Source organism: Toxotes jaculatrix, chromosome 18 (assembly GCF_017976425.1).
Source record: "Toxotes jaculatrix isolate fToxJac2 chromosome 18, fToxJac2.pri, whole genome shotgun sequence".
Classification (NCBI taxonomy): Eukaryota; Metazoa; Chordata; class Actinopteri; family Toxotidae; genus Toxotes; species Toxotes jaculatrix.
Genome location: NC_054411.1, coordinates 18,047,857 through 18,119,945, shown reverse-complemented (window position 1 = coordinate 18,119,945; position 72,089 = coordinate 18,047,857). Strand labels below are relative to the sequence as shown.

General features: G+C 43.0%; 2 protein-coding genes across 2 annotated transcripts in view; both read right to left on the bottom strand.

Annotated features, from left to right (window-relative positions):
* Positions 1 to 3,073, bottom strand: part of tlcd4b (TLC domain containing 4b) — an 18,073-nt gene extending 15,000 nt beyond the window's left edge. The window contains exon 1 of the mRNA XM_041062450.1: positions 2,775 to 3,073. The gene's annotated coding sequence lies outside the window, so the exon portion shown is untranslated. The remainder of the gene's footprint in view (positions 1 to 2,774) is intronic.
* A 40,250-nt stretch (positions 3,074 to 43,323) lies between these two features.
* plppr2a (phospholipid phosphatase related 2a) lies at positions 43,324 to 59,491 on the bottom strand. The gene is made up of 6 exons (XM_041061605.1): positions 59,288 to 59,491; positions 45,924 to 46,044; positions 45,118 to 45,368; positions 44,783 to 44,959; positions 44,519 to 44,646; positions 43,324 to 43,432 (listed from the first exon to the last, which is right to left on the bottom strand). The coding sequence occupies exons 1-6, from the start codon at positions 59,489 to 59,491 to the stop codon at positions 43,324 to 43,326; spliced, it is 990 nt and encodes a 329-aa protein (XP_040917539.1).
* Between the last annotated feature and the right edge of the window lie 12,598 nt (positions 59,492 to 72,089).

The window sequence follows — 72,089 nt, the reverse complement described above, 5'->3', positions numbered from 1 at the left end:
TTGTTTAGGACACACCAAAAATCCCTGAGAAGAAAACAAAGGCTAAGCGAGGAAAGAAAAGGGGATTGTCAGGATGATGCAACTGGCTCAGCTCAGGAGAAGGGGCTGTGGGAGACTGTGCAACAAGTTTTGAGCCTGTATTTTACTTCAACAATGCACTTTATTATTCCTATACTCTGTGTATTAGCACTTTTTGTTTCCTTATTGCTGAAACTTCTATTTATCTTACAGATTGGTAGAATTATGAGAGCAAACACTGACTTGGGATGTAGACGTGCAAACTGATGACTGTAAACTCATGGACACACACAGAGCACAAACTAACTGAAGAGATCTGTTTACTCTCAGTCAGGTCAATAAACTCAAAGCCTGTCTTTTCACATCACATGCAATCAGTGGAGATAAACTGAAACAGCACCATGTCTGAAAAAGAAGCAAGTTTTTTTTTCAAATAGTCTTTTTCCAGGCTTGGCTAAATGAGGGAAGCGATTGAATTTAATCTTCGAGTCTACTGTTGTTTTTCCATTCACTTTAGATATAATGTTACTGCTTGAACTGTAATATTTTTGGCTCTCTCTAGAGTTGCTTGCATATAGAAACAAAAAATTCTGACTCTGTTTCAAGGGACTGGATGTTTCAGGGTCTGGTCAGAGCATCAGCAACTCACTGACTCCTGCCCGGCTCCTTTCTCTAGATAAGCAAAAAAAAAAAAAAAATCAAGTACAATAGTCCTGGTAATTTACCGTCCTAAACTTGAAGTGAGGACCAGAATTCCTGACATCGATGGCAGCTTGTGACTGTTCCACAAAAATGATCTGGCTTTGTTTCCCAGCTTCTCAAATCCCCAAAACTATTACAACTGCTTTTACAGCAATATTGTCCATTTATCAATATCCAAACAAGAACCCTTATTAATCTCCAAAATAGGGCACAAAGTTCAGAGATAACACTAGATTCTCAAAAGTGAATCTTGATCGTGACCTCTCATTTCTTCTTGAGTAACATCAGCTATTGCAACACACTGTATCTGCTCTGGTCTGGACTCTGGCCTGATAAATGCCCTGGAATTCTGATTAAACCACCGAAATGATGCAAGCCACTTAAAACCACTTATTCCAGGAGAGCTGTTGATTAGGACTGCGTAACGTAAAGATTACTACGACTGGCCGACACGAAGGTAGCAACCTAATATAATGCAGCCTTATATTTTGTGAAGGCATTGTGTCTGCAAAGCAGCCTAAGTAGTTTATCCTGTAGGCAGCACATGACACTTAAGGCATGTAGCCTACATAAAGTTCTATTTTTACTCTGAATTGTCCAATGTCATGCATGCATACTTTACCATAAAATGCTGGGAACCAAAGTACACGAACAAGCTGTTGAAGAAAACGGCACCTCAAGACAAAGTACCACAAGCAAAACCCATCAATTTAAATACGGCCATGAAGATTACAGCTTTGCTCTGAGTCACCAGAGGCAATATTCAGAACACTCTTGTGCTCTTCCTCTTGAGCTCTTGAAACATTTGAAAGATCTGCAGAATAAACTTCATAATGGATAAAAAAAAATAAGTACAAAGGATCCCTGACAACTCTGAGATACACGTTTCCCACAAATCAAAGCCGCTATAAGAAGTGCAGCTCATTCTCCTCTGAGCTTTCCAGTGTCCCATTCCCTAGACAGTGGCAAGTTCAACAGGAAAGCTGAGGCGGCATCTTGTTCTTGGAGGAGCCACACCGCCCTGAGAGCCTCTTATTGTCCCCGGCAGCAGCTTTGCACATTCCTGGGCCACGTTGATCATATGCAGCATGTGCCTGAATAATTCATTGGCATTCTTCACCTGGCAGGCTGGTTCACACTGCCCCATGGGAAGGAGCAGCATACCGAGCCTCCTCACTGCGGTTGACAGCCCGGACAGCAGAGATGCTCTGCCGTCCACGTTTGACCTTGTTCCGCTGCACTCTCCTGCTGCAGTCAGCAAACCATGACCCCGTGACATATCGACCAAACATAAATAATAGCGGTTCAATTTCCCCTGTTCTTTTGGAAATCTAAACCGGCCTCTGTCTACCGCATTGCTACACCAGACCAATGGGTCTGACTCGCTCTGTAGCAGCTCTGGAGGCACAATCCTTGGCCACACTGATCTTAACAAATCTCTGCAGGCAGTGTGGGTCATGAAATGCATACTGATAAATAACTGAAGATTACTGGCATTTTTAAGCGGACAGAAATGTTCGCATTTAGCCTACAGACAAACAATAAACAAACACTCTCCTTTGTGATTTGTAGCATTGTGCACGCTGCACAATAGCAAACCGGCTTGTGCAGTTCAATGTGAAGAGTACGTGTAATTAGCAGGAACTGACTACCTTCTAACATGCAGCAGATGCAAATGCAGAATAAAGCATTGCAGACACCTAGCAAGCGGCGTGTCAGATGCCATTAATATCGTCCACATTATCACAAGTAAACGCAGCCCCACAATACAAGGCAGTCAGGTGTTGAACGAGTTGTAACAAGCAGCCGAGCCGGCGGCCAAGTCGTAACCCCACGAATTTGTAGAGCAAGTTAAAAAAAACAAAAACAAAACTGCAAGCACTGCTGTTATGTATGCTTTTAGTGCTGCTGCTATAGACCGCAGGAGAGAGGCACAGAGCTGTTGCAGTCATCAGATTTGTACGGTTAAAAATATATATCAATTCTGTAAATCAAAAAACACAGCATGCGCATTGTATCTGATGTGGTGGAAGGAGCGGGGAGAGCTGTGTTACCTGCTATCTGTCGCATAGGTCGGTGTAGGCGGATAACCCCCGTTTAGCCACCGTCTTCTCCACTTTCTTACAACTTGACGTTAGCTAGCAAGTCGGCTAAACTGATCCAGCCCGCTGGCTCTCCCTGTGCGACCCCAGGAAGGAGAGAGAGAGAAAAAAAAGCCTCCTCTGCAACGCGAACAGTGCCGCGTCCGAACAACCATCACAGCCCGGAGAGGAAAAAAAAGGGTTTTCTTACAGCCCCGTTTCCTCGCCACCATGTGTTTTTAGTTGTGAGCCCGACCGAAAAGTTTTTTCCCCGTTTTATTTTAGCGTTGACAGTGAGGACCGAGCGGTGACGTCGACACGCACCCACCCCCTCGTGCACACGCCCCCTGATCTCCGGGCGACACCCACGAGGAACAAAGGCCACATTGCTATATTATTAATGAAAACATGCAGCAGCATAGGTAGCGGAGACTTAAAGGACCATATCAGTGGTGCATAGCCAATAGTTTTACACTGGGTTTCAGAATTTTGAATGTGGGCCACTTCTGCTATAGCATCAATGGTTTCCATTCATTTCCCAAAATATGAGCATCTATTAAAAGACTCTTACAACTTGCTCTGCTGTTATATTTTTTTCAATGTTACGTGATCATTATGAGGCAATACAGTCAAATAATTTAAACTCAGTCTACAACGCAATTATCTAATGCAGCTGTAGCTCTAAATGACCGTAGTTAAATGTTTAGTAGAGCTGAAAGATTAGTTTATTAATAGATTAGTCGTGTGGCAGACAATTAATCGACAACTATTTTGATGATGGATTAATTGTCTGAGTCATTCTCCCAAGCAAAAATGTCAAACATTCTCTGGTTGAAGATAAGCTTATGAGAGGATTTGGTGCTTTCCTCTATTTTATTTCATTGTGACCCAAGTATTTCATGGGTTTTGAGTGTTGGTTTGATAAAACAAGTGATGTCAAGATGTCAAGTTGGCCTCTTACAAATACACTGGTATGATCCTTTAAATAAGAGTGAAATGCTCCTGTAGCACACATGACGGTTGCACAGAAAGCATAGAGAATCATAGCGTGACAAGGAAGGCACTGGTTTTTTTTCCTTTCTTGGAAATGCAGACTGAGATAAGATTCAATGTAGCTTGTCCCAGCATAGTCCACAGGTGACAGGGAAACACCTTTAGTCACCAACAGACTCTAGAATGTGGGAGGAAATGGGCACACCTGGAGGAAAGAAAACGTGTCAATCCACGTGTGACATGTAATCTTCACAGAGACCAAAGGAATCAAATGTAAATCCTTATACTCTATGCTGCATTGTCAGAACACTGACACAGTTGACGTGGCATCACTACAACCTGCTAATGAGCTGTTTTTTTTATTTTGGAGTGGGTTGTACTTTGTCATGGCAACTGCCTGACCTCTTGTTCTGTCAGCTTCTGAGTCATTTTGAAGAATGACATGTTGAGTCAAGGTTGTCTGTCTGGTTCCACCACAAACGTACACACACATACACACACAGGAATTTTATTCTCTCACTCACGTACTGGCCTGTAGCCTTGGGCTTATATTGTGTGGCACTAAGAGTTCAATAGGCAAGATCAAAATAGGTAAAATGACATTCATTTGATAATTACAAAGGTACGCGTTTCATTGAATTGCTTTGAAAATGAATCATCCTGTTAATTCTCACACAGAAAGAGAGAGTGAGTGGATTGTACCCTCTATTAAAGTAGTGAGTGAGTCAGAAACTAGAGTGGAGGCAGTGTCATAGTACGTGGGATCATCACAGGCAGAGCCATTTTGAAAAATGGATTGCACGTTGCCCGACAGAGTATTAGGGACAAATATATGGAGGTAGTAATGCTCACTGGATATACAATCTCATGAAAACCCAGAAATGAACTTACTATAGGAGATATCTTAGGCATTATGGCTCGATTACAACCAGAAAGCACAATTAGAACTAGATTGTGATACAATCCAATACAAATTTAAAGAGAATTAGACTTTACTGTAAAAATTAAAAATAGTTTAAAGCTTCCTTTACAGTCTAACAGAGAGGAAATACGAGGCAAAGTGACTGACTGACTGACTGACTGACTGAAAGAGTGAGTGTGTGAGAAAGCACACAGAGATGGATGGATGTGTTGGACGAGTGTGTTGAGACAGGATGAATCTAATCCTTTCTCTAACAATGAAGAGCCTCACAGATTTAACATGAGCTGCTATTAAAGCAGATCAGAGGTCAATCATAGGAGCAACACAGTGAAATAAAGAAGTGTGGGGAAAACAATGAATTTAAACCAAATCAAACAATTTGACAGGAGCAACATGTAAGCATTGGCTGATTTGCTGTCATTTGGTTTTCCTGGTGCAGTAGGTGGTAAAGTGTGTGGAACCTGTTCTGTGCTTTGAAGGAAAAATATGTTCAGTGTAATTTGGGTGAACCGACTCTTTAAAGTCCAAACATTAAAGCAGTTGTTTAACGTGGTAGGAAAGATCCATATTCTCTTATTATATGAATTTGGACCCAGCAGCTGTTTAGCTTAGCTTAGCACAGAGACTGGAAAAGAAGTGAATAAGCTTGTATCCAGCTGATCAGATGTTACATGACTACATACACTTTTGCTCTGAATTGCAACAGCGGGTCAGCCCTACAAACTCAAACTGAGTGACTGACTGAGTGATGAAGTTAGGCCATTTTTTTAGTCCCTATGCCGTGTGACTGTGGGCAGAGTGCTCTCGGGATTTCCCACTCTGTGTGTCTCATTCAGCTGACCACGCGGTAGCTGACATGGATCTGAATGAGCTTTCTAACTGTCTCTCTGAGTGATCATTTGACAAGGAAATATAGCTGAAATCGCAGCACAGCTGTTGTGTTTAACTCATGTACATGCTGATTTTGTCAGACGATGTCTGGGTTATAAAATCAGGATTTTAGCAGAGCAGAGCAGCAGCTTGGAAATGGCTTGGAAGTTACTGCTGGTTAACATGTCGTCTTAATGGGCCTCAACTCAGTCACGATTTCATATTCGCTCCGTTGTCATGGGGATTTGGCTGTGTTAAATTACTGTGTGCGTGAGCGCAGAGAGTAAAAGAGAAGCAAACAGATAAAGGGCTGAAACTTGCTGACACTATGATGTCATGAATCTGCTAATTAGCACATTACGTCATCGAACATCACTGAGCGACTTTTCGAGCAGGCTTCAGCTACTTTCCATTGAAAGCAGTTATCTACACAAAACAGTTTTCATCTTCGTCCTCAGTTTCACACATTGACCGTGCACAGTTCAGCCATGTACTAGGTTCTGACCTAGTCTTGTTCACATACGTGTCCTTTACACACTGTCACATTGTTGTGTGTGAAAGTAGATTCACAGTTTTGGTGTGAAATGGATGAAAGTGACATATGAATGGGTGTGAAATGAAAGGAAATTTAAATACTGCAGTTTGGTGCTAAACTGGTATATAGGTACAAAATGAGTGTTAATGACAGACCAAAGCAGAAAGTATTTCTACTGAATTCATAAAAATCTCGAGTTTTTGAAAGCTTTGGTTATCTTATTGATTTAATTAAGTTTGTCAGTCTCACTGAACAAATCCCTAATTTATATTTTCAACCATGGAAATTTCATGTCCCCTGATGACTTACTCTAATTAACCTGTAATGATGATGATAATGAGAACAACAACGACACTGTTTATTACATTAGGAGAGCAATTTAATACAGCAGGCTACTTCACTTCACCACAGGCCAAAAGGCTGTTCGCATCAAGGTGTAAGACAGGATGAAGGGCAGGCCGCAGCAGGGCAGTGTAAAAATCTGCAGGCCGGCTGAGTCTTTGGGTCAGTGCCATCCCTGTTGGTTCTGTTTTGACGAAGCATAAAGTCTGTGTAAAGTGGATTTTTTTTTTTTTTCAACCTCGAGGACATTTGCTGGAAGGAGAAAGGTGGCTGGCTTGTAGCCCAGGACAAAGAGGTAATTGGTTTTACAGTGGCCCTGCAGTGGATGGCCATATGCTGAGCAGAGAAGTATATAAACTTAAAACATCAAAAGTGTGGAGTAGACAGGTTCCAGTTTGGACCCGTGCTCATGGTGAGGTGTGCTGATCTCTTGTATACCACGTGAAGGGGTTTTGAGAAATGGTTCTCAAGTACTGGATCCGTATCAAGAATATGCCAGTGTTCTTTGATTACACCGTCAATGGCCTTGGACACCGGTGAATACTGAACAGCACAAACAATTCTGTGTGCTGTTGCTTTTGGGTGAGTGGTAGCAAAGCATTCAGTTTGTGTCAGGCTGGAAAAACATGATGAGACACTTTTAATCCAAGTCTCTTTATGTCCCCTTTGTCTGAAACAATTTTCAAGCTCTTTAGTTTGGGTGTAAATGTCCTCATTAGAGCTGCAGGTCTACCTAATTCGGTTGAACTTACAGAGACAGGAAGATTGTTCTTGAGACAATCGTTGATTTGATTTAACATGGAGAAGAGAGTTTCTACCTGTACAGTATAGGTCAGTTTTTAGGCTGTAGTTTTTTTTTAATTGCTAATGTTTAAAAAGGTTTGTTTGCTGAGAACTTCCTTGATGAGATCCAAGATACATTTAGTACTAAGATTACAGTCCGGTCTTTGATCCAAAAACAATTTAGCAGCTAGTAGGGGACATTAGTATACAGGGATTCAATATCCATTGTTCCTAATAGCTGTGCTTCCTCAGTTTGCTGTATTGACTCGATGACTTTAATGAAATCAACAGCAGCTCTAGTATATGATGGCAGTCCACAAAAGCAGAGGTTTTTTTCTGTTAGTGATCCAATATCTACAATGAGGTCTACCTGGGGGTGTGTCTGTAAATACCTTGTGAATTTTAGGTAGAATATACAAGACTGGAGCATTGTTCTACGAGATAATAAGCCAGCGGAGGATGTATTTTTTTTGATTGCTGAAGTTGGGTTGTTGTCCAGTTTTCTGTAAAAGGCAGTGTAGGTAAGTTGTCTGTTCACCTCCTCATCATATGAACCCCAATCTAGTTTAACACCTCCTTTATCCTCTCTCTAAATGACCAGTGATTTATCCTCTTTCAGATCTTTAAGTTCATTACACTGTTCTTTTTTTTTTCCAGGTTATCAGCTACTTTGTATTCTCTGCTTTTGTTATGGATAGTGGAGAAATCTAGAGATGAGTTTCTACATTTAGGTGGAATGAAAGTGGATTTACCTCTGAAGGGGGCTGTACAGGTAGATTTTTGTCGCCGCTGTGGGGATGATGATGATGATGATGATGATGAGTGTTCACAGCCTCCTGGGTGATAGTGGAGTTAGAGATAGAATTAGATGCTAATGCAAGCTGCAAACTTCCCTGGCAAGCTAGCTTGCTACCAACTCCAGTAAGAGAACCAAACATTAACCCCAAGGTCAATAATACTACAAGTAAATTTCAAAGTTAAAAACCTGACCCATGGTGGGTATTTTAAGGGCTGACTATAGAGTTTCTAGACAAGAAAATTCAAAATATAACTGTCTTTGGCTGGTAAATAAAAAAATAAAGAGTTCTGTATCTGTCCATTCTAATACAGGTGATATGCAGAAGAAGACACTACCCACTACCTACCTAAATAATGAAAAGATGAAAAAGCAAATACATTTTTTTTACAGGCCTTCTTTTTTGCATTCCATCCAAATATTCTTAGAGAGTGGGAGTTGTGTTTGGGGGGACTGAACTCATGACCTCAGTATTTCCAAAATCCTTACAATAGGACAGGAGTTTACCCATAAAAACTGTTCCTGTATGTAGCATTTTATTCTGTGCTGTGTTGTACAGACAGGCACTTGTGATTCACATGATTTTTCTTCTGATGTATGAGGGTTAAATGATCAAAGTCTTTGCTTGCTTGGTTCAGTAGAAATTGACATATGGGCAAAAGTTGGGCAGCAGTTGCTCTTTTTTCATGGGAATAGACGAAGTCATAAGACAGAGCGCCAGACGCACAGGAAATGTCAACGGCTCTGCCCCGAGGTCAGGGGCATTTGGAGCCTTGATTGGATCTTTTCTCAGATAACCTATAAAACACAATCAGACAAGGGAAGAAGGCCACAAAGGATAATGAAATTATCTGGATAGCATGCATAAAACACCAGCGGGAAAAAAAAAAAAGGAGAAGTGATGAAGGCTTTCTGAAAACTACCTTTGACGAGGCTGAATATACTGAATAATGAGAAAATATTGAACAATTTGTTCCAGAAAGAAAGGAGTATCAGAATGTTCAGCAACAGCAGATACTGTGTAAAATGCCAGAAAAATAGCTAAATATTTTTGTTGTAGAAGTAGCTGCATTTGTGTAGCATTAACATACTTATTCCATAGTAATATTAGTATGACTATGTGTCAGGTGTTTACCCTCAGGGTACAGAATGTAACCAGACATTCAGAGAATGCAGATGGATTGAAAACAGTGCTCACCATAGGTCTGTGAAGATTCTCAGTCACCCTGAGTCATGGTTATCCATTCATATGAAGAGTCGAATCCAGGGCAGCTGGATTTGGTTGTACATGTACATTCTTGTGTGTACACACTTGTACATGTAGGTACAGCATGTGGGGAGAAACACATACACACATATGAACAACATTCAAGGCTGTTAATGCAAATCATATTCATGCATTGTATTAAAATACTGATGCTGTGTTTTTCTTTTGCTCACCATTTTATGAGGAGCATTTGGAGCAGTGCATTTATAAGACAATAACATTAGTTGTAATCCCAAGAAAACACTTGGCAGAATAAATCATTATGCTGCAGTCTTAAGTCAATTACAGTAATTATTAACCTCCCTTGGGCCCTCTGAGCAATGTTTGAACTTACCAAGGCTCAAAATATTTAATTATCTCAGGAGGAGACTAATTAGCGCTGTATTGCAGGTAGTGAGTCCAAAACAGCTATTATTCAAACAAACAAACATGCAATTTAAATTCGTCTCAAGTTTAATTGTTGTGTTTCAGCAGTGGGAGAAGGTCAAGATGTAGAAAACAGTCCTGTAGCCAGAAGGGTTTGGGAAGCCTTTAGTGAGCTTTCCAATGCAGAATATATGATAGAATGTTTAACATAGAATTTTCTGAATAAATAGTATCTTAAAATGTATTTGTTAGCAGCCCATAATCAACTGGAATAAAGTACAATCTGGAGAAAATATGTGTAATTGTTGGCAGCTACTGCTGTTTGGAGAAAAGCTGTTGACATGTATTGCAGGTAAATGATTCGACATCCTTCAATTAGGGCAAGACAAGCCATAATTTCAATTTTTGAGGTTTGAAATTTAGCTGCAGCACCTTCAGCTCCTCACAGATATTACACATTAATTAAAAGTACAGTATTTAAGCTTCAGACACATTGATGATTTCGATTTTTTAAAACTGAGTGAAAATAAATCAGTACAGGTCAGGCGTTTGCTGGTTCTTTGGCTGTTGAAAAGTGAAGAACCAGTTCAAGTGAGACTAGGAATCAGGCCAGGACCCAAAAGCAGTAAGCCCCAAGACAGGCTAGGAGTAACTTAAAGTCTTTTAATAAACCAAAAATCACTGGAAGTGTCTAGGGCCAGGGAACACAACTCAAACAACCAAAGATCATCCACGCAGGAGAAAAATACTCAGAAACCAAATCAAACGAAAATACAAAACATCCTTACATGCAAACAGAGGAAACCAAGGTAAGTCCATGAGGTGGGGAAAAAATGCACGGCACAGGTACAGGAACAAACACGGGGAAGACACAGACTCAGGTACAGACTTGGGTATTGACACAGGCATGGACACAGACAAACTGATAAGAAAACAAGGAAACAACGAGACTTAAATACACAAGGCAATGGGCAACAGGTGAAATCTATTAGGGCGGGGCAGACAATGATAAATGGAGGGAAACGATACAAAGACAGGAAGTAGAACAAGACAAGATACACAAGGGCCATGATTTCAAAATAAAATAGGAACAGTGAACAAAACTTAACAAACTAAACAAGAATCTGAAAAGGTCCAAATGTCCACAAAAGAGATCCAAATATAACAAAAGGGTTCAGAGAACAGCCCCCTTAGGGGCTAGTCATGACATCGAGGTTAGGCCCTGGCCCTGAACCGGCCCTCAAACTGCCTTAGTCGAAGCGTTGGATACGTCGCCGTCGCTAATGGCCTGCTAGTAATTTGCCTCAGTGGTCACTCACTGTATTACAACAACAACAAAAAAATCCATGTAGTTTCCGAGTTGGTACAACACCTAAGGGGGTTAGAACCACAAATACAAATACAAAAAAAGGACATAAATAAAGCATATAGAATTTAAGGTGATGTACACAGATTTAAACATTTGTATTGTTATCTCTATGCTTGCACTGTGAAAAATGAATGTTCACATTGTTCTCATTCAAAATGCACATTAGAGGTAAAATTAGCAATGATTTCAGCTATTCTCTGGGCTTGAGAGCAACAAAATACTAAATATGGAGAAAGAAGAAAAAAAATCTCTCCCCTCCTCTCCCACAAAAGTCAAACTACTCTACTTTCATCATGGTTTTCTGACAACCTCTTCCTCCCTAATAGTTTTTGTACAGCGCGTGTGTACAAGTCTGTCTTTGCAGCAATCACGCATTAAGACGTGAAGAGAACACAGTGTGATTACAGAAAGTGACTGCAATTTTCCACCATCAATTGATCTGAAGGTGTTGTTATTCTGAAAATGAACACAAGATGGCATACTTGATACTTGCTGTCTTCCAGTAAAGGCACTTCAGATGGCCCAGAGAACAGCAGCTTTCCTTTTCATTCAGTGGCCATTGCATCAGTACAATACTCAAAAACAACGACCTGCATTTATTAGAAAGTGGAGAGGAGAGACTGAGCAAATCATCTTAAAACTTCCAGTTCCCAGTGGACAGAACCCATCTCCTGCAAGGCTGAATTTTAATATTTAGCTGTATGCCACATTACATAATACTGGTGGTACTAATGTAAAGCAGTTAGACTCGAATGGGTAGCAGAGCAGCCTATGCCAGGTCCCAGTATGTGTGTGGGGGTGTGTGTGGAGGCGTCAGAAAGGGAAGGGGGGGGGAAGGGTGCCATAAGTTTGTGTGGTGCCATGCGCAATCTATTCCATTCTACACCCACACAACTAAACTAACTACTGTAACAACTAACAAAATGCTGAAGAAAAGCTTCTCATGAGTAAACAAAACATGCGCAGATACACAAAGACACGCGCACACACATATTCATATGCACCTGTCATTCTTTACCCAGACTGGCAACTATTGTCAGTATGATTTAACCCCACTTGTCCTCCATCCCAGGATGTTTGACGAGCGCCATCAGACAAGAAGAGCTGGTCCTCCTTTCTCTTGACATGTGAACAGCTGGGGCCTTCTGTGTTATGACTCCCGCTGCCACATCTGGTGCGTGTGTCTGTGTGTTTATGGGTGTGTGTTTGATGAATCCTGCCACATCTGGGAGGCAGTCCAGCTGTCCCACTCCTCACACGTCTGGACAGCGTCCTGCAGACACCTAGCTGTCACTTCGGGTTACCTGGAGCCCACCTCACCGTTAGAGGCGAGACACTGGCTGCATGTGCATCCACACTGCCACATCTGCTCTGTGTGTGTGTGAGTGTGTATGTGTGAGACGGAGTATGCTTATCAGAGCGTGTATGCATTTGTGTCTGTGTGTAAGTGAGAATCTGTGTGTTAGTGCTTGTGAGTGTGTGTGTGTGTGTGTGTGTGTGTGTGTGTGTGTGTGTGTGTGTGAGAGAGTGTGTGACACGGTACATGTATATCCTCAGGGCTGAAGCTCCAGTCTTCACACCTCTCAGTTAAAAACACACCCAGAAAGACACACCAGGCACTGTAGCCAGATAGTGTATGTGGGTCAAACACTCTGCTTCAGAAGGCATTTTGAAGCTCACCCTTCCAAAATGTGGCAAATACATATAAAGAAAAATACATTTCACACTAACCAATTAAAAATCGTGCAATTAAGCTTCTTATTTTAAACAGGAGACACACGATGGCACAAACGATATCCTGCAATCACTGTAGAGGGAGTCTGAGTTATACTTCAACCAGCTGAGCCCACATGCTTCCGTTTCCACTGAATTTGACCTTAAGTGAATGTAAAGTATTTTCTTTTTACCCCCAAATGTCAAAATCTCACAGATTATATCCTGGATCTCCTCGTTCTTGTGCACTACTGAACGCATTTCACACTAAGTTAATTATTCAAAGTTTCAAACCCAAGGCATCACTGTTTTATGGCTGAACCATGACTTCAAACAGAAAACTGTAGACGTCTTGTGCATCATTTTAGACATATATATATATATATATATATATATATATATATATATATATATATATATATATATATATATATATATATATATATATATATGTGTGTTTTTTCTTTTTGTCAAGGGAGGATAGTGTGACTCTTTTGGGAGAGCAGGGGAAGCCTTTTAAAACTTTTTTCATTTCAGATTTATATTTATTTTGTATTTTTTATTTAGATTTCTTTAAATTGTGACAATTAAACAAAACATAGCCATAAAAAGTGTAAGAATCATCACGAAGGGCGGATATTGTGTAACACAATCTGAGATTTTGGGAGAAAACAAATCAAATACATTGTCAATGAACATTTTACTGATATTTACTTTTACTGATATTTTCAGTGTCAACATTTTTGCAACTTACAACAAGATATGTTAATTCTTAACATTTACTCCTTGTATAAACAGAAAATGTAACCTGTACGGGGCTATGCTTCTGTCAAAACATATTTGCTGTTTCAGATTAGTTGTAAATAAATGTAATTTCTAGGAGACAGAGTTGTCATTTCACTGGACTGGTTGAGACAGGCAGCAGGAGCATTTACAACACCACACCTCACACTGGCCTGTATAAGTGATACACATAGAAAGTAGACAAAAATGCCAAATTCTGGATTCAAAAATCCAGAGACTACAGACTAGAGCTGAAGCTTTTAGCTGATTAATCAATTGATATTTTGATAATTGATGAATCAGTCATTTTTTTTAAGCAAAGATACTGAAAATTCACCGGCTGCAGCTTCTCCAATGAGAATATTTGCTGGTTATCTAAGTCTTAAGTCTTCTGTGATGTTAAACTTAATTATCTGTGTAATGTTTTAACCACTGATTGACAAAACAAAACCATTGAAAATCTCCCCCTCTTTTATTATTATTATTATTTTCAGAATAATATATTATTTTACAACTAATTATTATTTCTTTATCTTTTATCTGAAAAAGTAATCAATTAATCAAGCAAATGCTTGGGAGATGAATCAATGATGTAAATAATGGTTTGTTGCAGCCCTGGTTTGGTCTGAGTTGAGATGATTTCCACAACAAATTGCCAAACAAAATACAGTATATTATAGCACAATTGTATACGTACTGTATCTTAAACCACTGATCTACCTGTCCACTGTTTCAAAGGCCATCGTTTGTGTGAATGCCTAGACGTGTAAACAGGAGCCTTGGAGTGAGATAGTACTACTGTACTACACTATTCAGCGTTGCCGTGCCTGCGAGTACATCTCCTTTTCTGTCTACGTGGAGTGTTGCCAGCACTGTACCTCCAGATCAGTGCAACATGCATCTCTCCCTAAGCACTCCACCACTGAAGAATCTCCACTCTAATTAACTGAGATTACAGCAATTAGCAGACCATTAATCACAACCTTATTAGTTTAGCCAGGCAGAGAGAGGGGAAGAGTGAAGAGAGGGATGGAAAGAAGGAAAGTGCAATCGGACGGGAAACAGAGGAGGAGGAAAGATAGAGAGGGAAGAGAGAGAGGTTCTCCTCATGGCACTGGAGCTGGCTGTGATTTCACACCGCCTTCTGTTTCACATTGTATAGCTTTAGGAGCAAACAATGCCTCCTTGATTATTACATGTCTCTGCTGTACAGTGTGTGTAGGTTATATCTGCACTTAAGTGTGTGTGTATGTGTATGGTGTTCGATAACTCTCATGAAGCCAACACACACTCACGGTTGCATGCACACCTTCAGACGCAATTTCAAACACACCCTGTGCAGATTTTACATGTGATTGGAGAAGTGTAGATATGGTGTGTAATGTGCTGGGAATACAAGACAACTCTGTGTGTGTGTGTGTGTGTGTGCATATGTGCACACGCTCTGGTGGTGGGTGGCAGAGTGTGAGTTTGAGCTGGCATGAGCGCTGGTATGTTAAAGCATCAAGCGTGTGTGTGCATGTGTGTCTGAATGCATGGTGTTACAGCATCAGTGAGAATAAGATTGTGTGTGTGTGTGTGTGTGTGTGTGTGTGTGTGTGTGTGTGTGTGTGTGTGTGTGTGTGTGTGTGTGTGAGCCAGGGGGAAGAGGTTGTGTGTGTTAAGGAAGGAGTGAGAGTGAAGCGGCTTCAGAGGATGAATTTCTAAATACGCTCATATCTGATACCATCTTCCATCTACTATTCTCTCTGTCTCTCTTTTTCTCCCCCCTGCTCCCCCACCCCAACCCCCGATTCCATCCCCCCAACTCGCCTCCCCTCGTCAGCAAGCGGGGTCAAATGTTATTCCCTCCTCGTTGTCACGGTTGCCAATCACCTCACATTCTGTAGCAACTGTTTCCAAGGCAACGGAGAGATCCGGTTGCCAGGCACCGAGAGCAATGCATGTGATTGTTACTTATTTATTTAATTCTATCTTTATCTATTTGTTCATTCTAAAAGCGTCCGCACTTGCATTCACGTGCGCCCCCTCCATGCACCAGAAATACACACATATTCAAACATGCACGCGCACGCACACACACACACACACATTGTTATCACTGTTCTCACACTCTCGCTCTCGTATGCACATATACATGAACTGCTGTCTTTTTTCTTTTACAAACACACCAATGTATATACACACACTGACACACAGAAACACTACACACACACACACACACACACACACCGGATGATATGACCCTGGCGCTAACTAACTAACCCATCTGCATTTACCACAGGTGTGAAATGTGCACACTGGATGACAAACAGTGATTATCATAGCAATAAGGATCCTAATCTGAGCTCTGCTCTCCTCCTGGCCTTCTGTTCCCTCCTCTCATCTGCCACGTCTCATAGGAGCTGCACAGTGATAAAGACAGGCCCTAATGAGAGGGCTCTTATTGCACTGTGATTTCCTCCCTCCATCCCCTCCTCCCCCTCTCCCTCCATATCCATCCTTCTATACCTGCGCCACCCTTTCTCTCTCCATCCATCTATCCATCAGATCCCAGCAGCCACTCCTGCATGCATCAGGCCTTTTGTTTGTCTGGATAAATATTACAGGGTAATTGTAATGGAGTGACTCATTGAGGGGGAAATTACCGCTATCACCGCGTGGCCGAATCCAAGACGTACTTATTCATTCAGAGGCTACTGTCTGTGTTTGCTTTAGAGCTGTGGTTATTACAGACAGAAGTATGGGGGGGGGGGGCAGCTTGGACGGAGGAGACAGGGAAGGAGGAGGAGGGTTGAGGAAGAGGGTGGTGGGTCAGGGATGAGGAGGAGAGGCTTCAGCTGACCAGGTTGTCTCTGACAGGGGATGCTTTGATGTCAGCTCACTCACAGATGTGACGTGCTGGACTGTTTCGCTGCTGCATTCTGCTGTTGATAGGGAGCTTGCAATTGTAGAGCAAAGACAATGGATTAATCACATTCATCATCATCAGTCCTATGAGATGTGAAGAATGAAGAAAAATAGGTGATTTGAGTGCTGGGCGTGTAGGCAGTGTTACTGAATATACACCACTGTAGATATGCAGTGTAGACAGTTCAATTATGCATTTGAACAACATAATATTCTTTAGAAACACATCATAAATACCTGTTACAGATTATTACTGAGAATATATAGTGAATGTTGTTATATTTTTAGCCATGCAGTTAGAATTGGTGAGGGAATGGCAATTTTGGTCAGTCCACCTTGGTCCAGACTGAAATATCTCAACAACTAATGGCCAGACTAATGAAAATCTGTACGTAGCATTGTATTCATGGTCACAAGAGAGTGAATCCTACTGACTGTGGTTTTGCCCTGACTCCTCTTGTACCACTAGCAGGTTCATACTTTCATGAATTAATGAAATACCTCAGCTATTACTGTATGGATACTATTGTATGAATTTACATGAAATTCATGGCTCCCAGAGGATGGACCCTACAGATTTTGATGATCCTCCTCTTGTACCACAGGCAGGTCAATGTTTTCACTTATCCTGTGAAATATCACCTACTTGCTGTGTAAGAACATTTTGTACAGACATTTAGAGTTCCCAGAGGAATGATCCTGCTGACTTTTGTGATCTCCTGGCTTTTCATCCAGCACCACCATCAGGTCACAGTTTTAATGTGACCAGTACTTTGGTTTATGACCACGTCTGTACAACACATGGTATTCCCATAAACCTCAGCTGTAGTTTGTGTTTAGAGCTACTTATAAAATGTTAAAATGCTAACATGCTGAACTAAAACATGCCTCTGGCATGGCTGGAGACTCAGTCTCGTTACAGTACTGTGTGTGTAAAGTGGAAGATGGTTTAGTGGTGTCAACACTGCATAGGAAATTTTTGGTTTACATGATCATGCAGCCAAATGTGATGGGAGTACACACATTATCTATACCTTTAGAATACAATGAACAGATCAGCAAAAACAATATATTGGTTAATAAATGACTAGCGATAGCAACTAATGATTACTGGTTAATTTACCAAATTAATTGTCGAGTATTTGTTTCTATTAAATGTCAGAAATTTTGTTTAAAATCACCTGATGTGTTCCTAAAGCCAAAGTGTGTAGTGTTTTGTGTGAACACCACCCAAAGATATTCAGCTTGCTGTCACACAAGACAAAAGAAAAACAGGAAATCTTTGCATTTGAAAAACTAGAACCAACAAGTTTTTTAGCATTTTCCATGAAAACTTGCTTAAACAGTTTATGAGTATCAATAATCAGATTTGCTGAAATTTGTTTTCTGCCCATTGACTAATTAATTAATCAAATAATTACTTCAGCTATATGAATGGTCATTTTTGAGACCACTGTTGTATCATAATATAAAATTTTCATGTTAGTGTGTTACCTCCCTGCATATAGTCCCAGTATTAATCAGATATCACAGGAAAACCAAACTAGTGAAGCAGGTAATCAGTGTAGGCAGGGAAATCAATTGGATCTTTAATTGCTGTGTGGAAGAAGAGACAGAAAAATTGCACACACCCACACGGACACACACATGCACAATGACAGAGAGACAGTGGCGCTGATGTGAGTCTCTAGGGAGTGGCGTGGAGAATCCTCTTGGCTGGGAATTTCCAGGGTTTAGCACACAGACACAGTTTCTGTCAAAGGGCCCTTTTACATGGATGAGCCTCAGCATCACATTCGCCCACTGTGAAATAGAGGGATTTGAATAATCTTATTACACCCCATTACAATAACACTAATATGATCCAATTCCCTGAAAACTACAGCATACCACGGTGGGGAAATTGACCACTTTGGCCACCCCACAGGGTATCACAGGCGAGGCAAGTAAATCACAAAAATAACAAATGACATTAAGGGAAGAGCTTTTTTTTTTTTTTTTACGAGTGTAACATTCCTGCTCTAAAACATGACGTGACTGATGTGATCTAGACAGTGGTGGAAGAAGTTATCAAAGCCTTTACTTTAGCAAAAGCAGCAATACCACAGTGTAAAAGTACTCCATCACAAATAAAGGTCCTGCAATCTGATTTTTACCTAACATCAGCTTAAAGTACCAAAAATAATCATGTTTATTGTTACTGCTGCATCCATGTGTAAGTAGTATTTTACAGCTGAGCTGGTTGAGGTGGAGCTAATTTTACCTACCTGATAAAGAACTGGTGGGTTTTATCAGCAAACCTGTCACATTTCTGTCTGTAATTGAATTGTAAAAACCCTAATTTCTTAAAATGAGAGCACAAATCTGTGTCAGAGTAAGAATATTTCAAAACTACTTTTTAAAAAAAATTTAGATCAAGTTTAAATCAGCTGCAACAGAATTATGAAACGTGAAACCTGGTTGAACTAAGGTGATTTGCTCCATAATACAGACCGTAAACAACATACTGTTACTATAGGGTGTGATGAACAAGCTATGCTAAGCTAGTTGGAAACTAGTTAACTAATTCATTGAGCTGGTCTCACATGCTGCAGTAAATGTATGTTGCTTTTGTTTCTAAATAATATGCAGAAAGGATTTCAACAAAATGCAAACCTGTTTATATCTTTTAAAATGCTTGATAACTCTTGCTTGAGGCTATCTATGCAAGCAGCTCATGTTTAATTTGTGATGCTGTTTTCATGCATTGTGATGAGCGGGACCTTTTTTTATTTATTTATTTATTGTTTATATTTGAATATATAAATACTAATTTAACTGTAATTTAATACAAATACAAAATCTTTATGAGCGACGAGTGTCTTTTTTTTTGAGTAATTTACATGTTTACATATGTTTTGTACTATTATATGTTTGTGCTTTTATTTAGCAACAGTAATGTACTGTAACTAAATGTTTGTAAAGATTTTTATTTTTCAGTATTTTAACATAAATTGGAATTATTAGGGGTTGATATATGATGGCAAAAAAAATTCTTCTGAACTCGAAAAACGCTCTAATTAATTTATTTTAAAACAAAGACAGACAAATGAAAGAAAAACTAAAAGCTTGGATTACTGTCGCTGCTCTGGCATGTTTTTCACTTTCTTGGAGAAAATAAAACTTTAAGGACTCAATCACAGACTGAAATCACTTGATAAGGTGTTTTGCACTGAACAATGAACATGAACAATCGTTTTTTTAAAACCGTTTGTCTGAAGAATATGAATAGGAACTTTTCAGATTCATATTCTTAAAACCGTTTGTCTGAAGAATATGAATCTGCAAAGTTACTATATTTGTAAGAATAAACGTATGGGAATAACGTACATTTATAAATACAATATTTACCTCTAAATGTAGCAGAGAATTGGATTACTCAAGTAAAGTACCTCAGAATCTGTACTTTGGTGCAGTACTTGAGTAAATACACTTAGTTACTTTCTACCACTGGATCCAGGTTTTTCCTCATAGATATTGTACTTGTCTGCTGCTGCCTGTTTGTCTCTCTTATTGTCCCCGTCTCTGTTTCTCTTCCCGCCCCTCCTCCAGACAGCCTGGAGAACAGCTGAGAGTAGACTGAGATTTATCTCTTACTTTCTAAATGTGTTCCTGCCCGTGCCCCTACCTGCCCGCCAGCCTGTTTGCCCGCCCGTCTGCCCGCCAGCCTGTCTGGATATTGGATTTGCTCTTTGACAGTGACCTTATACACGGAGAGCCACAGGAGCTAGTGCAACTGCTGGACCTTCTGTCCTGTCGTGCAGAGTCGTGTCTTCCTGCTATCGGGGGCCCAGCCTCCCACCAACCCCCCCCCCCCCCCCCCCCCACCATCCACTAAACCCTCAACACACACCGCACCTCCCCACCCCTCCACCATGTGCACTTATTGGATTCCCCTCTTCACCATGCACTCTGATAAGGGCATCTGTCAAGCGGATGAACAATCAGAGCTAAAAAGTGTGTGATGCGCGCTTGGAAGGATCTTACTTCCTGCAGAGGCCGAGAGGATGGTGGGTGGAGGAACAGGGGGCGAGTCAGGGGACCACGAGCAGGTCTTTAGGAGACGATTGCCATCACCACGGACGCTCTTCACATCGGGAGGAGAAACGGTTGTTGTTGTCGATGATGATGGCTTCCGCTCAGCTACGCGTATTCTCAAGCAATAACATCGACATCTGTATTATCAACCCAAGAATACCCGTGGTCGAGACGGGAGCAAACGGTCACGCCACCTCACTCCCCTCCACCTTCTCTCTCTCTCCTCTCTTTCTCGCGTTCGTCTCCCATCCCCACCCCACCCCCTTTTTCTCTGTTTGACGCTATACAGCAGGAGAGAGCTGGAGGGAAGGGTGGCAATTTCATAAGCTGCTGAAACTGTCCAGGTCCTGCAAGAAAAGAAAAAGAGAAAAGATCAAGAACATAACTCTTTTGGAACTGATTCATCAAATGATTAAAGCTGCCACTACTGATTATTTTTGTTTATTGATTCATCTCCAAATAATTTTTTCCCATTAACCGACTGCCTAAAAATAACAAAAGAAAAAAAAAAAGAAAAGAAAAGAAAAACATCTTAATGTCTGACGTCTTTAAATGTTTGACCAAAGGCCCGGTAACCAAAGATAATCAGTTTACAATGATACATGACAAAGAAAAGCAGCAAATGCATTTAAGAGGCTGGAAGTAGAGAATGTTTTTTTTTTTTTAAATGAAAAAGGACTGAGCGATAAATAGATTTCCAAAGTAGATGCAGATAATTTCCCTGTCAATCGACTAATCGATTAATTGAAACGTTTCAGCCTCTAGACAAGCACCACCACGTGTTCACTGGGAGGAGTATTGCTAAGCGTCGTCTGTAGATGCCACACAGATTTATTAAAGTTACATTTGATCCATGAGAGTTAAATGAACATTGAAATATGAATATTGAGCAATTAATCAAAAAAAAAAAACGGGGAGTAAATCATTTGCGAGTTAGTTTCATCCATCCAGATGGAGTCTGAGTGCTTTGTTCAAGATGCTCGTTCTGCATTGTATTAAAATCCTCACTAATTGGTGTAAATATCTCTTTTAATGGCGTCAACTACAATGCGACGGTGCAACTGCTGTTGTTTCCAGTGTCGTAAATATTCTCTACTCACTATTTCTTCTGCCACACCAACTGTATCTGCAGTCAGCAGCAGGCAAGCAAAGAGAGAAAGAAGAGAGAGAATGTGATGGACTGCCGAGCTTACATGAATAGTCATTTTGTCACTGCACACTAGGGTGCAATAAAGTTTTGGCTTTTTTTCTTTTTTTCCCAATGCTTGGAACCCCTGACTGAGTGCGAGTAAGGAAGTGTGAGATGTGAGTTTTGCTGTCCCTGTCCCTGTGTTTATCAGCGAGTGCCACAGTCGCACGCATACATCTGAGGGAGTGAGGGCTGCCCCCGCAGTGCTGCGAGCTTCATCCCCCCCATGCCGCACACATGAGAGAAATCAGGAGAAAGGGAAGGAGAAAATGGAATGAAAAAAAAAAGAAAGACATAGAGGTGGAGGCTTTAAGGAGAGAGTTAACGAGAGGAAAAGGCAGACTTGGAGGTGGTGCTCGCACATGTGTTTTTATGCGTATGAGAGTGATGGAAAAGGACAGAAGAAGGCGACATGATGAGTGAGAGAAAGAAAAGGCGGCGAGGAGAGACTGGAATAAGGGAAATGTCAGGGAAGACAAAAAAGAAGAAGAGCGTGTGTAATTTCAAGAGATGAGACAGAAGAAATGGATAGAAGCAGGAGGGAGTGTGTTTGTGTGTGTGTGAGGGAGAAAAAGAGACGGGGGGGTGGGATATCAGCTGGGTTCGGACTGTCATTCTACGACATGATTGGCTGTGTCAGGAAGAGATAAGCAGTCTTCACATCCCTCTGCCCTCGCATCTTCAAGGCCCTGGAATCAAACAGTGGAGAACACCGCCGCGCGCTCCTCTGCACTGAAAAGAGACTACATGAAAGGAGTGATTCCTGCTATTATTCTAAACACCTCTGCATGTGAAATACCACACTTTTTCAAAGAGTGGGGGGTGGAGAGAAGGATGAAAAGGCAGAAAGACAGAAAAGGGCTGGTTTGAAAATGTTAGGATTCTTCATAGGAGGTTGTAGCCTGATAGTACCCTTGTGGTTCCGAAGCCCTGAGATCTCAAATCCCTGTGTCTTTACAACTCTTTCTTCTTCTTCCGCTCACCATAAGCTCTCACATTAGACAGCATTAGGGAGGGAGATGGAGCGAGGAAGAGCAACTCCCTGACGTCTCAGTTCCTGCGGGACTTAACATCTTAGCTCTTAACTGTCCTGGTGGCCTGTCCAACTGGTCTCCTCTGACTCAGTCAACCACTTCCCATGTGTCATCTAAGAGAAATCCCCAAATTAATCCTTCAACCATTACTATAAGCTCTGACACTCTTGTATAGATCTGCAGGATTACAGAATAGGTAGGTATTATAAGGTATTACTAGGAATTAGTTTTTTTAAGTAGCAGCTTAAACCTTCACGTCTGATGACTGAAAGGTCCAATGAAAGGAGTTTAAAACATTTATTCTATTGTTACAAGTGGTTTTTTTCTTGCAGAGGAGAGAGTTAGAGGATGAAGTAAAAATTCAGATCACAAACCCGTTATAAATCCCAAAGCTTGGACCCACACGTTGAGGATTGATTGTGCAGATCTGAGCGCGCATCGGGCTAAGAGTAAGTGTTGTAATGTTTAGACCCTGCGAGGATAGAACACACACACCAGGCTCATCTAAAACAGACAGACTGTCTGCGAGGCTACACAGGCATCACCGGCAATCTCTAGTGTGCTCCCAAACAGCTCCCCACTATGCGCCGCATCAATTATTCAACATATTTATCTATGCAATTTGACGGCCTCTCCCCTCTAAAGCTCTGAACAAATTGCGGAAGCAGCTAATATTGCTTCTGGGTCTGTGGCTCAAATCACCACGCTAGCAAACCCCAGAGGCTGAGCACAAGAGGCTATAAACAATCACTTGACACTTAGCACTTATATTTTTTGATCTGTCGGGCTAAATGCAGGCTGTGAACTCATGCACACCTCCACAAGGAGCCATGCATACTGAAGGTAAGGTAGGACCTTCTTTTATGAAAGAGACAATGGCGTTAAATGTGCACATGAGACCTGTGGAGCTTTTACAATACCAACAAATCTAAGCATCCCTTCCCCCCATTGGTATAGATGAACACAAATGCATGCGTGCACACACACACGCACGCACACACACACACAAAGGTCCCACCCCTCCTCATTTCTTTCTTTCTCTTCCTTTCCACCAAACCAGCATTTAGCATGACACACGCCGAGGAGCAAGGGTAGCCAATTATCAAACAGATGTCAATGTATGCGTTACAATACTAAGGGGAGCCCAATTACCACACATATGTTTTGTTTTTCCTCCTCTCGCTCGTGTTTTTACCCAGCATCCTCTCTGCTCAAGGCCCTCTGAGGATGGCCCAGTCCCTCCCCCGCTCCACCCGAAAAAACACCCTCCACCAGTCACACTAACTGAGGCGCACACATGTGTATATACACACACACACATACGCAGCCTTTAGCGAGCCAAATGGAGAGCATGTGGATGTCAATCAACAGGGTGGAGAGAGGGGGTGGGGGGGGGGTGGGGGGGGGGGGGGGGGTGGGGGGGGGTTGCAGGAAGGGAATGATTGGGGAGGGAATGGTGGGGGTGGCAGTGTGTATGTGTATGTTGGGGGGTGGCTGGCGTGTAGCAGGAGGAGCATGGGGCCACGGATCAGAACCAAGGACAGCTCCCAGTGGAGAGATATGTGCCGCTTTGCTGCGTTACTAAATGGAGGTCTCCCCTGTTCACACACACACGCACACACACACACACACAAACACACGCACACACACTGTACATACTCACACATGCATGTGCACTGCGCTAAAGCACAGATACACAAACAAATGGACAGGGAACGCTTATGATCAAACACATTCAATCACACACACATACATGTGCCATCACATGTGTGCGCACACACACACATACACATACACAAAGGCTCCTTGTCCAAGCACTAACTACAATTTAGTAATCAGCTGTTAGCTCATTCCTATTTCCCCTCTTCATCCATCTCTCCTAATGGATTCCCAAGGCTTCAACCAATCTTTTTTCCTTTTTCCTCCTCCTCCTCTCCCTCCCTTCTTCGCCTCTCTTTTTCCTCCCTTCTCCTCTTTACAGGGGGTAGAGAGCCTAAGAGACGGCGAGCTAGCTCCGAGCCGAGCCCACATGAAACCGAGGAGATGGAACTTTATGTCTCTCTCTGCTGCTTGATCAATAGGAATTTAATGGACAAGGATTGAGTTCAGGGAGTTCATGCTTGCCAACGTGCCTGAGGGGCTGAGCGCATGCACACTGGGAGGCAGGCAGGGAGGCTCACACACACACACACACACACACACGCACACACACTCATTCAAATTAATGTTCTTTCTCTATGACACACAGATGCACACACACACGTGCACATCACACTGCCACATGCTCTCACAAACACACACTCACACACACAGACTCGCAAGCTGCCAAAAGCTGCCAATTGAATTGCAAATGCTATAAATTCAATCGATTATAGGCTATAGGCAATATTTGCTTTGATACGGACTGAACTAATATTTCACTGATTATTGAATTACACAACTCACAGGGGGCGAAATCTATAGGAGAGAGCCTGAATATTTAATTGAAGGGAGCTGAAACCAATCAATTGAAGAGGACATCACATTATAGGAGCCCGTGTGTGTGTGTGTGTGTGTGTGTGAGCAGCTCCTGCCTTACAAATGTAGAGTCAAAGTATAGTGTTAATCCCACATACATACTGACATAAAACTTACACTAGACTGCTGTGAAGCATAAAAGAGAATTTCAAAGGAAGGCCTGAGAGCCTGGAGTCGACGTACATCCACAAATACATCAGAACATCTCATGTTAGTCTGGCAACATCAAATGAAGCTTAATTTCATGGACTCATAACCCTAATGAAATGCCATAAAGATACCCCCCCCCCCCACACCACACACACACACACACACACACACACACACACACACACACACACACACACACACACACACACACACACATCCCCTTTACTTTTTGAAAGTGTTTTCAATTTCTAAGCTTTATTTAAAAAAAAAGGATAAAGTCATTCAGATGTGCCACAGGCCGTTCACTCTGAACACGATGAGAAGTCACTGCAAATGTAAGCAACAAGCGAAGTCACGTCCAACTCTTTTATCTTAGTTCAGTCTTGCGGAGATAAATTAAAAAAAAAAAAAAAAAACATTGAATGAAAGAAAGAAAAAGAAAAATCACCAGCGCAAGTTAGAAGATATTACACACGACGAGAAGAAAGAAAGAAAGAATAAAGAAGGAGAATAAAGAGAAACGAAGAAAAGGACCGATCTGACAAGGTTATGCCGTGACACCACTGTTGGCTTTGTGATGCGACTCAAACACAGAGCGCTTTTTTTTTCCTCCGCCCCATGCTTCTCCTTTTTTTTTTTTTTTTTTTTCCACGGACACGCTATTCTTTACGGTGGTCAAACATCTGAATGAGCCCACCTGACAACACTGACAGCTCTTCATAGTGCGCTGTGGCCATATTGGCCACACATTTCTGCGTGACTTACGGTTGTGCATTAATTCTATTACACAGCATTTAAGTCAAACGGATTATGAGCAGAATGGCAGCGGCAGCGCAGGCAGCAGCATCTCTGGAGGATTTGCTCCATACTCACCCCATTGTTGGAAGTCTGTCAATTCCTCCTCATGCACTCAAGTCGACGACAGTGTATTGGCAATATCTGGAAATCACACTGAGGAGGGGGGGAAACGCCCCCTCTCTAACTCTCTCTCTTTTTCTCTTTCTCCCTCCATCCGCAAAAAGCCTCTCCCTTGTAGGAAAAAAAATGAAGGTAAAAGAGGAGGAAAAAAAAAAGATCCGAGAGGCAGACACTCTGCACCCTTTATCCTCCCTTTAGATCCTGGAATCTCTGGCTCTGCTTCTGCCCTCCTCTCTCTCTCTCCTCTCTTCTCTCCTCCTCTCCTCTCTCCTCCTCTCTCTCTCTCTCCTGTCCTCCCATTGTTGCGAATCAAGCGTGGTCAAAGGGGCGCGGCGGAGGCGACTCAACGATTCAGGATTCACAGAGAGAAGAAACAGATTCAGCCTCACACACCACGGTGATGGTGATGCACACTGATTGGGACACGCTGACAGTTCACACACACACACGCACACGCACACACACACACACACGCACACACACACACAGGGATTTATTAGGTGGAAGTCAATAAACAAACGAATGAATAATCAATGCAATGGGAGTCCAAAGCCTTTAAATCTCAGTGCAAAATGTGTTAACTTGGCTCCAGTTTTTGGTGAATGGACTTTGTGTAGCCTCAGTTTTCTCCTTTGTCTCAATGTCTTAATTCCATTAGGCTATAATAAGCACATTAAACAATAGTCTCTAACTAAGGCTTGGAAATTATTCAAATGTAACCTTCACCAAAGTGTTCAAATGATAAACCTGCACACCAGGAGACACTCATTAGGCCTTGGCAGGCTGCCTGGAGAGCTCTACTTTGGAGCCGTTTGCCCTGAACATGACCGCGTTGCACGTTAGGCTAATTAACTTTTCAAAATTACAGATGGTCCTGCATTTAAATTCTGGGTGGAATGATCGACATTTTCTCTTATTAATTCTGGGCCCCGCCTCCCTTGCTCCAAAATCATCATTGTGCATTAAAACTGGGCCCATCCAGCTTTTTTTTTTTACTTTTTCCTTTAAAATTGTCTTTTTCATCAGCAGCACATAATAGGAGCTGATGGACAGACGGTAAGTGCATTACCGCCTGATGCACAAGTAAAGGAAGTCTCACCGCCTGCCTATTCAAGAGCACAATCGGTGTATGTGTGTGTGTGTGTACTGTGGCCCACTGTGAGCATTGCTGCTCCCTGACAGCAACTTCTCAGTGACTGGCTCTATATCCATCCTAATCCAATCCCATGAGATTTCCAGCCGTTGAATTTCCACAGCAAGAGGACTGGCAGCTTCAGCAGGATCTCTGCTTCCCAAATCTCTCCAAACCTCGCCTTATCCGCCGGGGGATTACACAGCTCAGCTCCCTGGGTAGCAGTGGAAGTAGAGGTAGTATACTCCAGTAGTAGTAGTAGTAGTAGTGGTGGTGGTGGTGGTGTGGAAGTAGGTGTTGCTCCGTCATTGCATAATAGCTCAGTATAGCTGACGAAGTGGGCATATTGTGGGACTGCGCCACCATTCATCATGGTTTTATTATTTGTCAAATAGTATCAGGATGCAGGGTTTTACTGGGCTGACACTGAAGGCGGATTTACTTTATGTCTTAGAAAGACCAGGCGGAAAGAGCTCACACACACACATACACACACACACACACATACACATACACACACACACACACACACACACACACACACACACACACACACACACCATATCTGACCATCTTTCACTCTGCGGCTGATACAGCTGTAGTATTACATAATACTGCTGCATGCTGCCTGTCAATCACTCAATGGCTCAATTTTCCATCACATGCGTTCTCTATGTGCGCACGGTGTGGACAAACTTTTGGAGGAGGGGGCTTCATATGGCTCCTTTAGGCTGAGAACACATATGTTGTGAACTGTCTTCCACGGAGACATGATTGTCCAACAATGCATCTCACCTCTGAGGTCATTTTTGAGCCAAGATGACCCCGGTGCTGAGGTGGTGGTGGTTTTGGGATCAGTCAGAGACTGAGTGCAGGGCTCAGACAGGACAGCTGAGTTGTAAGTCCTGTGCCTGTCCTGTTTCCTGGCTGTTTTGGCTCTTTGGTTCTCTAATTTCTTCTCTCTGTCTTTCCTCTCTCTCTCCCCCTCTTTTGCAGTCTGCTCAGATCCCTGTGGTATGAGCACATTTCTCATTCCCTCTCCTTCTCTCCCTCACCCTCGCTCCCTCAAGATTGCTGCTTTATTAAACAGACTCTCCCTATCTTTCATTTGCCACTCTCCCCACCATGCTCCCCACTCTCAGACTCTCTGTTTTTTATTTATTCTCTCTTTTGCCCCCCCGCCCCCCTCAGCACACACATCACCATGGCGTTGCATACGTCAGTGCATTGCTCAGCAGTCATATCTGTATATACTTTTCCTCCATATTCTTGATATGATTCTTCTGATAGAGAAAGAGAGAAAGAAAGGCGTCTCATTTCTCTCCTCTGTATGTTCCACGCTCACTTCTCTCTTCGCCCTACCTCATCTCTCCCATTGTTCACTCTCTACATTGCTCCCGCCCTATGTGCTCCCTCCATCTCTCTCTCTCTCCCGTGCTCCCACCATCTCTTTCAGACCCAGGGCAGCTATATTTAGCGGCAGGTTAACTGCTCCTGTCAAAGGTCTGATTTGTATTCTCTGCATGCAAGTCTGACTCGGGCCTCGCAGCAACACAAACAAAAGGCCCTAGTTTGAATATGCACTGAGCCCACTGGCTTAGGAATCAAAGCCCTCTCTCTGCCCTGCTGCCAGTGGCGCCACCTGCTATGGAAGGGGAGGGTGGGTGAGGAGGAGGTGGTGCTGGTGGTGGGGATGGGGGTCGTGTGGGGGGTGGGGGGGCGGTGGTCGTGGGGACTCAAAGTCAAGCTCAATTCACTCCAAACGCACACATTCATGCGGGGAGGAGCTCAATGGGCCCACTTCACTCTGTTGCACCACACACTCTGAATGTGCAATGTTTGAGTAAGAGAGGGGAATAAGGAAAGGGTCGAGCCCCCGTACCTTCCTCTCTGGACGACAAGAATACGAGATGACAGGAGGGAGGGACAGGACAGGAAAATATAAAAGGAGCCCTGGTACAGGAGACGAATTGAGAATAGAAATCTCCCTTTCCTCAAAGTCTGCCCCAGGCTGAAGTGACAGGGGAGATTAAAGTGAAAGGCACATACATTACACGCTACTGTACATATAAGGACACATGGGGAGTCCATGGAGTTGAGCTGGAGGAAAGGTGTGATACACCCCGCTGCTTTCCCCTTCGCTTCCGCTGCCTGGTCTCATCTGGTCCGGCAGCAGGCTGTGGGTGACAGGCTGAAATGGCACCCTGCTACATCAAGAGATAGAGTCACTCTGACCAGAGGCTCTGAGCTCCACATACCAAAGCAAGGCCAGCCTCAACCGACTGTATCCTCAGCCCTGCCCCCTCTAAGCTGCTGTCGCTACGCCTGTCAAGCTTTCCACTGTCGCACCGTACACATGCAGTTTTACAGTGATGATGGAGGCGGTTTTACCCCTCGAAACCATGAATCTTTTTTTTTTATTATTTAAATGGGCCAGGCTTCTCATTTCTTGCTGACCACGGTCAATTTTCCCGGCTAAAACGACAACTGTTGCTCACGGATTTTATCGGCTATAGGTAGCTAGCTGATTAAGCTAATATTAGCTGGTTGAAAACACTGGCTGTGTCTGAAATCACTCCCTATTTACTATATAGCGCACTATATTCACTGTCTATGAGTGTGTAAATGTATATCATACTTAGTGCCCTCAGATATTTAACAGTGAAACCAGTGTGTTTGCCGAACACAACGCTTTCTCCGACAATGAGTTTGAGCAGTGTGGCTGGAGCTTGTCCAAGTCCAATACAGAGCAGGACGGAGATGCTAACAGAGAAATGTTCGGTTACCGTAGACAGTAAGCTAGTTAGCCATGCTAATGATCACAGCTTGTGGCAGAGTGAACAAACACATGGTTTAATTAAATCCTGACACTTTTCTTCTAATTTTTGGTTTTGGGAGGGGAAAAAAAAAAAATCCAGTCTTGGCGTATTGCTCACTCTACAGCCTCAGGCACACAGCTTTGGCGTGAGGAGATCTACTGTCGGTGGGAGGGTTTTAGTGAACAGTCAGTTCATTTTAATTTTCAGTAATATGTCACAAATTCAAATGCTGAAAAGCTTGATTTAAGACTATTGTATATTTGATGAAAAATTATTAGGAATGAAAGCCTGTTCTCCATCCAGCCACCCTGTATCCTGTTTAGCATAGCTTTATAAGACAGACACAGACAGACAAACATTCACATCCACACAGCTACAGTTTCCAGTTCAATTAACCTGCGTCACTTTGATCAACCGAAATTGATTGAATCAGTTGGTCAATTGAGTCAATTTGGGCAATCAAAGGAGAAGTGAATTGACACAGCACCTGTCACATCGCATCACTGTGAAGAAACATCTGTATCCAATCACTGTTACAGTCGTGCCAAACAATAAGAAAATTACAGAAGGGAAGATTGTTGATTCTACTCTCTGCCCCAGAATGAAGAGACAAGAAAAACAAATAATATTTCAGTGTATAATTTGTCAAGTTGAACTTCCTTTAAGGTGTAGTAATGAACATTATTTGAGCTAGATTTTTTTTTTCCCAACTGTATTATGATCAGAGTCTGAGGTTTATGACCATGTGGTTGGTAAATATTTTGAATGCAAACAGTGACAGTTGGTGTCCAGTCTGCTCAGTCGGGTACTGACATAGCCAAACAATATCAACAAACATAAATGATTGCGTGATTCAAAAGGGGACTTATCCAATCCAAAACAAAAAACAATTTTCACATAACTGTTTTTGAATTGTCCATTACATCCGAGTGGCATCTCAGACTCAGAGAAGTGAAAATGTGGTTGGAAAAAAGGGGTGAGCACAGACATGTAATGAATACATTTCGTGGTTGATAGAAACATATTTGAATATAATTTCAAATGAGCTGAGGTACACTTTGTATATTTTGCTCACTGAAATAGCTTTAGAAATGGATGAATTACCTGCTAAATAAATCAAGCATTTTTTTTCTCTCCCAACGAGTTAAAGAGTTTCCACAAATACTGTACCAGCATAAATCTGGCAATATAATACCTCCAATACGGCCCTGAGTTCTTCCTCCTCCAGAGCCGCTTCAGTTTTCCTGGGGTTATTTCTGTTTCAAAGCAAGACAAGACTGCTTTAGTTTACATTTAGCAAATTACAGTGTCATTATTTAGTACACAGAGTGTGAATGAAATACTTTCTGGGTACCTATTTCAGGACAATTAGCAGGGACAAAAAGACAAGAGGTTTGGGAATTAGGATGTAAAAATAATGTGTCCACAAGGGGCTTGGAAGTAAATTACACTGAGTATAACTATCTAATTATTTCATTAAAATTATTCATATTAATTATGAGTAACAAGGCCAGGATAAGGAGTGAAAACAGGATGACAAAGAGGAGGCTGATATATGTGCCAACATTTTTCTTTAAGAAATTACATTGTAAATCTTTTTTTTTTTTTTATATATTTATGTTATTGTTACAGTAACATGGTGTACATTATTACTGCTGGGAAACATGAGGCTAAGCTAAGCTAGGAAGGGTGTACACCTACAGCTGAAGCTATAAAATGGTCATAACGAATAATATTTGAATATTAAAATATAAATAATAATCTAATGTAATATAATGGTTGATAATGCACAGTACATAGAGTCACTGTAGGCTTATAACAGAAACTAATAGAGTAATACAGTCCATGAGTACATTGCTGTGGTATATGCAAGTGCACTGTTATGTTTTTCAAATGATGATTAAATACTGTGCAACAATAATGAAGTTTGGGGTCCAACATCAGGTCCAGTCAGTATTTAATTTGCTCCTCATACGTCCAAGATATTTACACTGTAATTTTACAGCATTATGAATTTTTCAGTGGTTTTTTTTATAGGAGTCTTGCATGTCAAACTAGATTGCTCTAAGACTGGAGCCTCATCCTTCAGATAGATGACAGGCAGAGCTTCCACACAATCAGAACGCCAGGGGCGACTTATAGCGTCAGACAAATGTACCAATATTTACAGCGTTTTACAGATGTTTCTATTCCATAAAAGAATTCACAAGTTGTTGCTCGCCATCTCTGCCCCACCCTCCCTCTTCCTTGTCTTTCTGTGTCAGTCTGTCTAAAGGCTGAAATGTACTGTCGAGCCTGCAACCGTAAACATTGAGTGATTTTCCCATTTACAGCTGTCTTAAGCAGACTGGGAGGTGTTTTCAGCTTTATGGATATTGACTCCTCCTCTGCTCTTTGATCCTGACTGCCCAGCTTCAGACTGGAGCCTCCCAGCTGGCTGTGAAGCCGGTGACAGCTTCAGACAAGTAGCACCGACATAGTAGTGCATGTACATCTATTGTCCAGGCCTAGTCAGACAATAAGCAGGTCTGTCAGTCAATCACTCAGTCAGTCAGTCAGCCAGTCAGTCAGGCTTGGAATGAAAAGTTGTTGTTGTCAGATGTGGATAGGGCTATCGTGACATTTAATGCTTGATCTCACACAGTTAGGATTGAGATATACTTGTTTCTCATCTATCCTGATAAGTAGGGTGAAATAGCGCAAACATGACAGCTGCAGTGCGGCTTCACAGTCTCAGAGTGTCGTGCTTTGTCTTGACTGTATTTACACCCATCAGCCTGGCCTCCTCTCAACAGCTCACTCAAGGGGAATGTCCTCATTGTCTATTAGCTTGCTGTGTGTTCATGTGTTTACGTGTGTGTGAAAGAGGTCCTGGGCCCGTCATCAGTCAGATTTACAGCAGCGGCAGCAGCAGTGTTGGCAGGAAGGCAGGGGTTATACAGGTTGGGATGGGATGCGAGGAAGCTCAGCTTGGCTCAGTCCCTCCGGTCTTAATGTACGTGTGTGTGGATGAGTGTGTGTTTTTCAGGTCAGCACCTCGCCCACAAGCCCACTGATGATGTCCACGCCTGATGATGTCATGGTATCGATCAGCAGGGCGTCTGTTGTGGCATTTGGTGTCAGTGTCTGGAGAGAGGAAGAGAGAGGAGGAGAGGATGGGCTTTATGGGGTTAGGTGGCAACAGAACGAGAGCATAGAGGAAAAGAGACAGAGTCAGATAGATAGATAGATAGATAGATAGATAGATAGATAGAAAGACAGATAGAGGAACAATGACAGAGCTTGAGGACGAAGGCGTCCTCAGTGACTTACTGTGAAGTGAATCAAGCCCTGTTATCACCCAGTAGACACAGGGGACACGTATGGAGGAGGATTACAAACCTTATTGCCAGCTCCGGCCATCATTTAGACCTACTTCAGCATCTCATGCAGTTTTGATCGATGTGTTGCCGAGCATTAGGACAACATTAACAGTGGGAATATATAGACTTATGAGATATTCTTATACACATTCACTGCAGTCACTTCACAGAACGGCCTGCGCAGCGCCGCCATCCTTCCAGTAATTACTTTAATGAACATCCTCCTGTGTGATAGTGGGATTTTATGAAGTGGGCAGAATCTTAAAATATACACTGGGTTGTTTTTATGGATTTTTGTCCTCTGGGTTTCCCTCCGATGCCTCGGTGTAGTGCAGCACCTCCATCACATTGACAGTCAGTCAGTGGGCTGAGCTGTGCCGAAGCTGTATTGTGTAGGCTTGTACAGTACTTTTTAGCTACAGCTGCTGCATTAAGGCTTGCAGGCTCTGCTATGTGCTATATGGAAGAAGAAGAAGAATAAAAAGGGGGGAAAAGACTTTTTCCTCAACCTCCTCCTCCTCCTGTATCTCTCACTATCCGCTTCCTGGAACCTGCCCATGCAATTGGATTTAGTGTCTGTCTGTGCGCCTGGCTTGTCTCAGCCCTCTCTCTCTCTGCCTCTCCACTGCTCCATGGCACTCCACTCCCCTCTTTACTGTCCTCCTTGGCTCGTCTCTGCATTCTAATTGGACGATAATGCAGCCAGTGTGGTCCACAACTACAACACTCCATGGCAGTGCAACAACAATAGTGTTCCTCGCTACCGACTGTGTATCGAGTTGCCGCCGCCGCTGCTGCTGCTGCTGCTGTGTGTAGGTTATACTGTGTCTGTTTACATATTTGTGCGTGCCGAGTGCGATACCCAGGTCTGGTGTTACAGTTGCTGTTTGTGTTTATATAAGGGGGCCGAAAGAGGGAGCAGGGATGGGGGATGGAGAGATAGACAGTTCATTGTTTACCTTTATCGATTGCACTCCCCTCTCCTCTCTCACTCACATTCCTATCCCTTCTACTGCCTACATTCATCTTTATTCCTCCTTCCATCCATCCATCCATCCACTCTCTACACACCCTCCTTTTCACCTGACCCTCTGCACACTTATCGCTGCACCCATTGCCCTGCGCTGCTCCCTCTGCATCTGCTCCATGTTCAGCTGGGGAGTGGGGAGCTGGCCGAGTAATGGCTGTAGAAACGGCCTAATAACATTACAGCTGCCATAAGGGTAGGGAGGGGTCAGGGAGGGTGAGGCAAGGGAGAGGAAGGGGTGGGGGGTTGGTGGGGGTCTAGAGGGGTGGGTGCTGTGAAGGAGGGAGGGGCAGGGGGGGAAGGGGGAGGGGCAGGTGCATCACTAATGGCTTTTTAAAAAGGTTACAGCATGTCGCTCCCTCTTCATAATGGGGCCCTGGCTGTGCTGGAAATGCAATTTCCGGGAAAGATAATGCAAGGAGTGAAGGGCTGTGTGGAGGGGGGTTGGGAAGGGAGGATTGGCGGGCGGTGTGTACCTTGGGCTTATGTTCAAGTGAAAAAAGAGAGAGAGAGAGAGAAAGACGGAGAGAATGAAGACACAGACGAGGGGAGAGAAAAGTGCACGGGGAAAGGAGAGGAAGAGAGACGAGAGTATAGGTGTTAAAAGCCGTGGGGGTGATGTTTTTTTGTGTATGTGTACGTGTGCATGTGGGTGTGTGTGTGTGTGGAGGTGGGGGGCATTTACAGACTTTCTCGGAGAACAAGAAAAAGGTGTAGAGGTGGAGGGAATGCAGCAAATAAGCTGAAGGAGATACAGGGGCTATCTCTGCCTGTGTGTGTGTGTGTGTGTGTGTGTGTGTGTGCGTGCGTGTGTGTGTGTGTGTGTGTGTGTGTGTGTGTGTGTGTGTGTGTGTGTGTGTGTGTGTGTGAGCGCATCAATAGTTAATGAAGACATTATCTGAGGACACTGCGCCCATGTATCTAAACAAACATTATCCTTCAAGCCTTCAACATCCTGCATGGTTGGTTAAAGTCAAGTATACTAATTAACCCCGTTCCACCGCTGGATATGAGTCTCAACTTTGCCTGATTGAATCTTCCTGCTTTTCAATGGGTATCTGTAATTGCTAGTCATGTTAGAGGGACGACTTAAGTGTATACATTATGTTCTTGTCGGCGCTGCACACTTTGCTCGATGCTATAGTAATACTTTCAATTTATTTCACACCCTCTGCACATAACACAAAATCAATAACTCACGCTTACGTGTAATTTCATTGTGTCAGCCTGTAGTTCTGCCCGAACAATTATAATTTAACTAACTTAATATTGAGCTGACATCTGGTATCTGTGCATGCGTGTTTGTGTGTCTGTATGCATGTGTGAAAAGGGTGTACGTCTTTGTGTGTTGTTGTTCACGTGAAGGGAAAAGAGAGGAGAATGAGAGGCAGAGCACCGAGGAGTGGAAACATAATAAGTTGCTCTACACCTGCTCTGTAGCTTAGATTTTACACAAATTCAATACCAGCAACACACACACACACAGACACACACACACTCCCTCCCCTACCTCCCCTCCACGTCTCTGTCTGTCCCATCATGACTCATCCGGGTTGTCTCTCCTCCTCTCCTCCACTTAACCATGATGATGACATGTGCAACTTCCTCAATGGATCACCTCAGCTGACTGTGCCTCACCTCCAAACTGTCAGGGGAAACTGATGCCCCAAACCCACAGCACCTGCTTTTAGAAACGAGTCTCCCGTGTCCCAGCAGGCAGAAGACAACACAGACTGGGATGGAATTTGAGATTCGGGTGGGAATGCCCCATTGTCTGGTTGTTATAGATTTTGTGCTGTGCCATTTCTCTTTCTGCTTTCCTCCTCATCTGCCACCTGCTCGCTGGTGCTGCTACTGAAAACTTACTGTGGACAGGACTGAGAACATAAATCAGATCGAAATTGAATCAAATTCAAACAAATGATGTGATCGACTAATCGTTCTGGGTTTGGTTTATCATGGGGGCCCTGAAGGACAAAACACAACGACATTTCGCAAAATACAACAGTTCAAATTGTGGAAAAGGTGGGACAACACTTACTGTTTGTGACTGGACAGAAACCCAAGGCCCCGGGAACAGGTACAGACTTTAAACTGAGCTGAAAACATGGAAGTGGATATTGAAATCATACAGGAATATTTTAACAAAAGACTTGCAATAGCACATATGCAATTTACAGTTATAAGGGTGGTTATACTTATCAATTTCTTAAACAGTGGTTGCTTGATTTCATACATAAATAGACGAAAACAGGCAGCTGAAATAAACAGTGATCACTGGCAGGCTTTAACAGCTACAGCTGGCTGGCTAATTAAGCTAGCATTAGCCACGAGTTGGTTGAAAATGCTGTCTCAGGCTGACTTGAATCTTTCCAGCTCCCCCATTTTAAAACATCAACAACAAGCTAATAAAAGGGTATTAAATATACTCCATACTGCATACATGATATTGTGCTCCAAAGTCTTTTATTTACCGAGCGTCACTCTTACCACAGCTCAGTGCACATTGCTCAGACTTGTGAGAAATCCAGTGCTCGACAGGCCTGCTGTGTCTAGTTAAGTTTGTTAAATCTATGACTGGTCAACCATTGTTTGGAGGAGGGCTTTAGCGGGCAGTAGATTAAGATGAATAAATTATAAAACATTCAGTAAGCCTGATTAGGAATACTTATGATCAGTTTCTTCATCATCTCAAGTATTCCTAAGGCAAAACATAGCTACTCTCCAAAAAATATCACTTTATCCCCATTCTCTAGATTCTTTTGTCTGTTGCTTCTTCCCCTTACATGCACCTTCATCACCTTCATCCACAGCCTGTAAACCACTCAGCACTGTGAGTATTAAAGCATTTGGTCACACTGATCACGTTTACCTTCAGAACCAAAAGAGCGTGCTGGTTGAAAGTAAAATTATCTAAAATTACCAGAAAACTCTTGTGATTGGAGTGCAGAGAGGAACACTGTGGAATTAAAATTCCCAGCAAACTAACACAGGGAGTTGTGCTACCCACATTAATGAGGCCTGTATGGGCAAAAAAAAAAAAAAAAAAAAAAAAGGAGACAGAAAGACGCTGCAGGTGGGATTTCACCAAGGAAACAGCGTCATCCTTTGAACCTCTCTAACTGGGATGTTTGGTGGTCGTTTAAATTCAGTCAAGCAGCGGTTTTTTAGGAATTGCAGGTGCATCTCTCTAAAGTCTGGAGAATTGAGCTGGCTGCAATTAGTGTCAGCTGTACTGTAAGCTTTCTTTGATCAGCATTTCAGTGTAATTCATGGATAATGTTCGCTGTGTGTTACGGGTGCGAATTCCTAAAATGAGTCAAAGAGGCACTCGCTGTGGAAATCAGGCGTGCAGAGTGAAGGGCTGTGCGCACACCGATGTATAAGTAATCCTTTCCATTATCTGTGACATTAAGAAAATGGATCTCATTATGTCTCATTAACGTACACAGGTGCAGATCTTCTCATTAGCTGCTGTTTAATTGTTCCTTTCATTTCATGACACAGCTTGAGAAATCTCTTTGTGTAAGATGTCTGAAAAGATGAATGCTGGGTTAGAACTGGCTCTCAGTAGCCCCTTCACAACATATACATGCCTGTGATGTACATTGCCATCTTGTGGATTGAATGTGCAAATGCATAGTCTCCAGAGAGTAACACGAGTCCAAATTGCTAAGAGGAATATATGAGACCAGAGAAATACTGAGCATGAACACTGGTTTTATCTTCAAGTTTCACATGGCTTAGATTCATCTTGTTACTCCCTGCACAAGTGACCTGTATTACTCATATTTCTAAATTCTTACGATCCATTTGGGAGAGTTGAGAATTGTAAAATTATTTAGAATATCTGGGATATGCTGATATATCAAATTCTCCACTTTTATTCCTACATGATGCATCATTACTGAGATCGCAGCAGATTCACCTACAGTGCGTGGTGGGTAAGAACACACTAAACCACATGATGGCAGTGCTGAGCCTGTTACAGAGTACAGGAGGTCTCCTTAACCTGAATACACTGTCCCTCTTATGGTGGGTCAGAACTTTGATCATTGAGTATTATGAGTTTATGACGAGCACTGGAGAACAGAGGGAGGAGCCTGTCTGAGAAAATCACCCTCAGGATGTATTCACTGTAACTTTACATCCTGTAAATTCAATATTAAATCACTGGAGGACTCCTTTAACTTCAATGATGGAGAGTAACTAAGTTCATCTACTCAGGAACTGTACTGTAAAGACATCAAACCTTACTTTACTCTCCTACTCCCACTGGGTTTTTTTGACATACACACTCACTAAGCACTTAATTAGAAATACGTGTACACCTGCTCATTCATGCTCAGTCACATGGTCAGGAGCTTCACTAAACGTTCACATCAAACTGAACATGTTTCTGAAACTGCTGATCTCCTGGGATTTTAACACACAACAGTCCCCAGAGTTTAACTCAGAGTGGAAAAACAAAAACAACCAGTGAAGCAGCAGCTCTGGAGATGGAAACGCCTTGTTGATAAGAGGAGACTGGTCCGACTAGCTGGAGCTGAAAGACTATGGTAACTCAGATAAGCACTCAGAGCAGAAAAGCCTCTCAGAACACTTCAAGCCTTGAGGTGGATGGACTACAACAACAGAGACCACGTCAGGTTCAAGTCCTGTCACAGCTAAGAACAGAGATCTGAGGCTGCAGTGAACACAGGTTCACCAGAAGACAGGAAAAACAGAGTCTGGTCTGATGAAGCTGGATTTCTGCTGAGGCTGCAGATGGTAGAGTCAGAGTTTGGCTTCAACCAGGTGAATCCATGGATCCAACCTGCCTTGCGCCAACAGTTCAGGCTGCTGGTGGTGGTGTGACAAAATGTATCTGGACCTAAAGTAAAACTCTGAGAAAAGCTCATGGTAACTTTTTCTTTATTGTTTGAACTGTTTTTCACCTTTGTCATTATCGGAATCTGTTCCATCACTGGTAGGAAACTTAAACGATTTAATATTACATTTACAGTATGTGAACCAGGGAAGAAACAGATTTTTAAAAGGTAAAAAAAATAAATAAATAAAAAATGATGCAGCAGAGGCTGAAATATCTTTATTTTTAGTCCCTGGTGTTGGTCAAGCTCCAAAAGCTCTGTGTCCTTCACTTTGTATCATGCAACCAAAGGAGTATTTTTATCATACAAAGTACTGTTTAAAATGTCAAGAATGCTCAATGAAACTCGGTACTGTGACCGAACGCTGAGGTGCTGGACCTCAGAGTCGAGTCTGATCAAACCACCCGCGCACAATGATCCGTGAACTTTAAGTCTCCTCGCCTCATCAGTGGAAAGAACACAGACACAGTCCAACCACACATACACACTGTACTCTTGCGTGCACCTACACAAGATGAACACACGGGTCCAGATACACCAGCGCAAACACACACAGAATCAGTGTGTGGATACTGTGACAAAACAAACAGCGCACACAGACAGAGGCAGATTTTTTTTTTTCTTATTGCAATATCCATTTATTGTTCTCATCACACTAATCTTTACAAAACAGAGGGTTTGCTGCGACAGGATCAAAGGAAACGTGTTTTCTCTCTCAGAGCTGTAGATCTGAAGGAGATCGGTGCTTTTTATTCACGTGTCAGTCAACCGCAGCGTGTTTGTTCTTCGATTTAAAACACGAGTTACTAAAGACTTTACAGGGGAGTAAAGCTGTGGTGTTGACAGTTGAACCGGAGGAGAACACGTTCTGACCTGAAGAGAATCTGGCTCTTTCTCGAGGCTCTTTATTTATTTATTTATTTGTTGGTTTGTTTCTCATTCATGCATTTCCTGTGCCAAAGCAGCGCTCACACGGTGAACGCTGATTCGGATGCTGGCTTACTGCATTGATCGGGAGTTACTGAGGTTTTGCACAAATGAGAAACTTGCACTTGGAATTACAGGCTGTCACTGTTTTGAAGGTACCTTTACTACATATTTTTTTCCCCATTAAGTTTATTTTAAGGCATTTCTGCTTCACTGGGACATTAAAGACTAGAAAGCAATGAGGGAACAAAGAGATGTCATGCAGCAAAGGTCATGAGTCTGACTCAAACTCACAGCTCTGAAGGTAAGTGGTACAGTGTGTGCCACCAGAATATCACTTTATTATCTTTTTTTTTTCTCAAACAGTGAAATCAAACTTCTCACGAGTACAAGATGCTCAGTAAATCTTTACTTCTTCCTTCTCACATGAGCTTAGCATCCGCTGGATAATATGTAAGGGTAAGACTGTCCTGAACATGGCTGTGGCTTGGATGAAATTATATTAGAAAAGTCAGCAGCTTCCTGGTTCATAGACTTCTGCAGAGCCTCCAAAATCCCAAAAAACTGTACTTTTCTTTTTATCTTGTTTTTCACGATATAGTGAGCATGAATTCCATTTTTGCTCTTTTTGTTTGTCAAATCTACAGACACACTTACGGCCTTACGTTAGCTCACACAGCCTAATCAGATCTAAATGTTTAAAGCTGCACTGGTCAGTGTTGTGTTCACAGCTTTTTCTGCTGCCCTGACCCGACATAAGACCATAAACATGTCTGTGGATTTGACAACAAAAAAAAAAGGGAAAATTCCATTCACATCCACTATTTATGCTAATATGAGAAACAGAAAGCGTTTCAAGTCCATTAGGTTTAAAACACACAGCATCTGAACTGGGAGCAGACGCTTCTCCCAGTCTAAACTTGGTCCAGTGGGCAAGTGTAGCAGTCTGATAAAAAAAGGGTGAGTCATGTTTTCCATCCGATCCAGTGTTGGTTCAGAGTGGTTCAGCACCTTCATACACACTGCTCTCTTTCATCGTAACAAATACAAGCTCTCGATGCTTCAGTGTTGGTGATGCTTGTGTAAAAATCACACTCTCAATACAAAAAAGAGCTATGTACAATATCATACAAACAGGTTCCATTGTTAGAAAGTGGAGTTACAGGGAAAGGACGTACAGTAACTACTAGGTCGGGGGTCATACGTGTGATTGTGCATGTCTGTGCTTTCGAATATGTTTACTTATACGTGTGCTCTCTAAAACAGGGATTTAGTTGCATGTGTGTTTGTCTGTGTGTGCGCGTGTGTGTGGTCCATCAGAGGGAAACATCTCACAGCACAGTGATAGTCAAGATACCAACGCCACAGAGAAACAGAGCTAAACAGAAGGTGTGAAAAGATGCGTTCGGAGACAAAAAGGAAGAAGGGTGAGTAAAAACAGGGATTGGAGGAAGTGTGCAAATCAAAATCAGCAAAACTGTCACGCCAAACTGTAGCGCTTCTTCCAACCACGTTGTATGTACATGTCAATAAATAAATCTATTCATAAAACCTCAGAAATGAATCACAGTACTTACATAACAATAATAAATCTTTTCCAGATTGGGTGAGAAATAAATTTCAGTTCAGGGTGAGTGATGCCGTTCCAGAGTGAAATAAAACAACAATAATAATAATTTAAAAAAAAAAGAAATAGTCGGCATCACAGAAGAAGTGTTTTGTATGAAGGCTCCTTGTCTCAAAAGAATACAACAAACAAATATTTGCTCCTGAATGTGGCGCACTTTATTTGGCTCACTGTTGTGCCACCTGCAGTCGGGAGCTTGGCTTTGTCTTCTCAAATGTGTTTGTATTTCACATCAGGTTTTGGCGAAGCTGCAGCTATCTGAGAGGAAAAAACATGAAGAAGATAGCCAAGTGAAGATGTCTCTACTTTCATCCTGTTTGCTTTTGTCTGGTGCTTCTGCTGAGAGATATGAATTGAATCCTTTGATCTGAGTAAAGCTCATGCGGAGCTGAGTAGGGCACTGCTACTCAGACTAGTGTGTGTTTGTGTGTGTGTGTGTGTGTGTGTGTGTGTGTGTGTGTGTGTGTGTGTGTGTGTGTGTGTGTGTGTGTGTGTGTGGGTGGGGTTGTGTGCGCGTGAATGGGACGAGATATGGAGAGAGGGTTGGAGAAAGGGACGAAGGGGAGAAATAGTGTGTGTGTGTTTGTATGGCTTGCTAAAAGGATGTTTTTTTCTTTCTTTTGCGGGTAAATCTCAGCAGCACACATATCCTTCAGTGGGTTTCTTTGGTCCAACATGGCAACCTCCTGACAGCACACATCAAAGCTGTGTCCTGGGAGTTGGACCAGGGGTTCACCATCACGTTTAGCCTTCAACACGTGCTTCCTTCAAACGGGTGTGTGGTTTTCATACAGTTGTGACGAGAAAACAAGAAAAAAAAAAAAATCAGTGGACATTCTCAGTGGTCACAGTTTGATGTGTTTTTTTTTTTTCTCACAGAGCACGCCACTGAAGACGAAAGTGAGCTTCACGATAGAGTTTATACCAAAAAAAGGTCTTTCATTAGAATATTCAAAATGAAAAAAAAAAAAAAACAAAAAGAAAAAGAAATGTACCTGACTCTGTACTGAATGTTCAGCGTCTTACTTTGCTCGGTGTCCAGCAAAGAGAAAGTCTTAGAAGAGTTTGCCTATCGGTTCCCCAGGGTTAGAGAGGGCAACAGGATGGTGTGTGTGTCTGTGTGTTAGGAGAGGTCTAGACCTGCGTGGAATACGAGCGGTGCAGGGTTGCGTACCGCCCAGCCGGATGGGCGGCACAGTGCGGCGAGTGCTGTTCCGACTGGTCTAGACTTCGCTGGAAATGGAGCGAGACGGTATGAGGACATCGGGGGTGGCGGGGAACCGATAGGGCTGATGGTCATGTGATCTCGGTGAACGGAGATCCCCGCGGAGTCTGCAGGGGAAAGAGAGGAGTGAGAAAGAGAGAGGACGGGGCAGAGAGAAGGCGAAGGAGAAGAGAAAAGTGAAGAAAAGGATAATCAAGAGCAATGCAACGGGATGAGGGGCGAGGAAGAGGAGAGAACAGATGTAACAGAGCAAAAACAGAAATAAGGCAACAGATGACGGAGATAGTGAGGAGTGACAATGTCCGGCAAAAAAGACTCAGAGTTGTTCAGAATGGTTGGACGTAGGTGTTGTAAAGTGTGGAGGAGGAGGAGAGTGCGGGATGCTGGAGGAGAGTGAGGGACAAGGGAGCAGATTGAGAGGAGAGAGGCAAGGTGGGGGACAGAGGAAAAGAGGCAGTCAGGTGAGGGTTAGTGACAGTGACAGACCACAGAGGACGCGAGACATTTTCCTATAAACTGGGACGCGGACTCATGTGACACTGCTGTTCCACCCCTGAGTAAACCTCTTCAGAATATGCAGCGCTGTTGAAGAGACAGTATAACATGAGGGGACCTTCACAATCACTGTGACTTTTTAGTTTTGTTTTTTTTTTCACCTCAGCTTAATTCATAGTTTCCCTCCAGCCAACAGCTTCGCATTATATCCAAATGCTAAATTACACCTCAAGTGTGTCAGCCAAACTGCTGACTCACCTCAAAGAGATAAGCGACTCTCTAAATCCCCGATAACCAGGAAAAGTGTAACAGTGTAAGGGTTTGGGAGGAGGGTAGCACGACTTTCTACAGCAAACACTCACATCAGAATTTGTTCAGTCCTCTGGCTGAAATATAACCGCGGCTCATTTCACACCAGTTGAACAAATCTCAGCTGCATTCCTATCAACCTGTTACATGGCTCACATGCACAGAGATTTAAAGGATTCACTCGGGTGCTATTGTTGGGACTGAGGGTGCAGGTGGGACTTGGAGCATGCATGTCTGGGGATTTGCTTTTTTTTGGGAGGGGGGGGTTAAAAAAAAAAAAAAAAAGGAGGATTCAGGTAAGAGACAAGGGGTGTGTATCTCTGCCCCTCTTTTGTGAGCGCAGCCGTGCTTCACACCCACCCCCGCCCCTTACCTGAGGACCACTTAACTTTTCGAGTGGACTCTCCACACAGGGAAGCGTCACCATGGGCATGCCCAGCACGGACTCAGGGCGGTGGGGTCGAGGTGGAGGAAGACTGGGCTGCAACTGCTGGAAGTTGTTAATCACACAAGTCACCTGGAGATAGAGAGAGAGAGGAGCTGAAATCAGCCACCTACAGTATATCAGTTTATGGGCTTACAGATGATGTCAGAAAAGTCCTGCTCATGTCTGGAACATCCACCCTGACTTTAGAGAGCTTGTCTCTCCTCACCAGAAACACAGCGATGGCTCCCCCGGTGAAGAATCCTGCCAGGACGTCAGCCCAGTGGTTGCGGTATTCAGCCACCCTGACCACGCCCACTAGCATGGCCAGACAGAGCAGGGTGAGGCTGATGGTGGGCTTGGTCAGCCGCGTGCCTTTGGTCTTGAACACCAGTGTCACGTACATCTGGAGAAAGGCACAGAGGAGGGCACGCACAGTAGGGTACAACAAACACGGGACGCCGCACAAGACACACAAGCATGTATGTGTCATTACAACCTGACTATTCCTTCTTCTGTGTGGTTGGTTAAAGATTAACAAGACTGGAATATGCTCCAACCTACCACTGTGTACACTGCAGAGTAGACGCTGAGCGCTGCGTCCTTGGACGGGAAGGATTTACGCGCGGACATGACGATCAGCGGGTTGCCCGTGCAAGCGCGCCGCTCTGTGATGTACTGCATGGTGGACTGGCAGCCTAATGCTGTGTAGTTTGGTCGGCAGGCAGACAGGAAGTGAGGCGTCTGGTTTCCTGTCACTACCTGGCCGGCATTGGCGAAGATGGTGGTGGTGAACAGGCCGAAGGCATAGACACCTGTGAAGGAGAATTGGTAGAGAATTTAAAAAAGCAGTTTGAAGGGAGGAAAAAGTTCAAACAAATGTCAGAAGATGAAGAAAAGCACATTACATGTTCGACAGAGAGCGATATCAAAACACGTGACAGCTCTATGAGATTAAACAGGTGATAATGAGTTTTTCCCCTTAAAATAACCTCAACACATTATTATCAGCTGAGGCTGGAAATCGCAACAGAAGCCTTCATCTCCACTGATTCAGCTTAAGATGCAAATTTGCACCCTGCTTAATATTCACAAGTGTCCTCCTGCTATGATCCTGAATATTTTCCCTCAAAGATTATATCGCAGTTTATTATCCAATTAGCAGCTACATGGGCAAGCTGTGGCTGACAAACTCCGAAGTGTAGCAGGTCACGTTCTTACAACTCAAGCTTTTCTTTTGTGTTGTCTTCCTCTTTTTCATTCTGTTTTCCAGCCTTCCTGATGAAACCACACACACACCACACACACACACACAAAAAAGCGGCCTGTAAAGAGCAGAGAGGTTGTGTAGTACAAACCAGCATGCTCACCTAGGAAGCGTATTATGCGTCTCAGTAGGGGGTTGAAGTAGCAGCAGTCTGCAGTGACAATGGTCTTCTCCTGGGTTCCTTCTGCCTTGGTGAAGAAGGCACACAGCTCCCCAACGAGAATCTGTGCACACAAAACAAAGCAACAACAACCGGTGGTTGAAAGCGCAGTGTCATTTTATACATATACATGAAATGGTAGGCTGAATTTATTGTATCAGGGTATATATATTGGGGTTATACTCCCCCACACCACTGCAACAATACTCAACCACAAACACAGAAAGCAACCACTAAAGCTACCAGACATCCAGTGATTTCATTAATGTCAGATGTAACTGCAGCAACTAGATGCTTCGTCCACTGGGCAACATGTTAGCATGCTGACATTAGCATGTAGGTTAAAGCAGATGCAAACAGGAACACTTCTACAGAGTGTCTACAGAGAAGAACAAGCTCTAAACACTTGACCACAGCAAAGTTGTAGCTAAACTATGAAGGTTGCCACAACTGACCCAGTGCTGCTTTGAATTCCTAATCATTTCAGAGCCCACAGTGCGACTGAATCTAATTAGATACCTTAATCATCTCTTTTATTAATGGTGGACTCCCTGGCTGTGGTTGGATAGAGATGTAAACTCAGTACAGCGGGCAAGTTTCTGTGATCAGAAATAGCAGCCATTGTTACTGGGTGCTCACAGTTTTATTGTTTTCTTTGTGAGGAGCATCAGGCGTGTGGCGGAGGTTTCAGTCAGGTGACTGTGTTCAGTCCGCTCCCTGTGAGTCTGAACAGCAGTGCCTCTCCAGGCTGATGATTCCTTAATGGACTGCGACTGTGAGACTCATCTGTATGAGAGCCCACAGCACTCAAAGAAGCTGGCACCGACTAAAACTTAGCTCCCGTTGAATAACCATCTATGACAGAGATGTGCTTAATCTTAAATCATCCTGACAATTTCCATGCTGTGCTATGACAGAAGTGGAACCCACTTTAACGCTGACCGCGTTCCACAAACCCATCAACCTTGTTCTTCCTCTTTCCATATTTAACATAACCCCCCCCCCCCCCCCATTTATCCCCCACAGTGACAACGTCTGCAGCACTGCTGTCTAAGAAAGGAAAGCAAAAGGAAATGAAAGCACAACAGAGAGATGAAAAACGGTTCAGGAGAGAGACAAAGAGGGATGAAAAAGATCATGATCACGTTTCAGTTAAGTCTCGTGCTTCGAAGCATTTCCAAGTTGGTCCGGCCAAGTCAAACGAGTTAATAACATGCACGGGCCAAGTCAGCGCAGCAGTGCTGTGAAGTGCGTGCCCAGCCGAGTGCTTTCTTCCATTAGTGAAACATGACCCCGGTGGGTGTGTTTCATGGCAACCCTCTGAACACTAACACGAGCATGAAATCAAAGCTGAGGGGGTTTAATCAGTGGCTTCAAATCAGAGATGTTAGGGGCACGGTCACACGGTGGACAACCATTTATGGGCCAATTAAAAGACTCGCAGTGGCTGTTTCTATGGGGACTGCTGGTCTGCGGAGGGTTTGAGCATGTGTGTAAAACAAAATGTGAGATAATGGTAGTGCGCTGTCATTCATGGACAAGTGCTCTTCAACACTTTGCCTCGGGCAAAGCTGTGAAGCAGTGGGTGGTAGGCGTTTTTGGAAGCATATACTACGGCCCCGCAAAGTCCTCTTTGTAAAATACTATGATTCACAGTGAATGTTTAATCTGTGCGTCTGTGACAGGACTCTTTACAGAGTAATAAAGTCCTCAAAACTTTAGAAATCAATTACCTCAACTCCACGTTTAGAGTTTCAGTTTGATTTACTCTGCAAAGTCTCTCAAAACAGTGTCCACCTATTGTCCAACCACCATAATCCAAAAAAAAAAAAAAAAATCAATGTACTCATATGAGTTGGTTTCAGTTGTTGCTGTGTGGATTTTGTTAACTGCAGACGGAGCTGGTTCAGATGTTTGCCCCTGTTTACAGTCTTTGTGCTAACCTAAGCTAACTGGCTCCTGGCAACAGCTTCATATTGACTGTAAAGATACAACACTGGTTTCAAATCTAACTTCTTACTCTTGGCAAGAAAGCAAATAATTTAACAAAAAAGTTACTTCTTGAACTTTTCCCTTTTAGAATCGCTCCTCATGAACTACATCATCTTGTTGATATAGTTTTTGCTAGTTATCATATACAGATCACAGTCTATGATGCCACCTATGGATTAAAAGGATCAGATTAGTAAAAACAGTTGTAACAACTTGTAATCCTCATTTCTGTCAAAAATCAAAGAGCTCTAACCCTGTGATCGGTGGAGTTTGCTGGGTCTGAACATCTGCACACGCTACTCTGCAAAAACTACACAAAGTCACAGCCACATTGTCCCCCTTACTTTTGCCCCTGGAGATAAGAGCGGGAGAGTTTATGAAAGATTAAGTGAAAAAGCAAGAACAGGAGTATACAGCAGGAAAATTTAGAGTACGGAACCAAGAGAGGAACGTTATGGGGTAGGTAGAAAGGTGAAAGGGTTAAGGTAATACTGCAGGAATGAATTATTCATGTGTGGAAGGCGTGCGTGTGAATAATGTAGCGCATTATTGGAGCCAACATTTCTAAATTCTCTCTCTCTCTCTCTTCACTGCAGCTCCATGCCTCTGCCCCGACTGCCCCTTCAAGGATTCACAGATAAATATGACGAGGTTGTCACTGCAGTTTAGGGACGAGCGGATTATAATTCCTTGAAATTAAACTGCGCGTCCACTCCACACGCCAGCAATGCAGATGCATCCAGAAACATGTCATTCCAGGACATACAATGATTTAGGCTTTAATGCTGTGTCACAGCAGCATGAGAAAAAAAAAAAAAAAGTAAGCGTAAACAAGGGCAATGTATTACATGCATACTCATATGAATGATTTGGATATAGAACGAGGGAGGAGTGAAGGAACGAAACATTCATACAGACATGAGACATGATTAACTCTGTGTGTGTGCACCAACGCCGTCATGAGTACACAGCCCATGTTCGCCTGCACAAGGAAGCTGGAGGTTTCTGCTCTGTGTGTGTAAGTAATCAGATCTCGATTTGTGTCAGTGAGTATTAGTCAAATGTGAGTGTGCATTCAGATTGGCCCTTTTTATGAGTACGTGTCTATTAGAAAACAATAAGCGGGGATGTTTTACTCAGAGCGGGGAAATGAATGAAGAAGATCATGGAGATGACAGAAGAGCGGTGGGAGCTGGGGAACGAAGAGAGCAAGACGAGAGCAGGAGTGATTAGAGGAACCGTTTTAAAGAGGGAGAAGAGGAGGAAATACAAGACTTCAGATAAATAGAAACATTTATTATTTATAAATACTTGTTTTCTATATAATTTCATAAATAATTTATTACACAGTGGATGTGCACATTCAGAAGCTGGAGAAAAGAAAAATGACTGAGTAAAAGCAGCCTCACTGTTGTTTCCTTTATTGGGAAAACTGTCTGAAGAGGCGAGTTATTCGAAAGACAGAAGAGGACGCAGGAGACAAACAGGCTGTCGAATGATCCTCATGTGGTAATGATGTCAATAAAGCTGTGAGGGACAAATCAAGCATCTTGGAGTCAGCCTGAGCGATGGCACTGCAGCAGAGCAGCGAGATGCAGATTGCATCCATTAGTATTCCCTCCTGCAAATAGCAACTGACTCTGTTCAGCCCGTGTTAGTGATGAAATACGGCAGCAAAAAAACAAAACAAAACAAACGGAAGACAACACATGGAAACAGATGGAAATATATGCTAGACTCTGAGCCATGACATAAACTGAGACTCGGTTCTTCTATAAATCCTGATCATAACCCAAAGGTCTACTGCTCCTCTGTAGCGGTTTTTATATCTTCGAAAACTTACAACGTCCTTCGTCTTTTATGGTCTTGGTACACTTGGTATAGTTCATAGTTTATTGGTAACTGTGGAGATTCAAGGTCTTACAGTTCCTGAGATGTGTTTCTCAGAAGCATTAAATATTCATGATTAAATAAGCTAAAATGCGGTGGGGAAAAAAACTATATATAAATATCCTTAGGTAACATTTATGAAGAGTTTAACACTCAGCTAATCTGCTTCACTAAGACTGTGAGGGTGGGGTTTGATCAGATTTGACTGACAGTGGCAAAATAGGCCAACAACTCCACAACTGTCATCGTGGAGATTTAGATTGAGATGTCTCCGAGTCAGACGTATGCAACATCACTTTCTTCCAACTGAGACCCGGCAACTGTGAGAGAAACAAGAAAGTCCTCAGAGTTGTTACTGTACACACGTTGTATGTTGATGCAAAAGCTGGCCCAACACCTCTAAGCCTGTTCCCTTTACAGTTGTTAGTTTGATCACATTTTACAAAGAGGAGTAGCAGACAGAGGGGAAGTCATTTTAATATCCCAATATAGAAAAAGCAATTCTTACTTTCTGCCATAAAAGCTTCTATCTGAAATTCTCCCTCGTCTCTCAACAGTCTAACGAAATGAATGCTAAACTTTAAAAGGCAAGAAAAACGATCACTGTTCAATGAATTATTTAGCAGAAACCCTTTGTGCTGAGACATGCAGTCACTCTCTGGCATCTAACCTAATGAAAGTATGCCACGGCTCTTGTATTGTATGGACCAAGTGCAGAGCCATTTCTGTGAACCACAGCTCTGCAGCCATAAGACCTAATGTTTCTGACAAGACTGGGAAAGTTATTCATGTGTAAAGTACAAAGAGATGCCTAGCTGTCAGTAGCATCCCATTATCTGTCATCATCTACAGCGACCTCAATCTCTGCAATGCAGTGTATATGTGAGATCTGGACTAATGGACGATGGGAAGGACACTGCACCTGTCTGAGGACATCGCCATCACCTTTACTCCCATGTGGGTCTCACCAGGATTTTGACTGTGGGTGCTAACAGGAGACAAGGAGTCCTACTGGAATTACAGAGAGGACACATGCATCGTGCGTGCGTTTCAGTCGACCGACACGATGAAGAATGGCGACTGAGAAAAGAACATGATCTCATTCATGGATGCAAACACAAATGCATTCACGAGGGCACGGGGCACATCACACAAAGCTCCCTCCGTGTACAAAAACAGAGGAAGGCACAAAAGCACACCTACTCATACACACACACACACACACACACAATTATGCCCCTGTTCCATTGAGCACAGTGTGATTGCACATCGTCACCACTGTTAGCCTGCTGAGAATCAGACTTGTCTGAGCTATTGTATTGTTACTGTATACTCTAAAGAGCAAAGATTTATTCCATCTTACAGAAGCATGACCTCTTCATTACTGTGCTTCAGCATCACTAATCCTTCTCTTTCTCTCTCATCTCTCTTCTTCCCTTTCACCTTACATTGTATTTTTCCCACTGGAAGGAAAAGTAGGTTATATATTCTTTGTCTTTCCCCTTCCATTTTTATCCAGTTCAATTTCACGCCCCTCTTTTCCAAATCTGCTCTGTTATGTTCCTCTGGAATCTGCATCAGTGGGACTGCGAGCTGTTTTATGTCTCACTGTGTATCTGTCTGTTTTTCCTTCTCTCACTCCCTCTTGGTCCTGTTATATTTTTTGCACAAAATCATCAGTTGTGTCCCATCCCACCTGCCACAGGGTCATCTGAGGACATACCTGGACATGTCTATAAATGGAACATCCTGGAATATCTCACCAAAATCTCTATTTTTCAGGAAAAATAGCTGCATGAATCTGGGGCTTTTAGCCTGATCCTGATGGGTCTGTAAGGTACCAATCTGACAATGAAAGTCTCCATCAGCAGAAGCACTGAGTGCAGACGTTTGTCCTGAATTAACAGAAGAATTAATAGAGAAAAATAGCGGCATGCAACAGATATTCTTCCACTTTCTCTGCACACAGTAGCCCCCGGTCAGGACTAAATATGGCTACGAGACATATTAAAACTGATAAGACGATGATAACAGATAACGAATTTAGCATGTTCTCCCCATGTCTGCATGGATTTTCACAGTATGAGGACATGCAGGTGAGATTAGCTGGCCATAAGGTGTGAATGTGAACATAAATGGTCTGTCTCAGCCCTGTGACTGACTGGTGGCCTGTCCAGGGTGTACCTTGCCTTTCATGCAACATCAAGGAGAAGCCAGTATAGATTTAGCTATATAGACAGATGATGGAGTTTTGCTTACATTTTGGCAATATTCAAAGTATGTAGAGATAGCTATCACAGCATTATGTCAACACTGAAGAAAACTAAGCAGATGTATGGATGTTTATTCACGACAGACACTGGAGATGATGAAAGTCACACTGAAACTAAAAGCAGTCTATGGCTGACCCTAAAATGGGATCAAGTCCGACAACTCATTTACTGACTTATAGCTCTGATAATACAATTTATGTGCATTTATATGTAAAACACATTTCAAATTGTCACCTGATAGTGCACCCTGAGCCATTATTGTGAAAATGGTGCGGCTGAAACACTTCGCCAGTCAGATGAGCAAAGCAAACATGTGCCAGGTACCACAGGCAAAGCTGTGTGGCAAAGGTAGGCAGCCTAGAGTAGACTGACTAGATTCACGTAACTAGATTAAAAACACACACTGCTGCACTGCCCTTATAAAGCTATTATATTGTGACCTGATGGTTATACTAACACCTGCAGTTAGTGGACTGTTAGGCCTAAAGTCAGGAAGAATATATATATATATATATAGCAATATATTCTCATGGAGCAATAATTTTAACATCATGGGAAAACCTTCAACCCTCGACAGGACAGAGACAAGAGAACACCATGCTTCCTTTATAACCATCTTCCACTTCTTTGTTCATCTGTTTGATCATCTGAATTCATTACAGAACTCATGCCTCCTCCTGCTTTGCTGCCTTTCATCTTTGCCTGATCATTTTCTGCAGAGGACTCTTGTTCCAGACAGAAATTCGGTCCAGCAGCCACATGCAAAGATGTAAGAATAGAGGGTGGCGAGCGGGGACGCACCCCTGTTGTGAATGCAGATTGGGCACTGGCGTCTGTCAGAGATCTCCGAAGGTGCTGAGTGAAGCATGGCAGTCCACCAGCCACGTGGGGGGCCCCTAAGGTGTCTCTCCTCTATGCCTGACTGAAAAATGGATCAAAGCTAAGAAGCAGAAATGACAGCCACTGTTCGGTCTAATCTCACTTCACAGGAACAGGTGACTTCTGGTGAAACCACTAGACAGACAACAGGAAGGCATAAACACTCACTCTCTGTCTCTTTCTATCTCTCTCGCTCCGTTCAGTGCATAGCCAATCAGGTTGATGAAACAACCGCCTCGGGCCCGCCAGGAAAAACGGTACGTGGAGCAGGCAGCTCAACTGCGAAGCTAACTACAGAGAGAGTGAAAGAGAGGAACTGGTTAAGGTGACAGAGAAAAGAAAAGGTGACAAATGGAACGAGGAGACTGTTCGGTGATGCAAATATCACACTGGTGTGGTGATACAACCCTGTGCGCGGGCATTGGGAGGGTGATTATCATCATGAGCAGTTAGACGAGAGCTGTTATTGCGTCCCAGGCAGAATGGGGACTTTGCAGACTGTGGTAAATTATACTTTTGTATGGATATCAGCAACACAGATAGGAAGAGCAGATACGGCCTCTTTAATGTGCAGAGGAGAAAACAACACGTACCTCTTCCTTCCATGAATAGAATCCCTATCAGTCTCTCTTAGGGTTTTTTCTCTGAGCTGTGAGTTCATCATTTCTCTTTGTTTTTTGTGGTCGGCTGCAAGTCTGGTTTGTACATTGATTTTGCCTTTTTCTCTATGTACCACAATTTTTAATCTGGCCCAACTCCACTTCTCGTCTTATCATATGTTTTCCTCATTTTCTCTGTTTCCCCTCTCCCTGTCCTCGCCATCACAGACTGAGGAACAGAAGTCGAGGGGCAGAGGCGAGAAAGCCTTCACCCAGACACATATGCTCCCATGGCAGCCAGTGCCACGGCAACCGATGCCCCCCTCTCCCACCGAGGAGCCCACCCTGCCATCTGGCTCATTAACCTGGGTTAGCAGCGTACTGGCCTAGATTGTGTGTATGTTAGTGTAGGTCTGTGTTTGGAAACAAGGGGCAGATATGGGATGAAATAAGGTAAAGAGAGGACTGACAGCACAGAAGATCGAAAAGGAAGAAGCTTAAGAGAGAGAAGACCGAGTGAGAGACAGACAGACACAAAGGCATTGATCCATGTCTGTGCAACTGTGCATGAATGTGAGAGTTTTCTTTTGGGGCTGGTGTGAGGTCATGGTTCCTCTGGGTGAGGCACAGTGCAATTTAATGTCAGTCCACTGACATTATGGCTGAGGATGTGAGGACAGGACACCTCTGTGACAGACAGTTAAACTTGTACAGGGTGTCTGAAACATGCTGCAGCTCTGAGGTTAAAGGTGGGACCCACACAAAAACCACTCACACACACACACAAGCACTGTGGATGGCACAGCATCATTATGTTCAACCCTCATTTGCTCACTACCATGGCTAGTTATTGGGTTTCCACCATTCCCTGAGGACCTAGGTGCTATTCTAATAGATAGATAGATCACACTTGAAAACTGAAGAGCAAAATTCATCCATCTTGGTAAACTACAGTAGCTGGAGAGCTAATCACTAAGGCAACAGGGCAAGTCCTTCACAATAAAGAGCTGAAGTGCCACCAGAACTGACACACCACATGTATGCTGCTCCTTCAGAAAGAGTTTGTAAGTTGTAATAAATTGATTTATTAACGATTGTAAATAAAATTATAGCAATGTATAATTTTATAAATCAGCTATAAGCCACTGTTAACAGCTTTTGAGCTGTCAGGTTGTGAAAAATGAAAAAAGAGATCTCAGCACATACAGGCATTATTACAGTTAAGTAAAGTAAATTAAGTAATAAGTTGTTAATGACTGATTTGTATTTATTAAAAATGAGCAAATTATTTGTTAACATTAATCAGACACTGGCTACAAAGTGATGGTCAGTAGGAGTATAACTCAACTGAGCTCGCAAAGTCTTTCTCACTGTAGTGTCTTAACTACACGGACATGACCTGTCCTTGAATGTAATATGGACTTCAACTTGATGAGCCAGAACAAAGCTGAGGGCTGACATTTTTCCCTACTTATTACGCCAAGTATTCATCTCTCACCGCAAGTGCCTTTTATCTCAGTAGGACTTCAGTCACATAAAAGATTCTTCTCCTCTTCATCTGAGGTGAAGAGCAGGATGTGGGACAGAGGAACAGAATTTTCCTCCTGTGTGGCTGGAGCCTGTTTGACTATCAATCTAGCCACAGATAGTAGAGCAGACGAGCTGAGAGGCCCCCAGTTCACAGATGATGTGTTAATTGGAAGGTGAGACAAACACAGGTGTGAGGAGAGGTCAGAAAGGGCATGACGTAAAGAGTCTGAAAAGGTAGAGGAGGTGTTGATGAGAGTGGAGGCAGTCTTGGAAGACAGTGATAGTGATGAATAGAGCATGAAGGCAAAAAGTCACTGTGGCTGACGTGGATTGGCATAAGGAATGGGCAAGGTTGTGGATAGAGGACAAGCAACAGAAATAAAGACGGTGAGAAAGACAAAAACCAAAATGGATCAAAGGGAGGATTTACAGAGGAGCAAGAATATACACTTGCACACACTGTCAGATTGAATCTATGCTAGATAAGTTAATTCATCCTAGACTTAACTGGCTTACAGGCTCCATTAGGCAAACTTTCAAGATGCCCTCAAAATGAACCAAACTCAGTAAATTTTCAGTGCTGTTGCAGATGCAGCAGTTGCCTTGAGGTAAAGTCCCACAGTATTCTACCAGCACTAATCTATTAATAACAAGGCCGATGGATTTTAAAGTTCACTTGTTTTCTTCTCTAAACAAAAACGTGATTATCAAGTATGATTTTGTGAACACGAACACAGAAATGTGTAACTTGGAATAATGAACCTGGTGAATTTGCGGTCTGGAGACGGGGAGATGAATACAGATCCAGCAGAGATTCAATACTTGCAAAAGCTTGAAATTTGTCCACTGCTTGTTATATTTCTGCAAATAATAAAATCCAAATGATGCCTGCAAATTTTACAGCTTACATAAAACTCCTTTAAAAACAAGTCTGCCGAAAAACAATAGAAAGTAAGCTGGAGACAGTGTTTTCAGTCAAACACATGGAGCTAACAGTAGCCTAGTTAGCTACAGATGATCTAACCTGCTGGCAGTAGTCACCAATCCAGCCATAACTATAACTGGAAAAAACTGACTGGGTGAGGGATCATGTGAGTAATCTACAAATTACTCAGTACTTTCCTAAACTGTTTTCATGACAGTTTATGGATAAATGGTGTTGTATATCCTATAGGTTAAAAAAAAAACCTGAAGCAATTTGCCATTTTGGGCTTTTATTTATTCATTTATTTATTTTTAATAAAACTGACATTTTCTGACTTTTTCTGCAGTAAAAAGAACTGAAATGATTTGTGTCACAAAATAGCACAAATGTCCACCAATTGGACTGCCTAGTGAGATGACATAGGAGATTACACTCATATATATCCTACACTAAGCGTGACTAACAGATTGAGGTGAGAAGATGTCAGGTCCCTTATCTACTGTTTCAGTCTCCAAGCGGAGAGTTGGTCTCTGGTGGAAAGTGATTGATGACTCTAATTAGATGTTGGGACCCCGACTGTGAGCTGACACAGAGTTAGAGTGCCCTCTGTTGGGCTTGGAGGACTCTGGCACTGACCCAAATACCCTGATGGCTGATTACCTTCAGTGACTCAGCCAGGCAGGGTCTCCTTATTTATACTGTCAGTTTATACAATCAACTCTGCGTTCTAATCTGTACCTGCTGCCTGTACAATAGCAATAATATGATGCCCTTTCAGTGTATCTCTGTGCTATTAAGATGTGTTTAAAATTCAAAGACAGTCAAATTGTCCAAAACACAATGGGACAGTCATGGTTGCTTGGCAACAAAAATGCTACAACAGATCCAAAACTCTAACCTGAAACCACATAAAAGGTCGCAGCTCTTTTTGTATGGAATATGACTTGGCTTTTGTGCCGTGCAGCCACTTTATCACCACACACACACAAGGCTCTGATTTGCTGCTCACTGGACAAAAAGAGATAAAGCTCCTCTGAAAAACCAGTGGCAAATGGCAAAGCACATTTGCACCAGACTGGTTCTATCACAGGGAATTACCTTGCTGCTTGTTACACACTCGGAGGCCTCTGTCAGCACAGGTTAGGGCAGACTAGCTGCTGTAAGTAATGTGCTCTGACCCAGATCAAAGTATCCCAAAGTAATTTACCCTCAGCCAGGGCAGCTTTAAAGGTCTGCTGGGTTTGAACTAGTGAGTGTAGCTTGGTGCTAAAGAGTGCAGCTGCTGCAGTTATCAGCAACATTAACTGCAATAAAGTGATGGTGCAGGTTTCTTAATTTAACTGCAAGAAACTACAAATTCTTGGTGTGGGGAGGAGGGTAAATCTTATATTTCATGTCATTAAAAAGCAAGGACCTTGTAAGTATTGTTAATATCTTATGTGGACCCTCAGCTTGACTAGGAAGAAAAATAGCAATACCCTCCCATACTTATCTCAAGATAATATGTTTATGGCAAACATAATGAATAAACCAAGATTAAATGACAAAGTACATGGTTTGTCCATAACCTCCCAGGACAACACACAGAAATGTTGTCTGATCTGATGGCTGTATTGTAAACATGGCATCTTTCGTGTGTGCCCTCTAAAACTGTAACAAATCAATAAGAAGTCAGTTTTATGATGTGACTAAATATACTATGGTTAAAGTTTGGTTAGCTTTTGGCACCTTGTTAGGGTTACAGAAACATTGTGGTTCGGGTTAAAATAAATGCTTTGGTAAACGGTTAGGAGACCTTTGTCGACAATTAACATTTTGGGTCACTTGCTGAAACGATGATGGCATATTTAGACTACCCCCTTTCAACTAAAAGGAAAACTATGAACCATCCCCCTTTTCTGACTCCCCTCCCCTCTCCAATAATTTTCATACAGTCCCTAAATCAATAAACTTGACACAAACCCAAATATAGAAACTTCATTACTTATACAAATGCTGTAAGTATATTAGTGACAAATGCTGTCACTAATATAGTGTAATTAAACCAGTCAAACTGTCCACTGTGGATTCACATTATAACAACTTGCAACCTTCCCCTTCATCAGCTGATGTATGCAAACCGGATTTGTGTCCGTGCTGCGGTGAGATATTCTTGTTTTTGCTGTGGTTCTCTCTGTGCATGTAATCTGGTCTTGTTATTTGTCTGCTCTGTATTGTGGCTGTAGGCTGGTTCTGTCTGTGGTGCTGTGTGTGTGTGTGTGGTTTTTTTTTGTGGTCTGTTGGGGATGTAAGCTGTTCAGGTTTGTGTCTGTACTCAGAGTCAGTGCCAGGTGTTCTGCATTTCACGCTCACTGCTTTCTGTCTCACTTGGGGCTCAGCAGCTAACCTCACACACACACACACACACACACACACACACACACACACACACACACACACACACACACACACACACACACACACACACACACACACACACACACACACACACAAACAATACATGCCCTCCGTCAAATTGCCAGCCTTTGTGCTCATTGTCTCTTTTTCTCACCTATCATCTCAAGTTTTTCTTTTCAGACAGCATCTGCTGCCTGCCATTATCGCTGTGTCTTGACTCCAACTTTTGCACTGCTCCTTTCTGTTGCTTTCTCTATTGTTTGTCTCTTTGACTGTTCCTCTGGCTGCCTCTCTTTCTCTGCTTCTCTCTTTCTCTTTCTCTAATGACCTGTCTGTCCATTCCCATTACCTCTCTGTGTGGTCCGAGTTGATTCAAGTCTCTGTTTCTTTTCTCCACACGTGAACACACACACACACACACACACACACACACACACACACACACACACACACACACACACACACACACACACACACACACACACACATACACCTGCCAGTCAAAAAAGGAGGGGGTTACCTCCATGCAGTTTGTCAATCTGCTCACTGTATCAGTGGTGCAGTCGCATACACACCAGAGATGATTCATCACAAGGCTGCACAAACTAACAAATCATAAGGAGAGGAACAACAACCTCACATATAGACAACAATTCAAATACACCACCTCAACTTTGGCAACTTCTTAGTTTCATCACTCTCCTTTTCTCAACATAGTCACAGACACACACCCACTTACACGCCTTTTTCATGCACCTCAAAAGTACCTCCCTCTGTCTCTCGACCTTTGATTCCACACTTATAAATACACCTAACACTTACCGTGAGCGTGGGGATGGCTGTTACAAGCGAGTAGATGAGCACCGGGGGGATCTTGCTGGTGTCGTCCGGACCGGGGTAGGGCTTGGAAAAGGTCTTGTCGTAGCAGAAGAAACCCTGGATGTGCACGGGGAAGGTGTCCGTGTACTCGAAGTAGTAAGCCAGCAGCACCGTCCCAGCCATGATCACCAGCTGGAAATAGAACATTATCCCTCCGTTAGGAAGCCAGAGGACGAGAGGTGAAGCAGAGGAGGGAGAGGCGGAGGTGGCAGAGGAGGAGGAGGAGAGGAAGAGGGGAGAATCAAGTCCCTGTTCCCCTCAGCCACGGGGAGATGCATAGGAATTACGGACCAAGTGAGAGACAGAGTGAGAGGTTCAGTGTTTGGAGCAAGACAGAGGGTGAGAGAGAGACAGAGAGAGAAAGGGAGAGAGAGAAAGAGAGAGAGGGAGAGAGACAGAAAGATAAGGCAAGAAAGAGAGAAGGTAATATGCAAGAAGAGGCTTTTCTCTTCAAGAAATGAACAAAAAACAGGACAAAAGAGGGTTGCGTGGCACCACAAGCAGCAAAAACAAAGAATTGCATGGAGAGCGAGTGAGAGAATGAGAGAGCAATAGAGCAAGAGAGAGAGAGAGAGAGCGAGGAAGGGAGGGAGGGAGGGAGGGAGGGAGGTGGGAGGGAGAGAAAGGGGGAGCAGCCTTTATGCTGCTGGCACTCATGAAATCTACTACAGTTGAGTTGTGGGTGTATTTGTGGATATTGCGTGTGTGTGTGTGTGTGTGTGTGTGTGTGTGTGTGTGTGTGTGTGTGTGTGTGTGTGTGTGTGTGTGTGTGTGTGTGTGTGTGTGTGTGTGTGTATGGTGAGAGCGTGTGAGCATGTGCACAGGGAAGTGTGTCCTCAGATTCAACATTACGTTCCTAGAACAGGTCTGCTAACTTCCACACACTTTATTTGTGTATATAAGTAAATATAGTGTCTGGAGTAGGCCACCACATTTCACCATAGTAATCAGAGAAAAAGAAAAACAAAACAACTGCCGATAACCTTATTTAGTCTTTTCTAGTAATCTCAGTAGTCTTATTTAGTCATTGATGAATTAATAATAGAATTTTAAACAGGAATCTCAAATTCATCTTTTAAAAGCGTTTGTATGGTTCATCTTGGTCCATGTTTCCTGCTTTAAAGTTTAAAATCTTAAGATTCTTGTGAAATCAGTTTAAGTTGCTGGTAATGCAAATCCAACATTTCTTACTGAAGCTGAAAGCAACAAAAGCGACAATGAAATCAAGAACGAAAGAAGAAAGAGAGAAAGTAAAATTTAAGTAAATTTAAGAATTGAATCAGACGTCACGAAATTGAGGACAGAGAGAAAAGTCTGCAGTTTAAAGCCCTGAGGGACGGCCTGCTCAAAGTCACATCACTCTGACCAGAGACAAGTCTCCACCCACATCTGTAGGACCAACCCTAACATACATATACATACAGCATTGATCAAAACGTACAGTAAATGTTCTGTATGTATGTACAAGCGTGTACAAACACCCACCGACACATATACAAAGAAGCATCTCCACATGTGCACTCGCACACATAGACTGGTGTATTCATAAACATTCCCTTTGTTTCTTTATTTGTATCAATTCAGCCTTCATCTGTGCCTCCCTTGAGGGAGATGTGTTTCGCTATCCGCGGTTGTCATGGTGAAGAAATGACCGAGAAATCAGGCTTAACAATATTCTGTATTTTTAGGGCTTCCACATCAAAGAGTGTTTGTAAAGACCAGTCTCTTTGTGAGGACGGTGTTAATATTACACTTTGTGAGCAGAAATCATGTAAACAATTAATGCTTGTATACCTGTGATTGTGTGTCCTTGTTTTGTTTATCTGAATGTTGGATGTGGAGAAGTGTGTGTTGGCTGGGGGCGGGGGGGGGCTCGCACACCTGATGGGAGCTCTTTGGTGGGTTTGCTCGGGGCGAGAGGGGGTGTTTGATATGTGTGACTCACGAAGCCTTCACTTGTTTTCCTGTTTCATAGCGTGGTGCTCCTCCCCTGCATTTACCCAGCATATTGTGACGGACTCTGACTCATACTTGTGATTGCTAAACTGAAGGAACACCGCTAATTCACAAGGCCGCCTTCAAGATCTGCAGCGTACTTAACAGTCAGCTTTTAACATGTCGCCTTCATTTTCCACTGACAACTATGAAGAGGGCAAAAAAAAAAAAAAATCAATCTGGTGGACTGTTTGCCTCGAGCTCCCGGTCACAGGTCAGAGTTCATACTGTTGAACTTTAACCCGCAAATCCACAGTGTCCAGCTGATAGAAGCTTTGCTTTTTTTCTACAAGTTATCATTTGTGGTTTGGGCTTTTTCTCGTCTTCTTATTTTAGATCAACCTGTGTTAAAAACTACAAAAAGCAGCACAAACGTCAAACGTTACTGCACCACAACATAAGATAAGATAAGATAAAAATACTTTATTGATCCCAAACTGGGAAATTCAACTGTTATAGCAGCCGTGTACAGGTAATAAACACAATAGTACAATGGTCACAAGTACAAAAAATAAGGAGATTTGCCCTACATAAATCTGCAGTAAAAAAGCTAAATAAAGCTAAGTATGAGTAACAGTCAGCGGTAACAATAAGTTAAGTTTGTGAAACCAGAGTACAAATGTACAAAGTAGTACAATGAATTCTCCAGAAAGTGCATAGTAGCAAGTCAGTGCACCAAAACAGTCGAGTAGTATGGATGTGCAAATATAAGAAGAATAAGAGTGCAGGATGAATAAGTATATAAACAACAATGAAACAATAAAAACTATACCACTGTAATATGACTGTGCAATATGAGAGGAATAAGAGTGCAGAATGAAATATTCTTATAAACAGCTATGGAACTATAAGAACTGTAAAAACTATAGAACAGTAATATGAATGTGCAAAATAAGATGAATAGGAGTGCAAGATAAAAAATTGTTATAAATAACTATGAAAACTATTAAGACTGTAAAACTGTAGGACAGTAATATGAATGTGCAAGAATAAAAATGAATAAGAGTGCAGGATGAAATACAGTTGTAAACAAGGTTAAGGTGCATAATCATCATAACAGCAATAACACAGGTTATCTCTGGCACAGGGGTGATGAGTTATACAGTCCTATAGCATGTGGCAGGAATGATTTCCTGTAGCGGTTCCTATGACAGCGAAGCTGTCTGAGCCTTTTGGAGAAGGCGCTCCGCTGTCCGTCCAGTACAGGATGGAGAGGGTGGTCAGGGTTATCCATGATGGATAACAGTTTGTTCAGAGTCCTCCTCTCCATCACTGCTTCAAAAGAGTCCTGTTTGCAGCCAATGACAGAGCCAGCCTTCCTGATCAGTTTGTTCAGTCTGTTGGTGTCATTGGCTGAGATGCTGCCCCCCCAGCAGACCACAGAGGAGAACAGAGTACTGGCCACAAAAGACTGGTAAAAGATTTCCAGCATCTTGCTGCACACGTTGAACGACCTCAGCTTCCTCAGGAAGTAGAGTCTGCTGCAGGCCTTCTTGTACACAGCTGTGCTGTTGGTCTTCCAGTTCAGTCCGTTGTCGATAGTCACTCCCAGGTACTTGTACTCCTCCACAGCAGCTACGTCTCTGCCCTGGATGCTGAGGGGCTGAGGAGCTGATCCCTTCCTTCTGAAGTCTATCACCATCTCCTTGGTCTTGTCCACATTCAGCAGCAGGTGATTCACTCCCGCCCACTCTACAAATCCGTCCACCAGCCGCCTGTACTCCCCCTCCTGTCCGTCCCTTATACACCCGACAACAGCAGAGTCATCAGAGAATTTCTGAAGATGGCACGACTCTGAGTTGTACTGAAAGTCACTGGTGTATAAGGTGAACAGGAAAGGAGAGAGCACAGTGCCCTGAGGGGCTCCCACACCACTCACCACCACATCAGACAGGACACTGCCCAGCCGGACAAACTGTGGCCTGTCTGACAAGTAGTCAGTGATCCAGGAGACAGAGGACTCACTGACACCCATCAGCCGCAGCTTCTCACCCAGCAACAGAGGCTGGATGGTGTTGAAGGCACTGGAGAAATCAAAGAAAGTGATTCTCACAGTGCCTCCACCTCCATCCAGGTGTGAGTGAGCACGCTGCAGCAGATAGATGACAGCATCGTCCACCCCAAGGCGTGGCTGATAGGCGAACTGCAAGGGGTCAAGAGAAGACTTCACCTGCGGCCTCAGGTGGGCCAACACCAGCCTCTCCAGCACCTTCATCACATGTGATGTGAGCGCAACTGGACGGTAATCACTGAGGCCGGATGGAGAAGACTTCTTGGGGACAGGAACCAGGCAGGAGGTCTTCCAGAGGTGTGGCACCCTCTCCAGACTGAGGCTCAGGTTGAAGAGGTGCTGGAAGACTGCAGACAGCGGGCTGGCACAGGTCCTCAGGATCCTGGGGCTGATGCCGTCCGGACCAGGGGCTTTGTGCAGGTTGACCTTCTCCAGCTGTCTCCTCACCTGCCAGGTTTCCAGCGTTAAGGAGGGGGGTGGGGTCAGGGCAGGGGGAGGGGTGATGGTTTCAGTCCAGTCCGGTGAGCTCACTGAAGAGGGGGGAGGGAGGGGCGGTGAGGGGGCAGGGGGGGGAGGGAGGGGCGGTGAGGGGGTGGGAGCAGGAGGGGGGAGGTGTGGGGGTGGTGGGGGAAGGGTGGAGGAGACCTGGGCCGTTTGAGAGCTGAATCTGTTGAAAAAGGTGTTCAGCTCATCAGCTCTCTCCCTGCTGCCTTCAGTCAGCCTGCTCCTCCCTCCACATCCTGTGATCTTCTTCATTCCAGACCACACCTCCCTCATGTTGTTCTGCTGGAGCTTGGCCTCCAGCTTCCTCCTGTAGGTGTCCTTGTTCTCCCTCAACTTGTCCCTGAGTTGGTGCTGCACCCTCCTCATCTCCTCTCTGTCTCCAGACCTGAAGGCCCTCTTCTTCTGGTTCAGCAGGGCCTTCAGGTCACTGGTTACCCACGGCTTGTTGTTAGGGTAACACCGGACAGTCCTGGATTGCACAACAGTGTCCTCACAGAACTTAATGTAGTCTGTGATGCAGTCTGTCATGCTGTTGATGTCCTCTCCATGAGGCAGGCAGAGCGCGTCCCAGTCTGTACTCTCAAAGCAGTCCTTCAGGGCCTCCTCAGCCTCCTGTGTCCACCTCCTCACACTCCTTTTGGACACAGGCGTCCTCCTGACCATAGAGACATACTTAGGAGACAGCAAGACCAGGTTGTGGTCAGACCTGCCAAGGGGGGGGAGGGCAGTGGCACTGTATGCTTCCTGTGCATTAGCATACAATAAGTCCAGAGTCTTGTTTTCACGGGTGGGGCAGTCTACATACTGTGTAAAGTCCGTGTCATGTGTGAGGGATGGAAAAATGGTGCAGAGTCACTTTCACCACACCACTGACATCAGCGCTTGTGCTCACAAACTTGCAGCTAAACAGCGGTGATCGTACAGATCATCCAGATGTTGGCATGTTGTTTTGCTGAACCTGCGATGTGGGTGACAGCAGCTTATTCACACCCTGACAACTTCCTTATATTCCCCTGCCCTCCCTTCAGCACTCCATCACACTCCTCTTCCCACTCGCAGTTAGAAACTGCATATTCTTGAACTGCGTATTCTTGAACTGCGTACTCTTGAAGAGCTGCCATTAACAGAAAAAGGGGGACAGGCTTCAAACTAAGGAACCCATCTGACTCTGACCTATTTTAGCGTGGAGATGGAAGGGCAGATCAATAGCAAAAAAGTGCTGCAGCTTGTCAAGATGAAAGGTCACGTTAAGACGGGTCAAGTTGGGAGCTGTCGCATGGAGACGCGAGGCTGCCTGTTATGAGCATGTGAAGACCGAGGAGCGTCTTCTTCTATTCTCAACCTTCTAAGGATGTCATCATCTCCCTGCGAGGCAGCCTTCACATCCCTGCTTTTGAAAGTATGCTTCCTACCTGTCAGATTATCCAGCCATTACCACACTTTGCCTCATTACACGCCGACATAAAACTGACTCAATTATTCCAGGTATCAGGATATTTTTGAACAAGCTTCAGTTCCTTCCACATGCAGTGGATAAGTGGAACAAGTCAAACAGGAAATTAGTTCTTCCTTGATTTCTGTGAGGCGGTATGAAAAGCGCTCATCAGTGATAAGAAGAACGCTTATCTGCTCTTCATGACTGATCTATTATGAATGAAAAGACAATGGACATTAATTACGTGCGTGTACTTCAAACTGAATTACCTTTAATTTAAGATACTGTACTGCAGAGAGAAACATTGCAAGTTTTTTTTCTACCACAGTTACACACTACGACAAGTTACAATGACTTATTTAATAAGGCTCTGCATATTAAATGCTCAGAATATATGATGAATTCCAAAGCAAGCCCTCTGTGTTCACTGCACTCTGGCCAGATAAAAGTGAATATTTCCTGAGTTGGGGCTGTCATCAGTGGGGCTCGAACTACAATACACAGCTGCCACTAAATCTAACTTTATTTGGAGCAAAAACACTTTATCATCATCCCAATGGCCAAACAGACCCTTGGTGGATGTTTACAGACAATATCTTGCAGTAAAAACTCAGTTTACAAGAATAAACTGGCTCCTGGAGAGATTATGGGGAATCTGAGTGATGCTTGTCAAATCAAAATGATGATATAAGGGGAGCACCACAACTTGTTGAGTATTACTGTTCATGTGTCGCATTAACACTGAGTCTCCAGAGCCTGATTTAGTTCAGAACGAGCACAGAGGAAAAACATCTGCGAGCCAAAGCTTGTCTCATTTAATACAGATCTTAAGACCTCACAACAGACACACCAAGTCAAGAAAATTTATCTCAAGCTGCACATGATCTTCCTCTGAAAGGGCACAGTATTCAGCAGGTACTCACCCTCTGAGCACCATCACATTCCCAGCGGCTCGGCAGGATGAGATTCTGCCCTTTTCTCAGATGACTATCCTGTATTATCTGATATCTGTGTGCATGACAATAGAAATGTCACTGTATATTTCTCTTTCCACTGTGTGCCATGCCCCCCCCCACGGCTACACTCCTTCCCCTTCCCCGCCTTTAAAGAGAGCACCAATCGAAGGCCCGTCCTCTTTTCCTCTCCCTCCATTATAATTTTACCTCCCAAAAATTTCCCAGCTGTTTCTGTCATTCTTCATTTCTCACTCATGCGTGTGAAATTTTCTTCCACTATTCCCCCTGCCTTCCAACATACACGTTTTTGTTTTTTTTTTCTTTTCGCTTTGCTGAATATTTCATATCTGCATCCCTGAATTTCAACATCAGCTGCTGAACTGACACACTGGGCCCAGTCGTAATTACTGTGACGCCAAGAGGCAGCAAGGGTTTACAACAGCAGTGACATCGAGACGACTGAGAACCCGGCGCAGATAGATGGAAGGCATTTTGGAAGCACTTTGGGAGTGAGTCCAGGGAACAGCAACAGCCGACAGCGTGTGAAGGACCCACCACCACCACCACCACGAGCTCAGAGCAGCTCTTGAAAATATGATCACTCTCCCTCCCTCCTTGTCCATCCTTTTTCTTCACAAACAGGGATTGACAGATTTACAGCGTTTGCCATACTTGACAACCTGTATTAATATTTTATTAATGTGAAGTTTCTGTGATGATGAACATGTATCTAAATATAGAGCTGTGTCTCTTATGAAAGAGTGTTACAACTGTACTTATACAACAGAGAGGTTGAGGTATGAGTTTGTGCAATTTTTGTCTCTTTACAGCAGAATTCATTTTTAAATCTTTATATATTTATATGTAGACATTTTCTGGGTTTGACAACAACTTGATCATCAGTACCTCCGTCAAACAGGATCATTCAGGTTCATAACATTGTGGGATTTGTAAGAGATAAATTAATGACATTAAGAGTCTGCAGCCACATGAAAATGTTAATATGGTGATTTTTTCGTGGGTATAAAGTTCACCATGTTCACATCTTGGTTTAGCGTGTTGCCATGATCGATCTGTGCTTTTTGTTTTTCTTTACTGAAAAGAATAAACATTTTGAAAGGGGATTCTTCCATCAGCCTTTCAATACCCCAGGCGCTGTCATTTAAAGGTATAGCTCAGTTTGTGCTGGAGGTACACTGCCCTCTTCCTGTTTGTTGCTGTAAATCAATCAAGTACTTAATCACAAAATGCAGTAGTGTAGCTGCCAGTCTTCCCCCTCAGACGATCGCCTCTGATCACAGGTTTTTAAAGTTAAAGCAGTAAATATTTATTCATGCTATAATGTTAAATTTTGCACCTTTACAAGTAAAACCTTCACAGGACATGTAACCACCACAAAGCTCTAACAAGTGTCACTATCTGTCTTCCTGTGTTGTTCTTTCTCTTGCTCGTTCTCCGGAGGTCTACTCGTGTCCCTGGATGCTGTTAAAACTGTGTTGCCTGAAAAAGCAGTTTTGTGTTTTACGCACGGAGGATTTAGAGCAGAAGGACGATGAGGCACAGGGGTCCACTGACACATGCTGTCCATTAAGAGGTCTGCCATCAACACACGCTACACTGCACCTGGCCAGCATGACTGGAGCCCTGGAGGAGGAGGAAGCCTCGAGGAGGGAAGGAGGCAGGAGGGGATTGAAAAAGAATGAAAGAAGGGAGGGGGTGCAAAGGGGGAGAAGGGGAGAAGGAAGGAGGATAGAGGGGGTAAAGAGATGAGATAGGGAGGAGAAAATAAAGGGAGCTGGTGAAGAGGAGGGAATGCGAGGACAGAAGAGAGCGGAGGGTAATTGTGCAGTAGGTAAAAGAAGAGAGGAGGGGGGTGCTGGGGAACAGGTGCAGAGCTCGGGGTGGCAGCCGAAAAACTTCACCACCTCCTCCTCTGTTCCATTTTCTTTTTCCTCATGTCCTCTTTTCCTCACTTTTATTTCTACACAGGGTTCTGCTTCTCCACATCTCACAGAGTTTCACAGTGTTGACAGCATCAAAGGTGATGACTGCAATTCAGCTTGTAGAAATGTTAAACATGAAAATAAGATGATATGCTCTCTTTGCTCGGTCAGTGCAGGTGGCTGTGTTTCTGTCCGTGTAAGTTTAACTGTATGCGTGTGTGACTGTGTATAATGGCCAAGTGTCTTTGGGGGCTCAGCCCATATCTCTGTATCTCCTGTACTGACTGTACTGGTACAGTGGTTATGGAAAGTTGTGTAAAGTTGACCCACCTTGTTCTCTGCTGATCTGAACTGTGTGTACGTGATCCTACACTTTTGCTGATTTGTGCCAGTTAAGGCTTTTTAAAGCAGCTATAATCAGTACTTGACACTAACAATATAACAGACGATAATGTGGAAGGTTTCACTAGTAGTGATGAACCTACAAAGAATTATAACTTGAATCTTCGGCTCCTTTTGACTCTAAAAAGCTTTGAAGCTAATCATTGTTTAGCAGTCCAGTCTGTCTAGGTCTAATGTTCTGTACTGTTCTGGTCTTTTTCTGGTCTTTTCTGGCTATAGGAGACATCTGCTTTCAGCAAAGAAGCGATGAAAATCCATCCAATAATGAGTAGCTGGTGCGCATAGTGGAGCATTTAGCAGCTAAAGGGCCAGATATTTTCCTCAGGGGTTGGTGGAGAACAAAAACAGAGCTAAAAGACAGGAGGTGGCCAAACCAAGATGAATGTTAATGTTGCTCTGTAACTACTGCATATATCAGAGGACCTGGTATACATACATCCATACAGTATGTGTAGTGTAGTCATGTACACGTTTATGCTTTTATGTGTCTGTGTGGGGCAAACACACTGTTCTGCAGTGAACACGACCCTCAACAATGAAGTTATTCAGTGATAAAGCAGGGAGACACTACATGCAATGACTAACTGCACAGTGGAAAAGCATAATAAATTATTGAACCACTGGTTTATCTGGTTTCCTCTGCTACATAATCCAGAAAAACATGTTTGATCTTTCTTTCGATTTTAACTCTGGATGCTGAAAAGGTGTCTGACAGAGTAGACTGGCCTTTTCTCTTCACATCCTTCAAATATTTTGGCTTTTGCCTCTACTTCATCAACTGGATTAAGATTCTGTATAACGCATCCTCAGCATCTGTAATCATCAATGGACAAATATCATTCAACCTAAACAGAGTTACGAGGCACGGATGCCCATTATCACCATGACTTTTTGCACTTTTCATAGAACCACTCGCCTCAGACATAAGACAGAATGAGAATTTCAGGCATTAAAACCAATTCACACCAACATAAAATCGATTTACAGGCCAATCACTTTTTTAATCTAAAAAAAAAACAAAACCCTAAACCTCTCTTCCATCAGTCCACAATCTGATCTCATTACATGTTACTGGAAGAAAAAGGCACAGGACCAAAATAGCTATACTCCAAAAACACAAACAATATGGTGGGCTCAATACACTAGATTTTTACCACTACTTCCTCCCCAACCTGCTTCAGTATATCACACTCTGAACAAACAACTCGAATTCTGCGTTTGATATTGAACAGACCATCTATAAAGATCTTCCCATTCAGCACCTTGCTCCTGTCTGCCATAACACTGTGTTTAAAATCAATAAGGAAACAGCCTGGTGGCAGCTCCTTTTCAGTGGCAGCTCTCTCATGACCTTTGACCCTCCTCAAACAAACATACAACTTACCTCACCACTGTCACTGACAGGACACACAGGTGAAAGAGACCACAAGATGGAAAAGTAATATCCGTAACTTCCACAGCTTCACTCTTCACTTTGCAACAACACTTTCTCCATGTTATTTAAGTAAAAAATTGAACTACACATCACCACTCACAAAATGTACCACATGGGTTTCATAGACAGCAACACCTGCACACGCTGTCCCACTTCCATAGACAGTCACTTCCATGCATTCTGGCTTTGCACACCAGCCTTTTGGTGGGAGGTCATAGGAAAGTAAACTTTCATCTTAATAGCAGTAACTGTGGCCAAGAAACCTCATATTACTTAACTGGAAAGACAACAAAATTATCAACAAATCACTGGTTCAGTGTGTTAACAAACCACGAAAACCGTGAAAAGCTCACATCAGCCCCAAAGGACCATCTGATCCCAGTCCATAACACCTGGTGTCCTTTCCTGCAGTACATCCACGGCTGATTCCTCTCCACACCGCCTCACTCAGATCTTCCCAACCCCAATATGACCACTCAAAATAACAAAATAACCTATGTTTACGCAACCCTGCCCAATCATGAGTGGTCCCCCAACTCAAGCTCTACGCACCCTTTATTTTTTATGCGTTAAAGTCTATGTGTTTCTGTTGTTATTTTGTTAATACTTTTGTTTTGTAAATTGACCTGTGGTAAAGAATAATGAAAAAAAAAAAAGTTTTATAGTGAGTTGGAGTCTGTTTCCTCAACTAGGTTTAAAGCCAAAAACCTCCTACCTACTAACATTGCCAGCTCAACCACCTTCCCCACCCACACACCACACTCCCACTCCCATATTCCCATTCCTTTGTGTCTCTTCTTTACCCTCCATTAAACAAAAGAAATGTCCTGACACAGTTGTACAAACAGGAAGATTTCTGTCATCCTAATGCAGGTTATTTTGTGTGAACTGGAAACTGAGAGATGGCCAGTGCTAATTACAGCTTCACAGCAGGAGCTGGAATAGCTCAGTGGTCTGCACTGATCTCTAATCTGTCATTCTAAATACAAGAGAGGCTCCCTGTTGAGACCCCACCTTCAGCTGACAGTCCTCTTGTTGGGTTTAATGCCACATCCTGTGGCTTCTGGCTTTTGGCCTGTGTTCTGGCTCTGTTTGTTTTGATTATTACTTGGCAGGATACCTTAAAAATTGTTAAAGCTGCTCTAATCATTATTTTCAATTAATACTGAATGAAATTTCTATGCATAATGTAGAAGGCGTCACTTGAAATGACAAAGCTACAGACAGTTATCACCTGATTCTGCTCAGCTCTGCAGAGTGTTCTAGTGTCTTTCAGCTCATTGTTTTGATTTCATGGCTCACAGTTAAACTGTTTTGGTTCACACAGCTGTTTACAATTAAAAAAAAAAAAAAGAAAAAGATAAAGTTAGTGGCTAGCTGATGGACATAGTGGAGCATTCAGGTTAGAAACCAGATACAGATTCTTATGTAGGATTTAGAAAAACTGATGGACACAGAATTTTAATGTTCTTTTTTTCCATTTTAAACTACCACACTTAATTTAATGAACCAAATCTGACACATGTATCCTATGATTATATCCCATAATCTACATCTGGATGATAAATCCAGATGTTTAAAACTAATGTAGTCATTTGACAATTACGGAAGCAGTAGAGTACGAGTAATTGACTTCAAGCTCCATTCTGACAGCTACTGATTCCACAGCCTCGATCGAACGGTTCACACTATCTTCTCATTGATTTTGTCTGAACGTGATCTGCCCAGTATGGCTCCCCAGAAGGCCACCGGTGTATCAGAGTTTGATTCATGCTGATGCAATCCAATTTTCTTGTAACGTGATTTCTTATCTTAGTGTAATTAACCTTGTTATATCACTTCAGAGTGATAATTTTATCTATAAAAAGATATTTGATTGCTTATGTACAGTGGCGTAAAAGGAATACAAACATATTGCCATTGTTTCAGAAATGCATCTGATGTCTGCTGTTTCATTATCCAGTTATTCTCGACAACTATTTTAAAATGCACCATCGCTCTCCCTATTGATATCTTGCTGAAATGATGACAAACAGTGACATTAAAACAATAATGTTTGGAGCT

What these genes read in the sequence shown, in the direction of transcription:
- plppr2a (XM_041061605.1), bottom strand. Translation starts at nt 59,491, where the DNA reads ATGTTCTATTTCCAGCTGGTGATCATGGCTGGGACGGTGCTGCTGGCT. An exon ending in ACGCATAATACGCTTCCTAG is followed by an intron (nt 45,369 to 45,923) that starts GTGAGCATGCTG and finishes TCTCCTTCACAG; the next exon opens with GTGTCTATGCCTTCGGCCTG. An exon ending in GAGCCATCGCTGTGTTTCTG is followed by an intron (nt 44,647 to 44,782) that starts GTGAGGAGAGAC and finishes CTCTATCTCCAG; the next exon opens with GTGACTTGTGTGATTAACAA.